Raw genomic sequence first — 72,089 nt, 5'->3', positions numbered from 1 at the left:
AGACAGGGCATTGGCTGGTTGACATGTGTCCCTGGGAGTAAAGAGTGGAAGCCTGCGAAATTCTTATTTGATCTGTATAAGCAGAAAAGTTCTAGGTCAAGTGAACAAAAGTCTAACCTGTGTCATAAAAACAGAAGTCATGGCCCCTTAGTCAGTTCCCAGACTTGAGCCAGTTTGTAGACCTAAAACCCCTTGAATAAAGGCAAGAGTGGGTCATCTTGAGAAAGTTTGTATATGCCAGAAATTTATACTGCCAGTCTTTCTCCAGGCTTTTCCTGGTAGCTCAGACAGTAAAGAATCTGCCAGCAATGCAGGAAACCTGAGTTCTATCCCTGGGCTGGGAAGATCCCCTGCAGTAGAAAATGGCAATCCACTCCAGTATTCTTGCCTGGAGAATCCCATGGACAGAGGAGCCTGGTGGGCTGCAGTCCATGGAGTTGCAAAGAGTCAGACACGACTGAGCGACTAACACTTTGACTTTCCCTAAAGGGGAGTATTAAATACATGATTATCTATAGAACTAGGTCTAATTGAGGACTAAGAGGAAAAAGTACAGTATATAAGGACTGTTAGATCTGACAGTATAATCATTTGCAAAATGGGGAGGAGAATGGGAAGAGCACATGCAAAAAAGTTTTATAATGTTTTTAGTAATCATACTGGTGGCAGAACTAATACTGGCATTCTGAAACTTGTTTATGAAATATGGGACAAAATAGAAGAGTAATTATGAGATACTCTGATTCTGGTATCCTCTCTGTCTTTGGGAACCAAGATTCTCAGTATGGAAAGCAAGTGATACAGGAGTATTAGAGAAGACATTGTGATCTTTAATTTATATTAAAAGTATCAGTTATCAAGAACAAGTTGTCTGAGATTTTATCCTACTTGCAAGACAGGAATTTAGCAAGTCAGTTTCATGGGTCAGAGACAAAGGATGTTTTATGACTCATGGTAGTAGCAGCAACCAGAATATCAGCATTTTTGTGTTGGTTTCATGAGCTCCATGTCCCCAAAGGCAACTGGAAGAAGGTCAGATGACACCTGCCCACATGGTGGGTTTCAAAACACAAGAAGAATCCTGAGCTTGGGGTTCTCAAGTGCATTTTATTTTGCTGAGTCTCCATTGCCATGCATGCAGGCTTCATTGCCCTGCAGCATGTGGGATCTTAGTTCCCGATCAGGGATCAAACCCATGTCCCTGCATTGGAAGGTGGAATCTTTTCCTTGGCTGGGCTGGGTGGGCCGCGTGGCTTTTTCTCTGGTTGAGGTGAGCAGGGGCTCCTCTGTAGTTGCAGCGGCTTCTCTTGTTGCACAGCATGGGCTTTAGGGGGTGTGGGCCTCAGCAGGTGTGGCTTCCCGGCTCTAGAGCACAGGCTCAGCAGCTGTGGCACACAGGCTTAGCTGCTCCATGGCGTGTGGGATCTTCCCAACCAGGGATGGAATCTGTGTCTCCTACATTTGCAGGCACTTGTCAAGGCTATGGTTTTTCCTGTGGTCATGTATGGATGTGAGAGTTGGACTGTGAAGAAGGCTGAGCACTGAAGAATTGATGCTTTTGAACTGTGGTATTGGAGAAGACTCTTGAGAGTCCCTTGGACTGCAAGGAGATCCAACCAGTCCATTCTGAAGGAGATCAGCCCTGGGATTTCTTTGGAAGGACTGATGCTAAAGCTGAAACTCCAGTACTTTGGCCACCTCATGCAAAGAGTCGACACATTGGAAAAGACTCTGATGCTGGGAGGGATTGGGGGCAGGAGGAGAAGGGGACGACAGAGAATGAGACGGCTGAATGGCATCACTGACTCAATGGACGTGAGTCTGAGTGAACTCTGGGAGTTGGTGATGGACAGGGAGGCCTGGCGTGCTGCGATTCATGGGGTCGCAAAGAGTCGGAGATGACTGAGCGACTGAACTGAACTGTCCTTTGCTCTAGAGGGAGACATTATCTCCAAAGCTGTTTACTAAACAAATACCCTTGGAAAAAAAGGGCAGGCAGTTCCTTGTTTACAAGATGTGCAGAAATGCAAAAAACTGATAAGGAATTATTTCTCAACATCTCTGTAAACTCATGAGGTATTTCCTATCTCTGTCCATTAAAAAGGTCTGGAAACAATGACCAACCAGTATTAGTGAATATCCCTAGTTCCCAAATATTGAAAACATTGAAATATTATTTTCCTTAGAAAGGAACCAGGGCTTCTTGGAGAAATGGCTGACTCTAGGTCTTTTTTTTTTAAGTCACTCAGTCATGTCCAACTCTTTGTGACCCCATGGACTATACAGTCCCTGGAATTCTCCAGGCCAGAATACTGGAGTGGGTAGCCTTTCCCTTCTCCAGGTGATCTTTCCAACCCAGGGATCGGACCCAGGTCTCCTGCATTGCAGGCGGATTCTTTACCAGCTGAGCCACAAGGGAAGCCCATAGAGTTGGACTATCACCCTTTTACAACCTCTGTGGTACATGAAGCATCAAACATTGTCAAAACCATAAAAACAGAGACAGCCAGACATTGTCTGTCTCCTGTTGTCTTGCCAGAGTTCAATCTAGTTTCTGGATCCAGCTGCCCAGTAGCAACCAGAACAGAGGGCAGAAAAGAGACGGAAGCATGGCAAGAGTATGCAGTCAGCAAAACCAAGCTGTGGGAAATTTCTCTATGTCAACAGCCCTGGTTCCTCAATGGATCACTTGAGATGGGTGATGAACTTAGACACTGAGATTTGAAAGACATATCAACTTTTTTAAATGGACAAGACTACACTGTAGTGCCTAGGGCAGCACATTAGGTAATAAAATTATAGTAGCGAAGGGAATAAAAAATACTGGTTACCTGAGAAAGGGAGGGTATTATAGGAAAGGCGAATCTATGGGAGGGCTTTGCAGGTGCCTGATAAAGTTCTTTTTCTTCATCTTGAACCATGCATTTGATTCGTGTGGTTTTCTACATCTGTATATTATTTTACAATAAAAAGATTTTTTGTAAACAATATGTTCAATAAGAAGCTAGCTTAGGCCTTGTGCTTATTTTCCTGCTTCATAGACAAGCAACAATTAAATTTCAATAGATTCTTGAAAGCTTGGGAGGACCTACAGAATTATTCATCATTATCAAATTGCTGTGTTATCGATCACTCATATATGGCATCAAATTAGCCTAAGATTGCACAGGTTCAATGCAGAAAATGTCCCAGTATTCTTTTTTTTCTAATACTATTTTTATAAAAGTGAAATTTGTTCATCATATAAAACTTTGCAACAAAAACACTTAAGATGAAAAACATGCTGCTGTTCTGCTCTCCGGAGATAACCATAAGCCATCGTTTGGCATGTTCCCTATTACACATGCACACACTTAGGCTGGGAAACGTCTTTGGGACCTACTTTCTGTTCTCATCTCAGGCTCTGTTTTCACAGAGGCCTTTCATGGAAGCCACTTAAGGTCTCGATCCCTTCCAAAGTAGAATTTATTATCACGCTGGAACATGTTTTTTCATAGGTGGGCTACATCACGCGGCGGCCCGAATTTCCGGTGATAACGTCTATAAGCACTTGAAGTACGAAGGTGGGATTCACCGGGTTCAGCGAATCCCCGAGGTGGGGCTGTCATCCCGGATGCAGCGTATTCACACGGGAACGATGTCGGTGATCGTCCTCCCCCACCCAGATGAGGTAACCCCCTGCAGGAACCCCGTACCATTATCCGTGAAGATCCCCCGGAGTTTCACTGTCCACGAAAAGCTTCTGTGCGTTCTGTCTACTTACAGAATGCTTCTGCACCCTAAACGTGTGTACTTCTTTCCCCCCACGAAGCAGTCCCTCCATTCTTTGTGGACAACGAGTGACCGTCCTACAGTTCAGCTCAGCTCAGCTCACGTCTGACACCGTCTCCCTGGAGAAGTGACTCAGGTTCCGCAAGCTGGACTCAGCCCCATAGGACAGCTGCCCCTCCCACGTCAGAGCCAGACGCGAGACCAGGCTGTCTCTTGTGTTCCTGCATCAGGAGGGTCTCGTGACCCCCTCCTTAGTCTTAGTAATTTACTAAAGGGGCTCGCAGAACAGAGGAAAACAGTGTCCTTACCAGCGCTTGCACGGAGTCGTGTCTGACTCTCTGTGACCCCACGGAGCTCTGTCTGTGGAATTCTCCAGGCAAGAGTACTGTGGTGTGGGTTGCCATGCCTTTCTCCAGGGGATCTTCCCAACCAAGGGATAGAACTCAAGTCTCCTGCATTGGCAGGCGGATTCTTTACCACTGCGCCACCTGGGAAGCTCACACTTACTAGACTACTGCTTTATTACAAAAAATATAACTCAGGAAGGGCCAGATGGAAAAAACTCAGAGGACACAAAGAGGTGTAGGGCTTCCATACCCTCTCCAGGCTCGCCACCCTACCTTGCAGCTTCGCGTGTTCACCAGCTTGGAAGCGCTCTGAACTCTGTGCTTGGAGGACTTTTATGGAGTCTTCCATACATAGACAGGATTGGTTCCATCAATAGACTTTGGGGATTAATTCAACCTCCAGCCCCTCTCCCCTCCCTGGAGATTGGGGTGGAGCTGAAAGCTCCAGCCCTCTAGTCCTGTGTTTGGTTCCTCATGCTGTGGTAATCCAGGGTTTTCCACATGTCACCTTATTAACATAAAGTCAAATGTGGTTCAAAGGGGCTTGTTATGAATAACAAAGGACACCTTTGTCACTCTTATCACTTAAGAAAATATCCAAGGGTTTTAGGAGCTCTCTGCTGAGAGCTGAACAATATATATTTCTTACCATAAATCACAATGTCACAATTAATACTTACTCCAGTTGATAGTTTCCTCAGCATCAAAAAGTATCTTTATAGCTATTTTCTTAAACCAGGATGCTATCAAGTTTCACTTATTGCAGTTTGTTGTTATAACTCTTTATGCTTGGAACAGTCTTCCAACCTTTGTTTTTTTTAATAACACTGACATTTGGAAGAGTCTTGCAGGATGTTCCACATTCTGGGTTCGTATGTTTCCTTATAACACTCTTTAACTTGTTCCTTTATCTCCTGCATTCTATGAGAAGTTGTATTTAAATATTCCATTCTATTCGGATTGTACATTTAGAGCAAGAATACTTCGCAGGTGTCGTTATGTTCTTGTTGCGTCTCATCACAAGTCATAGAATATCAGATTCCCCCACTTTTAGTGAGGATCACTTTGAGCATTTAGTGAAGTTGGTGACCACAAAAAAAAAAATCCTGATTGTGAAAGCGTATTTCTCCCTTTATAATAAGGGAATAATCTAAGTAATATAATGATATAGTAATATAAGTAATATATCCTATTCCCAACAACTTTTCGTCCATGGTCTTTGACATCCAGTAGTGATCTTTGCCTGAATTAGTTATTTAGTTTGGTGTTTCAGAATGATGATTTTCTAATTTCATCATTCCTTCTGCATGTATTAACTGGCATTCTTTACTGTGAAGAACTTTCCTCCCCACTGCCTTCTCTCCTCCTTTCTTCTCTTTCTCTTTCCATTTTTATTTCACCTCATTGTAAACTCATATATTGAATTTTGTATGTTTGTGACTTCATTATAGACTTATGGATTTCTTTTTTAAATTCAATAAGATATAATCACTATTATTTTTCTTTTTGAAAAAATTGAGGTGTAGTTGACTTACAATATTATGTTTCAGGTGTACAACATGGTGATTCACTATTTTGAAAGGTTGTACGCCATCTATAGTTATCATAAAATATTGGCTTTCTTCCCTGTGCTGTACAGTATATCCTTATAGTTCATGTATTTTATACATAAAGAGTGTGTACTTCTTACTCCCCCACATCTATTCTTCTCCTCCCACTTTTCCTCTCCTCACTGGTAACCACGAGTTTGAGTCCATTTCTTTTTTTGTTTTATTCACTGCTGCTGCTGCTGCTGCTGCTAAGTCGCGTCAGTCGTGTCGGACTCTGTGTGACCCCATAGATGGCAGCCCACCAGGCTCCCCCGTCCCTGGGATTCTCCAGGCAAGAACACTGGAGTGGGTTGCCATTTCCTTCTCCAGTGCAGGAAAGTGAAAAGTGAAAGTGAAGTCGCTCAGTCGAGTCCAACTCTTAGTGACCCCATGGACTGCAGCCTGCCAGGCTCCTCCGCCCATGGGATTTTCCAGGCAAGAGTGCTGGAGTGGGTTGCCACTGCCTTCTCCAAAGGCTTATATATTGACTAGTGTGTTTTAATTTTTAGACTCCATATATGTGATACTATACATATTTGTCTTTCTCTGTTCGACTTATTTCACTAAGCACACTACCCTCCAAGTTCATTTATGTTACTGCAAATTGCAAAATTTCATTTCTTCTGGCTGAGCAGTATTCCAGTGTGTGTATGTGTGTGTGTGTGTGAGACATCTTTATCCATTCATGGATACTTACATTGCTTCCATATCTTGGCTGTTATAAACAATACTGCTGTGAACACTGGGGTGAATATATCTCTTTGAGTTAAGGTTTTTATTTTCAGATATATACCTAGGAGTGGAATTGCTGGATATGTTGGTTCTATTTTTAGTTTTTTGAGAAACCTCCATGCTACTTTCCACAGTGATGCACCAATTTCCATTCCCACCAACAGTGTACAGGGGTTTCCCTTTTTCCATATTGTCCCTGACATTGGATGATAGCCATTCTTTCTGATGATAGCCATTCTGACAGATGCAAGGTGATACCTCACTGTGGTTTTGGTTTGCGTTTCTCTGATGATTAATGATTTGGAGCATCTTTTCATGTTCCTGTTGGCCACTTGAGTGTCTTCTTTGGAAAAATGTCTATTCATGTCTTCTGCCTTTTTAAAAAAATATATGTTGTATCTAACATAGCTTTGTGGGATGATAGACAATAAAGCTTTTGAAAGATTGCACAACTCAGCAGTCTCATAAATCAGTGTTTAAAATAGCATCTGTTGGAATAGGGTGTTTATGGTTCTTTCTTTCTTATGTTATTTCACCTCTTAGTCAAATGGCTGTGATTTAAAACAGTACAGTTTATTTGAAAGACCTTGGGACCAATTTAATATTTAAGTATTTGTTCAGTATGGAATTTACTCATGCTATACTTTTGGTTCTAGGTCGACGTGAAAGTGGACCCTAAGGACTTACGAATAGATACATTCCGAGCCAAAGGCGCAGGAGGGCAGCATGTTAATACAACTGATAGTGCTGTCAGACTTGTCCACATGCCCACAGGTAAGCTAGTCCTTCTGCCTTTGGACTTTTAACTCTTTTTTTCACATCTTATAAAACTGTCCGGCATTTAGAAAGAGTTTTAGGTTAGTGTCAATGACGCTGGAGGGACTTCGCTGGTGGTCCAGTGGCTAAGACTCCACACTCCCACTGCAGAGGGCCCGAGTTCAGTCCCTAGGCAGGGAACTAGATCCCACGTGCCACAACTAAGATGCTGCATGCCACGATGAAAGATCCCTCGTGCTGCAAGTAAGACCCAGAGCTGCCGGATAAATACCTAAATAAATAAATATATAAAAGATTTTCTTGAAAAAAAAGGTGACACTGGGTCACGGGTTCAAAGTCCCCAGTGTGTTCATAGTCCCTTCTGTTGGGACAAAGTCCCTCCTTGGCTGTGTATATACATTTAAGAGTGAGGTTCTAAACACTCCTCAGCGCATGGGCGCCACTTATCCAGTAAGAAGTTTCAACAGTCGGGGAGTGGATCAGCTTTTTTATTAGGGCCCCTGAAATGTCAGCATTTGTAGAACTTTTTCTCCTGGGTAGTTTTCTCCTAAGAAGGCTCGCCCAGGATGCACCTGATGGTAAAGTCAAGGTCTCCCCATTCAATAAGCAAACTTTCACTTAATCCTCTTTTTCAGTCTTGGGCCTCACGCTTGCCTTCCTTTGTACCTTTGAAGACTCAAGTCTGGAACTTTCCTTATTTCATTCTCTAAATACTGTGCCTCCTGCCTCCTATAGACTGAGGGAGGGGACCTGAAAATGTAGTTGTTATATAGACTCTCTGTGTCTAGTCCCCAAACGGTCAGCTCCAGTGTCTGGGCGTCCTCATTATAGTGCTTCATAAAAGGTCTTTAGGACCTATACCCATATGTTAAAATATAAAGAAATACATGGAAACAGTTATTTTAAAATTTTAGGTAGTCGTTACTTCTGGGAGGCATGACATAGCTTCTGGCTTGGAAGGGGGCAAATGGGAGGTTTAAAGGGCATTTAGAAATATTCTTTGTGGCTCAGCTGGTAAAGAATCCGCCTACAGTGTGGGAGACCTAGGTTTGGTCCCTGGGTTGGGAAGATCCCCTGGAGAAAGGAAAGGCTACCCACTCCAGTATTCTGGCCTGGAGAATTCCATGGACTATATAGTCCATGGCGTCGCAAAGAGTCAGACACGACTGAGGGACTTTCACTTTCAGCAATATTCTGTTTAAGCTGCGTGGTACATATATATTCTTTTACATTATGTATATTCTTCCCTGTGTGGAGTATACAACTGACCCTTAAACAACATGGGTTTCAACTGCATTTCGTTGTTGTTTAGTCACTAAGTCATGTCCGACTCTTTAAAACCCCATGGACTGCAGCCCGCCTGGCTTCCCTGCCCTTTGCTATCTCCCAGAGTTTGCTCAAACTTATGTCCATTGTGTCAGTGATGCCCTCCAACCATCTCATCCTCTGTTGTCCCCTTCTCCTCCTGCCTTCAATCCTTTCCAGCATCAGGATCTTTTCCAGTGAGTCAACTTTTCCCATCAGGTGGCCAAAGTACTGGAGCTTCAGCTTCAACAACAGTCCTTCCAGTGAATATTCAGGACTGATTTCCTTTAGGATGGACTGCTTTGATCTCCTGCAGTCCATGAGACTCTCAAGAGTCTTTCTCAACACCGCAGTTCAAAAGCATCAATTCTTTGTCGCTCAGTCTTTTTAGTCCAACTCTCACATCTGTACATGACTACTGGAAAAACCATAATCTTTGACTCTACAGACCTTGGTTGGCAAAGTGATGTCTTTGCTTTTTAATACACTGTCTAGGTTTGTCATAGCTTTCCTTCCAAGGAGCTAGAGTGTTTTAATTTCATGGCTATAGTCACTGTGCAGTGATTTTGGAGCCCAAGAAAATAAAGTCTGTCACTGTTTCCAATTTTTCCCCTTCTGTTTGCCATGAAATGATGGTGTTGGATGCCATGATCTTAGTTTTTTGAATGTTGAGTTTCAAGTCAACTTTTTCACTCTCCTCTTTTACCCGCATCAAGAGGCTCTTTATTTCCTCTTCACTTTCTGCCATAAGGGTGATGTCATCTGCATATCTGAGGTTATTGATATTTCTCCCAGCAATCTTGATTCCAGCTTGTGATTCATCCAGTCCAGCATTTCACATGATGCACTCCACATAGAAGTTAAATAAGCAGGGTGACAATATACAGCCTTGACATACTCCTTTCCCGATTTCGAACCAGTCCATTGTTCCATGTCCAGTTCTAACTGTTGCTTCTTGACCTGCATACAGGTGGAATTCCCTTACTTTCCCTGTGATCCAAGGAATGTTGGCAATTTGATCTCTGGTTCCTCTGCCTTTTCTAAAACCAGCTTGAACATCTGGAAGTTCACAGTTCACATATTACTGAAGCCTGGCTTGGAGAATTTTGAGCATTACTTTACTAGCGTGTGAGATGAGTACAATTGTGCGGTACTTTGAGCATTGTTTGGCATTGCCTTTCTTTGGGATTAGAATGAAAACTGACCTTTTCCAATCCTGTGGCCACTGCTGAGTTTTCCAAATTTGCTGGCATATTGAGTGCAGCACTTTCACGGCAAGATCTTTTAGGATTTGAACTAGTTCAGCTGGAATTCCATCTCCTCCACTAGCTTTTTCATAGTAATGTTTCCTAAGGCTCAATTGACTTCATACTCCAGGATGTCTGATTCTAGGTGAGTGACCGTACCATCATGGTCTTCCAGGTCATTAAAGCCTTTTTTATATAGTTCTGTGTATTTTTGCCACTTCTTTCTAATCTCTTCTGCTGCTTTTAGGTCCACCTTTTCTGTCCTTTGTTGTGAGGATCTTTGCATGAAAGCTTCCCTTGATATCTCCAGTTTCCTTGAAGAATTCTCCTAGTGTTCCCCATTCTGTTGTTTTTCCTGTGTTTCTTTGCACTGTTTACTTAAGAAGGCTTTTATCTCTCCTTGGTATTCTCTGGAACTCTGCATTCACTTGGGTGTATCTTTCTGTTTCTCCCTTGCTTTTCACTTCTATTCTTTTCTCAGCTATTTGTAAAGCCTCCTCAGACAACTACTTGCCTTCTTATATTTCTTTTTCTTTGCGATAGTTTTGATCACCACCTTCTGCAGAATGTTGCGAACCTCCATCCATAGTTCTTCAGGCACTCTGTCTGCCAGATCTGATCCCTTGAATGTATTGATCACCTCCATGCATAATCATAAGGGATTTGATTTAGGTCATATCTGAATGGCCTAGTGGTTTTTTCTACTTTCTTCAATTTAAGTCTGAATTTTGCAATAAGGAGCTCATGATCTGAGCCACAGTCAGCTCCAGTCCTTGTTTTTGCTGACTGTATAGGGCTTCTCCATCTTCAGCTGCAAAGAATATAATCGATCTGATTTCGGTATTGACCATCTGGTGATGTCCATGTGTAGAGCTGTCTCTTGTGTTGTTGGAAGAGGGTGTTTGTTATGACCAGTGTGTTCTCTTGAGAAAACTCTGTTAGCGTTGATCCTGCTTCATTTTGTATTCCTCCAAGGCCAAAATTTCTATATTCTAGGTATCTCTTGACTGCCTACTTTGCATTCCAGTCCCCTATGATAAAAAAGACTTTTTTGGTGTTGTTCTATAAAGTCTTGTTGGTCTTCATAGAACCGTTCAACTTCAGCTTCTTTGGGCATTAGAAGTTGGGGGTATAGACTTGGATTACTGTGATGCTGAATGATTTCCCTTGGAAACCAACCGAAACCATTCTGTCATTTCAAGATTACACCCAAGTACTGCATTTCAGAATGTTTTGCTGACTGTGAGGGCGACTCCATTCTTCTAAGGGATTCTTGCCCACAGTTGTAGTTATAATGGTCATCTGAATTAAATTCGCACATTCCTGTCCATTTTAGTTCACTGATTCCTAAGATGTTGACATCCACTCTTGCCATTTCCTGCTTGGCCATGTCCAATTTACCTGGATTCATGGACCTAACATTCCAGGTTCCTATGCAATATTGTTCTTTACAGCATCAGACTTTACTTTCAGCACCAGACACATTCACAACTGAACATCGTTTCCCCTTTGGTTCAGTCTCTTCATTCTTTCTGGAGCTTATTAGTAATTGCCCTCTGCTCTCCCCCAGTAGCATATTGGACACCTTCTAACCTGGGGGACTCATCTTCCGGTGTCATATCCTTTTGCCAAGAATACTGGAGTGTTGCCATTCCCTCCTCCAGTGGACCACATTTTGTTAGAACGACCTGGGTCTATATAAATGCAGATTTTTTTTCAATAAATGTGTATTTGTATTATAAGTTGAAACACCTTATTTAGATATCAGAATCTAAAGAGCCATCTACAGCAGTTACCATCATAACTCATGTGTAGTTTCTGGTGTGTGCTTCATTTAAAATGTTTCTCATTCTCTTCCTGATTAACCTTTCCCCCTTTAAAGCATCCCTCAGTTCTATCTTCTTTATCAGTTTTATTGTGATGTAATAGATACCTCTGGGTTTCCCAGGTAGCTCAGTGGTAGAGAATCTGCCAGCAGTGCAGGAGGTACCTGTTTAATCCCTGAGTCAGGAAGATCTCTTGGAGCAGGAAGTGGCAACCTGCTCCAGCATTCTTACCTGGGAAATCCCATGGATGGAGGAGCTGGGCGGACTGCAGTCTGTGGCATCACACAAAGAATCAGACGCGTCTGAGCGACTGAGCACGTGCACACACACTCCTTACCTCTGATCCCTGTTATTTTTCAGGACTTGTAGTGGAATGCCAGCAAGAACGATCACAGATGAAAAACAAAGAAATAGCTCTGCGTGTGTTGAGAGCTAGACTCTACCAGCAGATTATTGAGAAAGACAAGTGTCAGCAACGAAGTGCAAGAAAACTGCAGGTAAGATTTATTGAATGAGATAACTTAATGGCTCTGTACAGAAAGCCATCATCTTGTGTAGGAAAATGGAGTCAATATTCTTAATCTAATCGAAGTACCTTGGAGCACTGGAAAACATGTTCATTTGTAAATAGCAGTAATTTAATACCGGTTGGTTATGGCTAAACTTAGACATGCCAGTTTGCAAATGAGGAGAGGAGATACATATAAACTAAAAATTATTTCCCAGTTGTGTTCTGTGTTTATATCATAGTTATCTTTAAGAGGAAATCAGTGTGAAAGACACTTCTCTAGAAATTAAGAGACTTTTCAGGTTTTTAATTTAAAACCTTGCTTTTATTATAATTTTCTGTGGAATCAAAAATATATGGCATGCAAAAAACTGGTAATAGTGATGTGTCTGGGAATACATTCTTCTGATGTGTCTGGGAACAAAGAATAGAAAAGAGATTTATTTTTTGTTTATGCTCTTTTCTACTTTTAAAATTTTGTACTATGTATATTTATATTATTATTTATACAAAAATATACATAGATAAGTTTTAAGCAAAATGAATAAATGTCATTGTTTTAGGTAAAGCAAGTGTTGTACGATTTTAACTTCTGAAAAAATAAAGTTTGTCTTTGAGAGAAACTGGAAGAGACAGTGGGACCCAGAAATAGCTGTGTTTTGGTGTCATTTGCAGGTAGTTGTACTTCAGTAAATATGGGAGATTTTGTGGCCTGTTAAGATAATGAAATTGTATAAAACTAAACATCACTTATTCTTTTCATGTAGATGCCCTAGTCTTTCACACTTTTCCCCTTTTCATTTATTTCGCTTACTAACTTGCAGATAGTAAAAGTGGCAGGATAAATAATATATCAATCTTAAACACTATCAGCTCTGCCACATTTCATGAAAGACAGTAGGGTTTTTTCAGTTCAGTTCAGTTCAGTGGCTCAGTCATGTCCAACTCTTTGCGACCCCATGAATTGCAGCATGCCAGGCCTCCCTGTCCATCACCATCTCCCGGAGTTCACTCAAACTCAGGTCCATTGAGTCGGTGATGCCATCCAGCCACCTCATCCTCTGTCATCCCCTTCTCCTCCTGCCCCCAATCCCTCCCAGCATCAGAGTCTTTTCTAATGAGCCAACTCTTTGCATGAGGTGGCCAAAGTACTGGAGTTTCAGCTTTAGCATCAGTCCTTCCAAAGAACACCCAGGACTGATCTCCTTTAGAATGAACTGGTTGGATCTCCTTGCAGTCCAAGGGACTCTCAAGAGTCTTCTCCAACACCACAGTTCAAAAGCATCAATTCTTTGGCGCTCAGCTTTCTTCACAGTCCAGCTCTGCTGGGGTCCTGCACCGGCTTGGATCCAGGCTATCCGAAGTGTGACGGTGTTGGCAAAGAGAATGATTTAGAGAGAGAGAGAGAAAGAAAGAATGTTGTAGATAAGAAAATAGAGGAGAGAAAGAGGCTGATATTCCTTGGTTTACATAGAAAGCCAATAAAACCCTGGGACAAGGAGTTTGCCTTGTTCACGGAGGCCACAGGTGCCCTGCCGGTCTCCTGAGGGAGTGAAGACACAGAACGTCTTCCTGTTCAGGTCTTAGAAACCTGGGCAGATAAGTGAACGCAGGGAGCCTCTATGTTCCAAGGGATTAGCCTGAAAAAGAGAGTGAGAGAAAAAAAAAAGACATGGGGTGACCAAGCTTCTTTGGTGAGTGAGGCCCCTTGTTTTTATTTTCAAAAAGGACTTTTATACCTCAGTTTGTACATAGAGGGAAATGAAAGATGCAAGGTCATACAGAGTCAGCCCAAACGTTCCAGCAGTTTTGCCCTTATCAAAACCAGGATTTTTCCTGCAAACCTTTCCCACAAATGATGTTGTGTACATTATCTTCTGGCCTTGGAGGCCTGTGAACATTTTATGACCCTCTTTTGATAAAGGCTGCTCAACCAGAAAACTTATTTTTTCTCAAAGTGTTTTTTCTTTATATTTCTAATCTATGTCAGCCTCAGAAAATGCCAAACAGAGTTATATTTCTCACAGAGTAAAGGTGCAGTGAGTTACAAGAAAGAACCAATTAGCTCAAAAGCCTGATGTGGTTAATTTCAGGGATACACTTGTTTTTCTTACATTTCAACCATGTTAACTAATGCACTCCCAGGTGCACAGTGGATAAGAGATATGGGAACTTAGCAACAAGCATTGGCCCAATAATGAAATCCTACACCAGCACTACTTTAATAACTTTTAACTCTTTGAAAGGCTCTATGTTTTAGGCTTCCCGTGCCTCTCACAGTTGGGAGGCTGTGAACAATCACATGTATAGCTACAAGAGTCTGGATAAACCTGTCAAGCAAGCTAGAATGCTAACAGAGGGGGTTTGATTTGAAAATATTCCTCTCATGTCCAGGAGACTTATTAGCTAGAGCCCTAAGTTGATTTTCTCCAGAGAAAGGTGGTCAGGGATAGCCCCCTGTTAATGTCAGGAGAGTTGGTGAAAGGCACAAAATAGTAGGACAGACAGATTTTGGTTTTGGGGTGGATGTTTGAGCTGGTCTAGGGAGCCCCTCATGTCCTGAAGCCTTACTTAACAGTCCTCTTTCACATGACCTTGTCGTGGGTGGGATGGCCCGTGCTGGCTCCCGGCACAACTCTCACATCCATACACGACCACTGGAAAAATCATAGCCTTGACTAGACTGACCTTTGTTGGCAAAGTAATGTCTCTGCTTTTCAATATGCTATCTAGTTTAGTCATAATTTTCCTTCCAAGGAGTAAGCGCCTTTTAATTTCATGGTTGCAATCACCATCTGCAGTGATTTTGGAATCCCAAAAAATAAAGTCTGACACTGTTTCCACTGTTTCCCCATCTATTTCCCATGAAGTGATGGGACCAGATGCCATGATCTTCGTTTTCTGAATGTTGAGCTTTAAGCCAACTTTTTCACTCTCCTCTTTCACTGTCATCAAGAGGCTTTTTAGTTCCTCTTCACTTTTTGCCATAAGCGTGGTGTCATCTGCATATTAGGGTTTTTTAAAAAATATTTATTTATTTATTTGGTGGCACTGGTTCTTAGTTGCAGTATGTGGAAAGTAGTCCCCTGACCAAGGATTGAACCTGAGCCCCCTGAGTTGAGAGCAGAGTCTTAGCCATTAGACCACCAGGGAAGTCCCAGACATTAGGTTTTACTTGCCATTTGACATTTTGGCATCACACAGTAATTTTCAGAGTAAGTACTGGCAATTGGCCTTTCTTGCAGATTTGGGGGGTTGTATCTACTTCAGTAGTTTGGTTTGAAAGGCCAGAAAAGACCTTCTTGCCTCCCTTTGTCCATCTGTGTGAAGTTTTTTAGTAGATGTTTCTAATGCTTAGGAGTTTTTCCTCTGCCAGTATATATTGGAGCTTTTCTATGGGGGGCATTGTGCCAAGTTCTGAACCCTGGCTCCACCTGGCACCTGAAGAGCTTTGCAGATGCTGAGATTCTGATATAACTGATCTGGGTGGGATCCTAGGCACTAATATGATACTTTGGGATAGTGGTTTCCAGACCTGGCTGGTTGCAAAATGGATGGCTTGAGGAATGTTTTAAGAATCAGTTCAGTTCAGTCACTCAGTCGTGTCCGACTCTTTATGACCCCATGAATCACAGCACGCCAGGCCTCCCTGTCCATCACCAACTCCCAGAGTTCACTCAGACTCATGTCCATCAAGTCAGTGATGCCATCCAGCCATCTCATCCTCTGTCATCCCCTTCTCCTCCTGCCCCCAATCCCTCCCAGCATCAGAGTCTTTTCCAATGAGTCAGCTCTTCCCATGAGGTGGCCAAAGTACTGCAGTTTCAGCTTTAGCATCATTCCTTCCAAAGAAATCCCAGGGCTGATCTCCTTCAGAATGGACTGGTTGGATCTCTTTGCAGTCCAAGGAACTCTCAAGAGTCTTCTCCAACACCACAGTTCAAAAGCATTAATTCCTTGGCGCTCAGCTTTCTTCACAGTCCAACTCTCACATCCATACATGACCACAGGAAAAACCATAGCCTTGACTAGATGGACCTTAGTCGGCAAAGTAATGTCTCTGCTTTTGAATATACTATCTAGGTTGGTCATAACTTTTCTTCCAAGGAGTAAGCGTCTTTTAATTTCATGGCTGCAGTCACCATCTGCAGTGATTTTGGAGCCCAAAATATAAAGTCTGACACTGTTTCCACTGTTTCCCCATCTATTTCCCATGAAGTGATGGGACCGGATGCCATGATCTTCGTTTTTTGAATGTTGAGCTTTAGGCCAACTTTTTCACTTTCCACTTTCACTTTCATCAAGAGGCTTTTTAGTTCCTCTTCACTTTCTGCCATAAGAGTGGTATCATCTACATATCTGAGGTTATTGATATTTCTCCCGGCAATCTTGATTCCAGCTTGTACTTCTTCCAGCCCAGCGTTTCTCCTGATATACTCTGCATATAAGTTAAATAAGCAGGGTGACAATATACAGCCTTGACGTACTCCTTTTCCTATTTGGAACCAGTCTGTTGGTCCATGTCCAGTTCTAACTGTTGCTTCCTGACCTGCATACAGATTTCTCAAGAGGCAGGCCAGGTGGTCTGGTATTCCCATCTCTTGAAGAATTTTCCACAGTTTATTGTGATCCACACAGTGGCTTGGCATAGTCAACAAAGCAGAAATAGATGTTTTTCTGGAACTCTCTTGCTTTTTCCATGATCCAGCAGATGTTGGCAATTTGATCTCTGGTTCCTCTGCCTTTTCTAAAACCAGCTTGAACATCAGGAAGTTCACAGTTCACATGTTTCTGAAGCCTGGCTTGGAGAATTTTGAGCATTACTTTACTAGCATGTGAGATGAGTGCAATTGTGTGGTAGTTTGAGCATTCTTTGGCATTGCCTTTCTTTGGAATTGGAATGAAAACTGACCTTTTCCAGTCCTGTGGCCACTGCTGAGTATTCCAAATTTGCTGGCATATTGAGCACAGCACTTTCACAGCATCATCTTTCAGGAGTTTTAAGAATATATTGCCCATAATTTAGTATTTCTTAGGTTAGGCTTTGGAATCTTTCAACAATTTCCCAGATGCTCAGCCATACTTAAGAGTTTAGTTTCATACTGTTTGCTTTGTAAGTTGTAGGAATGTCTTTTTTTTTTTTTTAAGTGAAAGTGATATACTTGTACCTTATATTGCATAGCAACTATGCTTCAATAAAAAATTAATAATACAATAAATTGTGAAATCAAAAGTGAAAGTGAGTGAGACAGTATTGTGTGCCTTGTATGTGAGGGAGGGAGGGCAGGTGAGCAGACGAGACTATGAATAACCACCGCATAAGGTAGACTGGTGTGCCGTGAAGAAGATTCCAAGTATGTGGGGTTTCAAAGGAGGAAGATAATATATTTTTCATGTTGGGACCAGAAAAGTCAAGATGGTACAAGAGTGCTAGGAAGCGCATTCCTTGAGGTGATGTTTTAGCTGAGTTAACAGACTTGCACATAATAATGAAATGGCAGCAGTTCAGTTCAGTTCAGTCGCTCAGTCGTGTCCGACTCTCCGTGACCCCATGAATCGCAGCACGCCAGGCCTTCCTGTCCATCACAAACTCCCGGAGTTCACTCGGACTCATGTCCATCGAGTCGGTGACACCATCCAGCCATCTCATCCTCTGTCATCCCCTTCTCCTCCTGCCCCCAATCCATCCCAGCATCAGAGTCTTTTCCAATGAGTCAACTCTTTGCATGAGGTGGCCAAAGTACTGGAGTTTCAGCTTTACCATCAGCCCTTCCAAAGAACACCCAGGACTGATCTCCTTCAGAATGGACTGGTTGGATCTCCTTGCAGTCCAAGGGACTCTCAAGAGTCTTCTCCAACACCACAGTTCAGAAGCATCAATTCTTTTGAGGTTCGCATATTCTCAGAAATAATATTGGGAAAGTTGGCCACATTATGAAGTACAATTGAATGCTGAGTTGAGTTGTGAGTGCTTAGTAGTCAAGGAGCCAAAGAAGGAAATTGACAAAAAAACCCAAAGCACTGTGCTTTAGGAAAACTAAGCAGGGCAATGCAATGTAAACAGGGAAATGGAAGATTAACTTTTACAGGAATGTAGTGAAAGTAATGAGCCCTTGAATGACAATGAAAATGGAAAGGGCAGGATAAAATAAAATTTGGAATTGGGAAGAAGTGGGATGAGTTGAAGTTCCTTTCAGTGTCTCTATCAAAGCCTGCCAGATAGTCAGCCCCCATGAAATGTCTGTCAAAGTGTATAGGATGTCAAGTTCCCTACTTAGATCAAAAGGAACATTGTGGGGTCATTTACAGAAACCACAGGAAGAACTGACTGATATAGAAAGATAATTTGGTTTTAAATATTTGGGGTTTGAGGTACCAAAGAAACGTTCATTCTTATCCCATAACTAAGCTTTACAAAACTGTAGTCTTCAACAGTAAGTTCTGCCCATTCTTATTCCTGGTCACCTTGTATCTTTGAATTTAGAAGATAATTATACTGTTAAAATAGAAAAGTAATTTGCAAGCACTTTTTCCATTGTGATAAAGATAATGATACAGGTAAAATATGAATTGTTTTTTGTTATGGCACAGGTGGGAACACGAGCCCAGTCAGAGAGAATCCGGACATATAATTTCACCCAGGATAGAGTCACTGACCACAGGATAGCATATGAAGTTCGTAATATTAAGGTAATAACACTGAGTATGTTTCATATGCCTTTGATTTTTTAAGAAAGTACAGTCAAATTCTAGAGTAATCTTTGAAATATTACCATGTAACTGAGTTTATGTTAGTACCCCAAATCTGCAAACATTTTTCTTAGTTTGCTGATAAGAAATACACTCTTTATGCCAATATGAAAAAGCTGTCTTTTAAATTCAAAATTCTGTTATGCACTCACAGTGTATTAGTGAATTTTCAGTATATGTCTATCAGTTTTCTATTGCCATGTAACAAGTAACAGCAAATTTATTGCCTTGAAAGAATGCCTATTTATCATCTTAGTTACTATATGTCAGAAATCCAGGTATGACAGAGCTGAGTTTTCTGCTCTAGGTCTCACAAAGCTGAAATCAAGGTGCTGGCCAGCCGGCCTGCCTTTCTAGAGCTTGGAGTCCTCTTCTGAGCTCATGTGGTTGCTGGCAGCATTCAATTTCCTTGAATTTTTGGATTGAAGCCCCCATCTTCTTGCTGGGCATCAACTGTGTGCCGCTCTCAGCTCCCAAAGGCTGCCCACAGTTGCTTGCAGTCTAGTCCCTTCAATGGACCCACTCCCACTGAAACGCTTGCAGAAATGGCCTTTTTAAGGGATTGCCTGCTTAGGTCAGCCCCACCTGGAAAAGCATCACTAACTAGTCATCTGATCACTGGAGTGATCGTCATCACAGCTTCTGCCTGCTCTTAAGGAAGGGGATTTTGCCAAGGTGTGGACGCCAAGGGGTGTCTTAGAATTCTGCCTTCCACAATGTGTATCATTAGATTCAGGTGTTACAATGATGCTTTCAGGGAAAAGACCCTGTCAGTTTGATTTGAACATTAACCTAACTAAATCCCATGTCACCAGGATCATTGACAGTAATCCATTAATGACAGCACAGAAAAAAAATTTTTTTTCTCCCACATAAACTGGTTCCCGTAAAGGACTATGCGGAAAAGGCAGGAGGTAGAAGGTTTTGATCCTTGTCCTTGCTACCATGTGATACCTCGGGCTTCTTTCACTTGATTCTGTCTCATTTTATACACAGAATTAAAGTCCTGATTTTACAGAAGAAATATCTATGGTTTTAACATATTTAGAAATTTCTGTGTGTCTTATGCCACTTCCTCTGTCTTCTCAGCAATTTCAGGCCACCTTGCATAGGAACACAATAGCCTGTTGAAAAGGAGAAAATATTTACCAACTTCCCTTTCCTCAGGAAACACACAGTAGTAATACCCAAACATGTTTGGCCATATTGTTCTAGTTACAACATAATTTTTCAGTTGTTTTTCTTATAGTGGTGATGGTTTACCGTGAGACAGCTACATTTTTGTGACCTGTAATATTTTTTAGAAGGGCATATAGGTGCTCAGCAGTGTATTCAGTCATGAAACAGAGGTTAACTGGTTTTTGCAGTTATAAAATATATGACTTTGTCCTAAGTACTAATATGTTATTACTAACTAAACTAGCATGCTAGCCTCAGAAAGAACAAGGACAGTGATATTGGTATGCTCTACTAATCACTAACCAAGTTAAAGGGAAAGAAAGAAAATGCTCCATATTAGTGAAGGGAAAAGGTTTGAAAATGGTATGAAAAAAACATTGTTGAGGTAAAACATTAAAATCTGTGGAGAAGGGAATGTCAACCCACTGCAGTATTCTTGCCTGGAGAATCCCATGGACAGAGGAGCCTGGTGGGGCTACAGTCCATGGGATCACTATGTCCATGACTTAGCAACTAAACTACTCAGGCTCTTAAGGTAATTTCATTGTTGGTAACCTGATATTAGGATGTTTTCCACATTAGTCATTTTTTTGGTCCCAGTTGAGACAGAATCTCATCAAATCCTGACATCTCTCCTGGGGGAGAATGTCCCAGACCAAGGGGGTGGGCAGGTCTTGCGGTGAGAGCAGTTACTAAACAGAACTCCCTCTGTGCTCGTTCTGGTATTGAAGTTAAGAGGCAAGATGACGGGCAGCAGAATTCCTTCTCAGGATCACGTTTGCTGCCACATCAGTTAATATCAGAGCCCTTTAATCTGGAGGGTGATACTGTAACTTGATTGAACTAATTCGCTTTTAATTATTGATAGCTGTTTTATTTATACCCTCCCACATACAGTCCTGGGGACCACTGTAAACGTCTCAGATGACTTGTATTTTTGTAGTACTACGAGATTTATTTATATCCCTGTAAAGAGAACTGTGAAAATCACTCAGTTGTGTCGGATTCTTTGCGAGGCCATGGACTGTACAGTCCGTGGAATTCTCCAGGCCCGAACACTGGAGTGGGTGGCCTTAGACTTTGACAGACATCCTGCTGTGTATTTGAAACAGGAAAGGCAAAGTGTTTCTTGTGTATCAGCCTTCCCAGGTAGCGAAATGGAGGAGCAGGAAAGTCGGCCGTTCGCCACAGGAACAGCCACTGACCCGGAGCAGAGGGTGTGTGGGCAGTGAGTGGCACACATGTGTGGCTTCCAGCTCTGCTGCCAGTGGGGACTCAGAGGGGCACAGAGGGAGGAGGGTCCACGACCCTCAGCCACCTGCCAGACTGAAGGCTAGGAGCAACTTGATGTAAAATTGGGCAGGATCTTCCCTACCCGAACCCCTTCTCTGTTAGACCTATTGACTTACAAATGGTTCCTCTCAGGGCTGAAAGATCTGTTGCCTGAGGCTAGCGGAGAGCTTAACCTCCAGTTTCTACCCTGTGGTTTCTCAGCATCTGTTGTGTGAGCTACTGAAGTGACCTCTTCCTCCCTCTGATTGGAAGCTCACCCGGCATTTTTTGGATTAGAGAATTCTTATCTCCTGCCTTGTCATTTTGGGAATTTTGAATTTCTTTGCTTTTGTTTTTAAGAAGTAACCTAAACTTTCCTACAACACTGAATAAAATGGTACTACTGGTCCTGTCCTTCAAAAAAAAAATTAAAATCGGTACGCAGGACAGAGAAAGAAACTAGTCAGACTGCATGATTTAGGAACTGAAGAGTTGTATTGGTTGCCCCAAACGTTTGTTCAGGTTTTTCCATATGGAAAAAACCCATAACATCTTATGGAAAAACCCAAACGAACTTCTGGGCCAACCCAACAGATGACGCAGGAAAAGTGATAAAGGCCTTAGCCCCAGGGCAGCTGCTGTAGGACTGAAAGGAGGAGTGGAGAGGAAAGAAAGGGCTCCTGAGGATCTCTGCTCAGCCGTCCCTGCCATTCTACAGCCAGACCTCCCTTTTCCGTGCACAGAGTCCCTCATGAAGGGCCCTGTTCTTCCAAGATTATGATCTTGACCCAAGACAGTAATTGGTTTGTTTGGTAAGGAAGTCCAGACAAGCCCCAGTCAATGAGCTGCTTCCCAGGACTTTTAAATTAAGAGACGAAAATGCTCCTTCTCTCTTGTGGATGAAGCTGAAATATGTAAAGCTTATAAGAGGTTAGAAGCCGTATTTCCAGCCATGGCAAGAAGCAGTCTTCAGTGAGGGAACACTGGAAGCTGATATATTGATCTTTTTTTTTTTTTCTAATATATGCATTTATTTATTTGGCTGTGTCGAGCCTTAGTTACAGCACCGGGATCTTCTTGTGGGCTCCAGAGCATGTGGGTTTAGTTGCCCTGGGGCATGTGGGATCGTAGTTCCCCCACCAGGGATTGACCCATGTCCCCTGCTTTGGGACGGGGATTCTTAACCACTGGACCAGCAGGGACGCCCCACAGCTGATGTAGTGAAAGGAGCAAAATTGGGAGAACGGGATACAGAGAATCCTGATGCTATTGTTAGTGATTGGGGTTCTTGGCCTTCCCTAATCAATAGAAACTGAGTAGACACCAGACTAGGAATTCAGGTAAGGCTTCATTCAGGCCCCTGCTGCAACACAGTTGCGGCAGGAACAAATAACAGGTTCCCTTACGCACTCTCTTCTGGATGCAGGGATGAGCTTGTTTTTTATGTGGGGTGAGGGTAGGGGTGGCTTAGGTGTTTTGCCCACCCCTTAGGTGGTGGTATGGTGTTATGCACAGTACCAAGCTTTTTTTTTTTTGCTCCAAGCCCCTCAAAAATTCACAGTTGGGTTTTTTGGTCTCTTTGTATCTTTGGGGTCCAGAATTTGCCCCAGCTGCCCAGGCATGCAAGTTATTTTTAGGCCCATACAGTTTCTTTGCATTTGGTTGGAGAGGTGTGTCCAGTGCTGCAAGCATCGCAGCACTGCAGCAAAGGGTCCCAGCCCCCAGGCCTATCTCAGTATGAGTTCCCACATGATTTATACAAGAGACGTGGGTTCAATCCCGGTGCCAGGAAGATTCTGTGGGTCAAGAAATGACAACCCACTCCAGTATTCTTGCCTAAGAAATCCCATGGACGGAGGGGCCTGGAGAGGTACAGTCCATGGGGTCACAAAAGTCGGACACGACTTAGCTACTAAACACACCACCATCATGTAATATATTATTTTGTATTTTTATTATGTTTCTGAAAGTCCCTGTGCAGATTCCTTAGCACCAGCCTATCTCCTGTTCTGTATTCCAGTTACACTGGAAATTTACTCTTGCCCTGGGTGTTCATTGTACTATTTCCATACCTCTCCTCATACTTGTTCTTTTGCCTGAAGTGCCCTGTTTGTCTCTGTTTGGAGAAATACAATTCTCTTTTTAAGATCTAATTCAAAATGTTCTTCCTTTTTAAAAAATTTTCTTACACTGTATTATGCTTGTGTGTTATCTAACTCTCCTATTAGATTGTAAGCTTCTGAAAGCTGGAAACTACAGCTCCCTCATCTTTGATCTTTGTAGCACTAGCACTCTGGTTAATCCAATTGAACTCTAAATGTGATGTGATTATCAAGAGTAATGACCCTTTTAACATAATTTTCAGATGATGAAATCACACTGGCAATAATCATAATAATTTGAGCTTACAGGGCACACTAATTTTATAAGCAATTTTCAAATTATGTTCAAAATGGTATATAAATCAGTTTTAAAATTTCATCAAGTTTAATAGACATTTTCTTATATGCTAGTGTTTTGTAGAATACGAAGATAGTAAGGCATATCTTTCCTCCTACAGTTTAATTTGAGAGATATATGTGTACACTTAATCTGAAATTTAACTTCAAGACTACTCAGGAAAGACTAAACGTAAGAGTGGTTCATGCCTGCATCTAAACTTTGCATGGTCTGTGTTCCACATGTCCACATTAAAATACTTCTGTTAAGTGAATGTCTGGATTTTGAGCGTTTCCAAAAGAGGAGGCTCTGCTAAATCACTAATCCCAACAACTCTGTTACACAGAAACTTTATAACACAGAAAGGTGCTCATGGTCAGTATTTTACTCATTTCTTAGAGAAACTTCAGGGAAGACTGCTGGGAAGTCTTAACCGAAACAGTTTCCACCCAGTGGAATTATTTGGAGGTTTAATAAAAGAGGGGCTTTTTTTCTTCAACTTTTTATTTTGAAAGTTCAAGCACACATGTTTAACGATTAGCTCATATATATATTCCTAGACCTGGATGCAACCTTTGTTAACATTTTGCTATTCTTGCCTTCTCTTCCGCCTCCACTTCCTCTTTCTATGTATACACTTGTGTTGCAGCTGAACCACTAGAAAGCAAGTTGTAGGACTCAAGGCACTTGTCCCCCAAATATTTCAGCATAAATATTTTTCAATACACAGGACTTCCATATTTTAAAGCCAGTGTGTTCCTAATTTAAGAAAAAACAGAACTATTATAAAGCACTTCTGGATTAAATAATTTGAATCTGGAAAATTGGCCAATTTAAAAATGCTAATTTAAACTATTTAAGGATTCACTTTTTACATAAAAAGTCAGTATTGACTAGGGAATCCTCCCAAGTTAGCAATTGTGTTCATTACATTGTAGATTAGTAGTCTTTTGTTGCTATTAAATAATGATTTTAAAGAAACAAAATATATAAATGCTTAATTCTTTGTTGTGTTTCTCCTTTATTTCTAGTAATCAAGTTTTCATGCTAACTGTCTTTTACCAGGAATTTTTATGTGGGGAGAAGTGCTTGGATCAGCTAATTCAGAGACTACTTCATTCAGCGGATGAAGAAGCCATTACTGAATTTTTGGATGAAAACCTTAAATTAGTCAAATAAAGTCGGGTTTATAATGAATTATTATAGAAATGAAATGGGCCTGTATCAAGAAGCAGACCAAAGCAAGGAAGCCTTTATGAAGTTTGATAAAGTGCAGCTAAAAATACACAGTACTCACAAAAATATTTTTTTAATGAATCAAGTCATATTTCTTGACCTAAGAGTTTTATTTTAGGTTTCCTGTAAAGTACAGTCCAGCTCTTCATGTAGAACCAAATTATGCATCATCGGAAAGAAAAAGTATTGAGAACTGACTGTGATTTAGAGCAGATCATTTGTTCTCTGTATATACCTTTTTTTAAAACCATCTATAAATTAATTTAAATACATTTTAAATCTATTACTTCAGGACTTTGCCCATGGTAAAATCTAGTGGTATAAACTTATAAACTTCCTTAAAGACAACGTACCGTTATTCAAGTCAGTGTGAGGACTTCAACTACTACTTTTAAATAAAAAAAATAAATAAAAGTTGTGAAGATATCAGTCGATAACGATGAGCACTAGTATACAGATGGTCGAGCTCTGTGAGAGCTGAATGAACTCTGTACTGTGCAAACTACAAGTCAATATTTAAAGCGGACTCTCTGGCTTCTGTTTCTTATTGTTCTGACTTAATAAACATTCACGAATGTGGTATAATATGAGTAATTCACTGGGGTCGGTTTTGTGCTGTGACATGTAAAACCTAGTCCTTACCTTAGAGAGCTTCCAGCTGAACAGGGAACCAAAATATGTCACCAACCCTAATTCAGAGTAGCACACTGTATTTATTAATCATTCTTGGGAAGTTTTTTGAGTTAAAAAGAGAGCGGCTGTTATGTTAGACAGTTCCTCAGAAAGAAACTATATGCCAGAAAAGGCTGGTTAGAATAGAGTTTTAAGACCAAGAGTGAAATTTTTTCTGAAGTTTTTATTTTGAAAATCAAGTACTCAGAAAAGTTTTACAAATAATTTTAAATGATCAGTTCAATGAATTGTCTAGATTCAACGATTGTTAATATCTTGTCATATTTGTTTTTTCTGTTTCTCTGATTCATACACATACAGTGGTTGTTGAACTATTTACAAGTTTGTTATTATCTTTTTTAGTTTTATCTTTTGGATGCATTTCACAGCATATGGAATCAGTTCCTCAACTAAGGATCAAACCCAAGCCCCCTGCATTGGCAGCATGGAGTCTTAACCACTGGGCCACTAGGGAAATCCCTGGACTATTTAAAAGTTAGTTTCTGATCTTATAACACTACTCCTAAATATTTTATCACATCCTAAGAATAAGGGCATTCTCATACAAAATTGTAACTCCATTATCACACTGAAAATTGAAAATGCTAGTCGCTCAGTTGTGTCCAACTCTGCGATTCCGTGGACTGTAGCCCACGAGGCTCCTCTGTCCATGGGATTCTCCAGGCAAGAATGCAGGAGTGGGTAGCCATTCCATTCTCCAGGGGCTCTTTCCAATCTGGGTCTCCTACATTGCAGGCAGAGTCTTTATTCTCTGAGCCATCAGGGAAGCCCACAATACACACTAATTGTATATTAATAATATAATAATTGTATTATATGACCTAATAAAGTGAAGTCGCTCAGTCGTGTCCAGTTCCTGGCGACCCCATAGACTGTAGCCTACCAGGCTCCTCCATCCGTCGGATTTTCCAGGCAAGAATACTGGAGTGGGTTGCCACTTCCTTCTCCAGGGGATCTTCCCGACTCAGGTATTGAACCTGGGTCTCCCACGTTGTAGGCAGATGCTTTACCATCTGAGCCACTATTGCATATTAATAATATAATAATAATTGTATTATATGACCTAATAGCTATTACAAATTAAAATTTCTTCAATTATCCCTCCAAGTTTTTTTAGCTGTTTTTCTTTGTTTTGTCCAATCCAGGATATAACCAAGATTCACACATTACATTTGCCAGTATCTCTTTAGTTTTTTAATTATCCCCCAATTTTTCCCTCACATGACATGGACGTTTTAAAGAGTCCCACAGGGTTGTTTTGTAAAATAGTCTACATTCTAAATTTGTGTGGCTGTTTGCTCATGCTGTTGGTAACTTTCATTCATCCCCTAAATGTTCTATGGGCTTCCCTAGTGTCTCACCTGCAATGAGGGAGACCTGGGTTCAATCCCTGGGTTGGAAAGATTCCCTGGAGAAGGGAAAGTTTTCCCATTCCAGTATTCTGGCCTGGAGAATTTAATGTACTATAACGGCAACCCACTCCAGTAACATTGCCTGGAAAATCTCATGGATAGAGGAGCCTGGTGAGCTGCAGTCCACGGGGTTGCAAAGAGTCGGGCACGACTGAGCGACTAACACTTATTTACTTACTTAATGTAAAATTATGTCTCAGTTCAGTTCAGTTCAGTCGCTCAGTCATGTCCGACTCTTTGCGACCCCATGAATTGCAGCCCGCCAGGCCTCTCTGTCCACCAACTCCTGGGGTTCACCCAAACTCATGTCCATCGAGTCGGTGATGCCATCCAGCCATCTCATCCTCTGTTGTCCCCTTCTCCTCCTGCCCCCAATCCCTCCCAGCATCAGAGTCTTTTCCAGTGAGTCAACTCTTCGCATGAGGTGGCCAAAGTACTGGAGTTTCAGCTTTAGCATCATTCCTTCCAAAGAACACCCAGGACTGATCTTTAGAATGGATTGGTTGGACCTCCTTGCAGTCCAGGGGACTCTCAAGAGTCTTCTCCAACACCACAGTTCAAAAGCATCAATTCTTCGGCACTCAGCTTTCTTCAGAGTCAAACTCTCACATCCATACATATACCACTGGAAAAACTATAGCCTTGACTAGACAGACCTTTGCTGGCAAAGTAATATCACTGCTTTTGAATATGCTGTCTAGGTTGGTCATAACTTTCCTTCCAAGGAGTAAGTGTCTTAATTTCATGGCTGCAACCACCATCTGCAGTGATTTTGGAGCCCCGAAAAATAAAATCTGACACTGTTTCCCCATCTATTTCCCATGAAGTGATGGGACCAGATGCCATGATCTTCATTTTCTGAATGTTGAGCTTCAAGCCAACTTTTTCACTCTCCTCTTTCACTTTCATCAAGAGGCTTTTTAGTTCCTCTTCCCTTTCTGCCATAAGGGTGGTGTCATCTGCATATCTGAGGTTATTGATATTTTTCCCAGCAATCTTGATTCCAGCTTGTGCTTCTTCCAGCCCAGCGTTTCTCCTGATGTACTCTGCATATAAGTTAAATAAGCAGGGTGACAATATACAGCCTTGACGTACTCCTTTTCCTAAAGATGAGTTAAATTCAGATTAAACACGTTTGATAAGACTGCTTCATAGATGATATTGTGATACTGTATCATATCAGGAAGTGCCTGGTGTTAGTGATGCAAAGTTTGGACGCTGGCAGACTCTGCCTAGTAATGGAAATGGAGCAAGGTCTCCATGCTTTCTTTAATAATGAGTATATCATCTGCAGGGTAATACTTTGTCATCATAAACATTTGATTTCTCATTGTGCAAGGCAGCTTCTGAAATGACCCCAGAGATCCCTGTTCCTGGCGTTTCACACACTTGTGTAACCTTCTCCCCTTGAAAGTGGGCCAGATTTACTGACTCTTTTTAACAGGTAAAATATGATGGAAGTGGCGGGATTGTCACTCCTGATACGAGGTTGTAGAAAGACTCGCTTCTGGCTGTTTCTGCCTCTCTCTTGGGTCACTTGTGCTGCTGGTAGCAAGATGCTGTCATTAGCAGCCCTGTGGAATGAGCCCCATTGTTTGGCAAAACCGAGTCCATTGGTCCAACAGTCCTCAACAGCCTGCCAGCTGGCACACGAGTGGGCTTGGAAGGGGACCGTGCACCCCTAGTTGTGTCCTGAAATGACTGTGGACAGTCTTAACTATGATTTCAGGAGAGCCCTACTCCAGGACGTGACCCTCAGACACCAAGTCAATCATGGTTTCTTGGTTTCAGCCACTAATAGGGTAATTTGTTACAACCCAAATATGTAACTGATACACCCCATGACCTTTAATCTCATTGTTTAACCTCAAGGAATGATTCTTGCTTTGCCTGAGACATCTGTTACATTTGGAGTTACAAAATGGTGATGTTCTCAGACTTTCATTCCTTCTAAATGTATTAGCTGGCATTCTTTTTTAATTTATTATTTATTTATTATTTGGCTCTGCTGGGTCTTTTTGCTGAGCAAAGGCAGTGGGAACGGGGCAGGGGACGGCAGGGCTACTCTTCCTTGCGGTGTGCAGGCTTCTCATTGCAGTGGCTTCTCGTTGCAGAGCACAGGTTTTAGGCTTGTGGACTCAGTAGATGTGGTGCACGGGCTTAGTTGCCCTATGGCATGTGGGATCTTCTCGGACCAGGGATCAAACCTGTGTCCCCTGCACTGGCAGGCGGATTCTTATCCACTGTACCATCAGGGAAGTCCAGAAACAGATTTTTGTTTTCAGGCATGTTACATAACAGATAAACGTTTATTTAAGAAAATGTAAATATCAATAACCTCAGATATGCAGATGACACCACCCTTATGGCAGAAAGTAAAGAGGAACTGAAAAGCCTCTTGGTGAAAGGGAAAGGGGAGAGTGAAACAGTTGGCTTAAAGCTCAACATTCAGAAAACTAAGATCATGGCATCTGGTCCCATCACTTCATGGGACATAGATGGGAAAATAGTGGAAACAGTGTCAGACTTTATTTTTCAGGGCTCCAAAATCACTGCAGATGATGATTGCAGCCATGAAATTAAAAGACGCTTACTCCTTGGAAGGAAAGTTATGACCAACCTAGATAGCATATTCAAAAGCAGAGGTATTACTTTGCCAACAAAGGTCCATCTAGTCAAGGCTATGGTTTTTCCAGTGGTCATGTATGGATGTGAGAGTTGGACTCTGAAGAAAGCTGAGCGCCAAAGAATTGATGCTTTTGAACTGTGGTGTTGGAGAAGGCTCTTGAGAGTCTCTTGGACTGCAAGCAGATCCAACCAGTCCATTCTGAAGGAGATCAGCCCTGGGATTTCTTTGGAAGGAATGATGCTAAAGCTGAAACTCCAGTACTTTGGCCACCTCATGGGAAGAGTTGACTCACTGGAAAAGACTCTGATGCTGGGAGGGATTGGGGGCAGGAGGAGAAGGGGATGACAGAGGATGAGATGGCTGGATGGCATCACCGACTCGATGGACATGAGTCTGGGTGAACTCCAGGATATGGTGATGGACAGGGAGGCCTGGCATGCTGCGATTCATGGTGTCGCAAAGAGTCGGGCACGACTGAGCGACTGAATGAACTGAACTGAAGTGTTAACACATCATGTGAAACAAGGCAAAATGAAGATCGTCTGCCTTAATGTTTTTCATTAGTCTGCCTTAATGTTTTCTCAAACCTTGCTGTTTATACCAGTCACTTGGGAAACTTTCCATAAGGCAGATGCTGATTCAGTAGGTTTGGGGCCTGTGATTCTGCATTTCCAACAAGCTCCCAGGTGATGACCAAGTATCATGATGGCCCACAGACACCACTTGGAGTAGCAAGGATCTGGGACATCTGTTAGTTAATAATGAATACTCTCAGTTGTTCTATACTTTATTTTTGGACAATGGGATTCAGTTAAATTCACAATCCTACATTATGCAGATAGACCTTCAGTCCCCCAAACTACAAAGGTAAACTTGACATTTTTAACTGTAAGTAGAAAAAATATTAGGAATGGACCTTTAACCATGCCCTCCTCCAGGGGATCTTCCTGACCCAGGGATCAAACCAGTGTGTCCTGCATCTCTTGCTGGGCCTTTCAGCCAAAGATAAATCAGGGTTCTTGTAAAACAGTCTAAGGAGCCACAGTTCATTGCCTCGTATAATCAACACCTTTAAAATAGCAAGGAGTAACAAACTTTATTTAACAAGTACATTTTGGAACTTCCCTGCTGTTTCGGTGGCTAAGACTCCGTACTCCTAATGCAAGCCGCTGGGGTTTTGGAGAAGGCAATGGCACCCCCACTCCAGTACTCTTGCCTGGAAAATCCCGTGGATGGAGGAGCCTGACAGGCTGCAGTCCATGGTGTCCCTGAGGGTCGGACACGACTGAGCAACTTCACTTTCACTTTTCACTTTCATGCATTAGAGAAGGAAATGGCAACCCATGCCAGTGTTCTTGCCTGGAGAATCCCAGGGACGGGGGAGCCTGGTGGGCTGCCGTCTATGGGGTCGCACAGAGTTGGACACGACTGAAGCGACTTAGCAGCAGCAGCAGCACCAACAGGGAACTAGGGGGCTTCCTAGGTGGCTCAGTGGTAAAGACCCTGCCTGCCAATGTAGGAGACACTGGTTCAATTCCTGGGTGGGGAAGACCTCCCTGGAGGAGGAAATGGCAACCCACTCCAGTATTCTTGCCATGGACAGAGGAACCTGGCAGGCTGCATGCAGTCCATAGGGTTGCAAGGAGTCATATACGACTGAGCAACTGTGCGCCCACTCATATGAGGAACTGGATCCCACATCCTGCAACTAAGACCTGGCCCAGCCAAATAAATAAATAAACAAACAAAACTTAGAGATAGTTTGAAATTGAGTCAAGGGACCTAGGCTCACCAAACTACTACAAAGAAATTGTTTTTAAAATCATTTGTCTCTAGTGTTGGGGGGCAACAGTGATTAGGAAACATGCGTTGGCAAGGGTGGAGCTTCTGGGGTGCTGGTAATCTATTTCCGGGCCTGAATGAAGGCTACATGGCTGTATTCATTTTGTAATAACTGTATTTATAATTGAGTTATTTTGGACAGTTGCATTCACCTGTGTAACTACCAGCCCAATCAAGAAGAGAACATTTCCACCACCCCTGAAAGTTTCTTTGTGTTCCTTTCCAATCAACAGAACAATCTGTTACCTACACCCACTCCCCCAACAGTGGCTGCCTCTTTCATGATTTTGATTCATCAGAACTTATTTTCATTGTTCTGGAACTTCACATAAATGGTCATAGAGCATATACTCCCTGTATATCTAGTTTGTTCTGTTCTGTTCAAAGTTTTTGATATTCAGTTTACAATTGCAGGTGTCAAAGATTGTTTCTTTTTACTTCTGAGTAGTATTGCACTGTATGAATATACCACAATTCATTTCTTTCATTCTATTGATGCAGATTTGGATTATTCCCAGTTTTGACTATTATGGATAAAGCTTCTATGAAGATCTTTGGACAAGTCTTTTTTTTTTTTTTTAATAACTTCATTTATTTATTTTTGTCTGTGCTGGGTCTTTGTGCTGAGCGTGCTTCTCTTGTTTCAGCAAGTGGAAGCCGCCCTGTAGTTGCAGTGCCCAGACTTCTCTTGATGCCGAGCACGGGCTCTCGGGCACTTGGACTTCAGCACTTGTGGCTCCTGGGCTCTAGGGCACAAGCTCAGTGGTTGTGCGCATGGGCTTAGTTGCTTTGCTGCAAGCTCAGGGATCGAACTCATGTCTCCCACATTGGCAGGTGGACTCTTTACAATTGAGCCGCCGGGGAAGCCCTGCACAAGTCTCTGTAGATGTGTTTTAATTTCTCTTGGGCAGATGCATAGGTGTGAAATTGTTGGGCATTTAACATTCAAAGAAACTACCGAACAGGTTTTAAAACGGATATATCAATTTATAGTCATAGTATTAATATATGAGGGTTCCAATGGCTCCCTATTATCACCAACATTTAAATTGTTGACCTTTTTAAAAAAATTCGTAGTTGAAGGATAATTGCCCTACATACAATGTTTTTGTTGGATAGTATTGTTGATCCTTATTTTTAATATTATTGATCTTAAGTTTAGCCATTCTAGTGGGTGTGCAATGTTTTCTCATTGTGACTTTAATTTGCGTTCATCTGATGATGAACAACACTGAAAGTTGAACAGCTTTTCATATGTTTATTGAGTATAATATGTATTACAGATAGTTTTTCCTAGTCTCTGACTTGCATTTTTATTTTGTTTTTCACTGCTTTTTGATGGGCAAAGCTGTAATCTTATTTTACTTATTGAGCACACAGAGTAGTCAAATTCAGAGACCTGAAGTAGAATGGTAGTTACCAGGGATTTTAGGGAGGAAGACAGAGATATTATGAATGGGTACAAAGTTGCAGTTTTGCAAGATATAAACAGTTGGATGGTAGTGATGGTGGCAAAACAAGGTGAATATACTTAATGCCAAAGCAATGAAAAATTCAAAAATTGTTAAAATGGTAACCTTTATGTAAAGTATATTTTATAGAAATTAAAAATTGTTTTAAGTGGTTTTTTTCCCAGCTGGTGTTAGTGCAGGAGGGAAAGCAATCATTGTTACGAATAACTTAATTCTCTCTGGTGTACCTGAAAGACACCCAAGGAAGGTACAGAAGAGATATTGGGGTCCAGAGCCCCACTTAGTTTAATGTCTCTATCCTGGAGTATTTCCATTAGACCCTCATCAGTTAATTAGAAAAGAAAGACAGTTTGACTAAGAGTTAGTTGTTCTTTTGTGTGTTATTCACCAATTCATGTACTAACACTAGAGATTTCACTCACTAGGTTATGGTAACACACGGCAGGCAAACTAGCAGCAGGAGCAGACTGGTTTTTAAGTAAAAGTTCTCGAACTTTAACCCCTAACTTAACTTTAAAAAAATCTAAGCACTTGATTTTGAATATTTAAATGTTGATCTGTCACATATAAACAGTTTGTACAGCATAAACTACTATATTATTTCAAGGAATGTGTAGGCATGTATGAATACCATGTTTTGAGGGTCTTGGGTTTTTGTACAATGCAAGGTACGTTTGTTTAAGTAGTTTAATCTAGAACTCTTTGGAACTTCTTAGTAAACACAATTATAGAATCTTCAACTGATTTTTGGAAAGGATGTGAAAGAAGAAATATGAATAACCCTCTTATTGAGAAGTTAGGAAAATAATTTTGCCCCCTAATTGATGAAGTGTTGATTAGGTGAGATGTCACTGTATCTGTGAATGTGCCTGATTTGCCCATCTAAGACCATCAGAAATGCTGTTCTCTAGGACCTCATCTTTGTCTAAGATATCCTAGTGAACCTACATATCATTTAGTACTGAAAATACTGTAATACTCTTCAGAACCTTTGAAAAGAAGTGTGAAGGAGCTGGAAGGCTTTGAGCAGACACGGAAAATGTATTTGCTCCACTCATGATGAAGGTTGGGAGCTGGAACGAGCATAACGGAGGGTTATGAGCAGTCATCAAGTGCCTGAGGCTGGGAACGGATGACGAAGGATCAATACGCCCGGCCTTGAAGCATTCAAAGGCTTCCTTATGACCACCTGTTTCCTGCGAGCAAGGACTGTTGTTTCACGATAAGACTCCCTTTAGAGTTTTGCCAAAGTCACGTTATGTCTTGCTGCTAAGTTGCTTCAGTCGTGTCCGACTCTGTGTGACCCCATAGACGGCAGCCTACAGGCTCCCCTGTCCCTGGGATTCTCTGGGCAAGAACACTGGAGTGGGTTGACATTTCCTTCTCCAATGCATGAAAGTGAAAAGTGAAAGTGAAGTTGCTCAGTTGTGTCCAGCTCTTAGCGACCCCGTGGTCTGCGGCCTACCAGGCTCCTCCATCCATGGGATTTTCCAGGCAAGAGTACTGGAGTGGGGTGCCATTGCCTTCTCCGATGTTATGTCTTAGGTGGTAGGAACTGCATTTTATGCTTGAATGCTGTAATGTTTATCTGGAATGGCTACGTGCAAGTCTGCCTTATGCTCTGTTCCCTGAGAGTTATGAAACTGCGCAGCTGGATAATCAACTTTGTCAGTCCACTAGAGGCTGTCCCTGAATGTTCCTTTCGGAGCACGGTTTTCTGAGCCTTACCACTGGCGCCCAACGTGGGGCTCGAAGCAGCAGACTGGTTTTGAAGAAGGACCGCACTCCTGCAGAAGCGAGGTAAGCAGGATGGGACATCAGACAAGTAAGATTCCTTTTGTTCATCTCATGCATCATTTCTTGAAACAATACGGGGTTAATATACCTGAAGAACAGTTAACTAGCTGTTACCAGACGGTGGTTAAATATAATCCATGGTTCCCCGAGGAAGGAACCTTGGATTTACAAACTTGGACCAGAATAAAACACAATGTTCTAAAAGCCTATAGACAGGGGGTAAAAATTCCCCCACAATGATGGGTAACCTGGTCTCTTTTACCAGGGACGGGGGAGCCTGGTGGGCTGCCGTCTCTGTCGGAGTGACTTAGCAGCAGCAGCATGGAACAACTAGAGGGCTTGGGAGGAGATTTAGAGGTTGAAACTGTTCGATCCCTGCATGAATATGAATTGGAAGAGAAGGATCTATCAGAGGTTTTAAATCAGAAAAATGTAATGCTACGGCAGATTACGGACAAACAGGAGTCACAAGCTGCCTCGATGCCGAAAGCAGCTAAATAAATCAACTTTACCAGAAGTCCCTGATCCGCTTTTACCTTGCTTTTCGCGAGCTCATATTAACAAGCCTTTAACCCCTGCCCCTCCTCCGGCCTTTCCACCTGCTGCGATGCTGCTGTCCGTTGCTGCTACTGCTCCCCCGTTTCCTAGCATTCCTCCTCGGGACATGCCTCTTTGTGCATGGGCTTTTCCAGTCCAATTTAATAATCCTCAACCTGGACATAATCAGTGGCAATCACCTGATTTCAGTTTGCTCACACAATTCCTAAAAGGCATGTAGGTTGTATGGACCTACCTCACCCTTAGGGGCTAAGCGGATCAGTGGCTTCATGCAGATTTTTTTTACAGTTGCTAAAATGGTTATGACTCCACAACAGCTACTACAGTGGCAAATGTGGGTCACAGATGACGCCAAATTAATCTTGCAAGAACAGCAAAGCAGGGGAAACCCTGCTGGACTAAATTTTGAAATTCTTACCGGCACCGGAGCTATGGCTAAAACTGCTGCGCAATTACAATTTGTGCCCCTGCCCATGTTGTACTGGATTAAGGAAGTAGCTATCAGAGCATGGGCTAAAATAGACAGTTCTACCTCTGATGGATCCTTTGTAAAAATATTGCAGGGACCAACTGAAGGAAATCAACCCTGGGATTTCTTTGGAAGGAATGATGCTAAAGCTGAAACTCCAGTACTTTGGCCACCTCTTGCGAAGAGTTGACTCATTGGAAAAGACTCTGATGCTGGGAGGGATTGGGGGCAGGAGGAGAAGGGGACGACCCAGGATGAGATGGCTGGATGGCATCACTGACTCGATGGACGTGAGTCTGAGTGAACTCCGGGAGTTGGTGATGGACAGGGAGGCCTGGCGTGCTGCGATTCATGGGGTCGCAAAGAGTCCGACACGACTGAGTGGCTGAACTGAACTCAACTGAAGAATATGCTCTGTTTATTGGTAAATTGAAGGAGGCCATTGATCGCAGTCTTAAGGATGCATCTCTGCGAGAAATCATTTTGAAACAATTTGCTTTTGATAATGCTAATGAAGATTGTCAGGCCATTATCAGACCCATTAGGGAGCAAGGAAGAGTTATGGAATATTTGAAAGCTTGCAGGAATGTGGGGACAATTCAACATAAAGCTAAAATAGCCGCTCTAGAAACCTTAAATGTTTCCCCAAAATCCAAAGCTAAATGTTTTAATTGCGGCAAGCCAAGACACCTGCAGAGGCAGTGTCGCCTGCCTCAACAAACAGGTTTTTCTCCTGACAAAGGAGGGGCTATTAAAACTAAGCCCCACCCCCACCCCCCACCCCCGCCGCGCAGGCTCTGCCGAAGGTGTAAAAAGGGGAATCATTGGCTGAATGAATGCCGCTCTAAATTCGATAAACAAGGCAATGCCTTACCCATCCAGACACCTCCTTCGCGAAACTAGGACAGGGGTTTTCCTCTAGCCCCGTTAACAAGGAGGACAACCAAATATTACTGAATTTACAGTGGCTACCAGACATAGCGCATGTGTAAACATCCCTGCTCCCCGAGATATGGAATTATTAATGGTAAATAACCCTATGAAAATCTTAACTGGACATTTTGGCCCTATACCAAAAAATACTGTGGCCTCCTGTTGGGAAGAAGCAGCAACACCATGCGCAGGATAATTGTACATACCGGAATCATTGATGAAGATTACATGGGTGAAATTGCAGTGATGTTACATGTGACTCGCAACTTGTATTTACAAAAGGGTGACAGATTTGCTCAGCTATTGCTATTACCCTACGTGCCCCCCACTTAATAGAAAGGAAGATACCAGAACAGGTGGCTTTGGGAATACTCACGTTACTGCAGCCCTTTCAACTGTTATAAAAGAAATTAATAGGCCCATGTTAAAATTAAAAATCAGAGGAAGAACTTTTGAAGGAACGTTAGACACTGGGGCGGATATCTCCATCATAAACAGAGGAATGGCCCTCGGACTGGCCTGCGGTTTTAGCCTCACACCAGTTGGTGGGAGTAAGAACTGCAGATGCAGCCCAAATTTATGTTAGTTCATCTTACTTACAAGCCCTGGGCCCTGATCAATTAGTTGCTTACATTAAACCGTACATGGCCCCATTACCATTAAATTTGTAGGGAAGAGACTTTCTACAAGCTCAAGCGACTATACAATTGAGTGAAACATTTTCTTAGGGGTCACTGAGATAAGGCCACTGAAGTTAGAATGGAAGTCTAATAAACCTATCTGGACAGCTCAGTGGCCCCTATCAAAAGAGAAACTGTCCGCTTTGCATACTTTGGTGGCTGAACTACTACAACAAAATAGAATAGAAACTACTCAATCACTGTGAAATTCACCCGTTTTTGTCATTAAAACGAAATCAGGTAAATGGAGAATGCTAACAGATTTGAGGAATATTAACACTATAATGATTCCTATGGGAGCATTACAGCCAGGACTCCCGAGCCCTGCTATGGTTCCTAAGGACTGGGCTGTTATGATTATTGACTTAAAAGATTGTTTTTTCACTATACCCTTACATCCAGATGACAGGCAACGCTTTGCCTTCTCAATACCTTCTATTAATAATCAATCTCCCGTTCAACAGTATCAATGGAAGGTCCTACCCCAAGGTATGATGAACTCCTCCACGGTCTGTCAATTCGTTGTTGATAAAATTTTGCAACCCATCAGACAGCAATTTCCTGAAGCACATGTCATTCATTACACGGATGACATTTTATTGGCTTCTCCCTCAGAATCTCAGTTGAGTTTATTAGGTAATGAGGTCATAACAAATTTAACTAATCATGGGCTGCTAATAGCAGAAGATAGATTGCAACACCACTCCCCTTTTAAATACCTTAGATACCTTATGGGCCGCTCCGCTGTAAAGCCACAGAAACTCTATCAGACGGGGTAATGTACAAACACTTAATGATTTCCAGAAACTTCTTGGGGATATTAATTGGCTACGACCTACTTTGGGGATTCCCCCATATGCTTTACAAAATTTATTCAAATTATTAGAAGGTTCCTCTGATTTAAATAGTCCCCGACAACTTACTCCTGAGGCTGAGAAAGAATTACAGTTGGCAGAACAGAGAATTCAACAAGCATTTGTTTACCATATTAATTACAACTCCCCTTTTCAGATATATGTCTTTGGTACTAAGATATCGCCTACTGCCATTTTAGTGCAGGATAATCACCCCATTGAATGGGTATATCTCCATTCCAAACAGACTAAACGCATTGTTTCCTATATAGACTTGATAGGGAAAATCATTTTTCTTGCACGCTCTTGTTTACGTGCTATAACTGGATATGATCCTACTAAGATTTACCTACCTTTGGCAAAAACAGAAATTGATAATGCTCTCCAGGTGTCCACTACCATTCAGATAGCCCTTGCCAACTATTCAGGGGAATTGTTGGCCAACCCACCTAAAGGAAAATTATGGAATTTCTGGCAAAATACTTCCTTTATTATCAATAATATTATTTCTGAACATCCTCTCACGAATGCACCTAACTATTTCATAGATGGAAATAAGGCAGGATGGGCAGCCATAATAGGTCCCAACCTGCAGAAAAAAAAAAATTAGAAGTCCCTATCAATCCATTCAAAAAACAGAATTATTCGCTTTATATTGTTTACTTACTCTAATAAAAACCCCATTGAATGTTTTAACTGATTCTCGCTAGGTAGCACATCTTTTTCCATCCTTTGTAACGGCTCATTTTATATCCAGTGAAAGTGATCTTATACACTTGTTCTTATTAATTCAGCAAGAAATAAGAGCTAGACTCCATCCCTTCTTCATTACTCACATTCATGCTCATTCCCATTTACCAGGACCCCTCAGTCAAGGCAATGATTTGGCAGATCGCCTCATTGCCCCTATATTTTCTTCCCCCGAACAGGAACATCAGCTCTTCCATGCCAACGCTAATAGATTACACATTCAGTATAAGATACCGTTACAAATGGCTAGAAAAATTGTTCAGGACTGTACTACATGTGCCCCCTTTCATTTACCCACTAGTCCCCAAGGGACTAATCCTAGAGGCTTACAAGCAAATGAATTATGGCAAGCTGATTGTACACATTACAAACTGCCCCCTTTTAAATTGTTATTTGTAGTCATAGATACCATTTCTGGCTTCATCTGGGCAGTTCCTTCCACCACTGAGACCGCTAAAGCTGCCATCACAGCTCTTCTGCAGTGTTTTTCAGTGATGGGGATCCCTGCCTCCATTAAAATGGACAATGGTCTTGCTTTTACAGCCAATGCTTTTCGTGATTTCATGCATCAATGGGGTATTTGCCATCTTACTGGCATCCCGTACAACCCTCAAGGCCAAGCCATCATTGAACGGGCCCACTGTACACTCAAGCTCGTTCTTCATAAACAAAACAGGGGGAATAAACTAAGGGACCCCTATGGACCTAAAGCCATCTTACCTATAGCCCTTCTAACAATCAATTATTTTAATTTGCCTCTACACAGTGAGGAAACACGAGCAGAGCGACATTTTTCTGATTCACCCTCGCATATGCCTGAACAAACTGCCATTTGGGTTAAATGCCTTGATCAATGGCTGCCAGGGACACTTAAGTTCCTAGGCAAGGGATATTGTCTTGTCATTTTAGATGATGGAACCGCGCAGTGGGTCCCACTCAGAAAAGTCAGAAGACGGAAAGGCCTTGCTCCACACCCCCCGACCGGTAACAGCAATAAAACAGAAACTGCAACAGATGACATTGAACGACAGCAAGAAAATGAAACGTCCCCGGCATAATGCGCCTTTTCCAACCTGGGCGCAAATGAAAAATCTGTCAAGACGAGCTGAGGATACTCTATTGATGACCAACAGTGAGGTAACACCGGAAAAACTGTTGCTGGCTATGATGGCCATTTTAACCTGCGCTTCTAGGGTAAGTGGTAATTACACCTATTGGGCTTATATCTCCAACCACCTCTCTTACAAGTGGTGGATTGGACAGAATTATCTCCTGTGGTTTTCACAAATGATAGCTTACATTTTCCTGCCCACTGGTCAGATCTAGGACCACGAGTAAAAGAAGAAGGAAAAACAGTTAATTTAACACATACATCCAGTGCTCCCCATCTGTTTTGGTGCCCTCCCTTTGTGTCTCCGTCTGTATCCACAATGGTGGGCTTACTCTTTCTCAAATGGCTCTTTCCGTCTTGGAATGTTTGCTACCATGAACTTTGTTCTCAACTGGACAGAGACTACCTACCATGGACAAATAGCCAACTTCACTCACTATCTATTTAGGCCTTCTGAGCCTCCTTGTGACAACGTATTTTGGAAGAAAAAATTGTCTGTGCCGGGAATGGACTGGTCCAACTGTAGAGGAAGGTTTGGAAAAGTCTCTGTTCATGCCAACATGACTTTTGTAGACTGGGGGCCTCATGGACTCTTTGTGAATTGCTCAGAATCTCAAGAAAATAATAACACATGCCAATGGTATAATGTTTCAGCATCACATTTTAACAGAACACAAACAGGACTCTGGCATCGACGTGATGAACTTTTGAACTGGTACAATGGAGGTCTTTCACTTCCCAGACCCCAGATAATCAGTCCTGTCCTAGGGCCTGAACACTGGCATCTTTGGAAAATTCCTGCTTGCTTGTCCCGGTTTAGTGTCTCATATGCTTATGCACATGTTTCCATCCCACAAAATTATACTATTGAGTATAATTATACTGGTTATGTTCGTGCTTGTGTAAATGCGCCCTATCTTTTTGCTACTGGACAATTTAGGAGTAATGGCTCAATTCTGTCCTGTATACTTGTTTAAATCATAGTGTGCCAATTAATGTTACTAAAGACAGTGTTTTTTCAGTCCGGCAAAGGACTGACTTGTGGGTTCCAGTCCAGATCTCTGAACCCTGGTCAGGTTCCACGCTGTTGTCTTTTGTTCTGAGAGAATCCCTAAAAAAGAAGCAAACGCTTTCTGGGCTGGATCATAGCTGCTATAGTGGGTATTATTTCAGTTGTAACCGTTGGTACAGTTTCTGGAATGGCATTGTACAATTCTATTCAGAATCATGATTTGCCTGGAAAAAAGGACTCTCATGATCTCTGGGCCCGGCAAGCTCAGATAGATCAGCAAATTCAAACACGCTTAGATGACTTACAAGCCGCCCTTATGTATGCGGGGGATGATCTGCATGCTTTACAGGTACAATTGAATTGCGGTGTCACTGGAATTTCACTACTTTCTGTTTGCCCAATATGCCCTACAATGCCACTGAATATCCTTGGGAACAAATAAAGTTACATCTTTTAGGTTCAAAATCAAACAGTCTAGATATAGAAAAATTGAAGCAACAAATCACATCTACCTTCAGCAGCATTCCCCCTGTGTTATAGAACACTGACTTCTATAATGCACTATCCACTAGTACCTCCTTTCTAAATCCAAAAAATTGGGTACCCCATACGATGGCTACTTATGCGCTGATCTGTTTATTGTTTGTTATTGTTCTTGTAGGATTCCGAACGTTATGTGCCCGAGTCACCTCCGTCCAAAAAACAGGAGTAACTGTGGCTGCAGCAGTCCTTGCTCTTAAGGAAAAAGGGAGGAGATAAGGAGGAGCTGGAAGGCTTTGAGCAGACATGGAAAATGTATTTGCTCCACTTATGACGAAGGTTGGGAGCTGGAACGAGCATAACGGAGGGTTATGAGCGTGCATCGAGTGCCTGAGGCTGGAAACGGATGACGAAGGGTCAGTACGCCCGGCCTTGAAGCGTTCAAAGGCTTCCTTATGACCACCTGTTTCCTGGGAGCAAGGACTGTTGTTTCACGATAAGACTCCCTTTAGAGTTTTGCCAAAGTCACGTTATGTCTTAGGTGGTGGGAACTGTATTTTATGCTTGAATGCTTTAATGTTTATCTGGAATGGCTACGTGCAAGTCTGCCTTATGCTCTATTCCCTGAGAATTATAAAACTGCGCAGCTGGATAATCAACTTTGTCAGTCCACTAGAGGCTGTCCCTGAATGTTCCTTTCAGAGCGCGGTTCTCCGAGCCTTACAAGAAGCAACAGTAAACACAGTTTTCTTTGTAGAAATTGCTCATGGTTTCGAATAAGTGGATGCCTCATTTTTCATAAATTCTAAATGAAAAGCCAACAGTTACTCAATATTTGCATTTTAGTCACAGTGTAAACAATTATTAATCTAATCAACAAGTATTTATTGAAGCATCCTATGTCCTATGAAATTTAGATCATTCCATTCTCCCAGAATCCTATGAAATACTATTATGCCCAATTTCCAGACAGGGAAAAGTTCTGACAAAAAATTTACACAACTGGTGAATATTAAAACGGGACTTCCACTCTAGACTTCAAACCCACAGCTCTAAACCATCAAATCTGGAATAAACGCTTGCTGATTCTGTTAGTTAAAGCAGTAGACCCCCAGAAGCCTCGCGATATTACTGGAACTACTGATCCCAACATGCACAGCGGCTCCTGTGAGGCGGCCTAAGCCGCAGAGTCCGCGGGGTCCCGGCATGCCTCGAGGCGCGAAAGGCAACCTGGGAGCTGTAGTTCTCCTAGGCACCTACCGGTATTGCCAGCGCGGCGGTGGCGGACCGCTTGGTTCCAGTTTGTAGGTCCTGTGAGGGCGAGCTGAGGCGGAGAAAGGGCGTGGAACTGGAACCGGGTGAGTCAGGCACTGTCTACGCGATAAAGGGAGGCGGCACCGCGGAGCGGGGCTGACTTAAGTCAGCGCGGCAGTCTTTTCAGGGACACAGCGGTCTCGGCGTCAGCGAAAAGAGAGCGAGGAGGCGCCAGAGCCCGGTTCTCGTCCTTCTCTCCCCGCCGCCCTCTTCACCATGCAGTCCCGGGAAGAAGCTCCGCGCTCTCGCCGCCTCGCCAGTCCCCGCGGCGGGAGGCGTCCCAAGAGGATTTCCAAGCCCTCAGTTTCGGCTTTTTTCACGGGCCCGGAGGAGCTGAAGGACACGGGCCATTCTGCAGCCCTGCTGGCCCAGCTCAAGTCTTTCTACGACGCGCGGCTGCTCTGTGATGTGACCATCGAGGTGGTCACCCCCGGCAGCGGGCCTGGCACGGGCCGCCTTTTTTCCTGCAACCGTAACGTGCTGGCGGCCGCGTGTCCCTACTTCAAGAGCATGTTCACCGGCGGCATGTACGAGAGCCATCAGACGAACGTGACCATGCACGACGTGGACGCCGAGTCCTTCGAGGTGCTGGTCGATTACTGCTACACCGGTCGCGTGTCATTAAGTGAGGCCAACGTGCAGCGCCTTTACGCGGCCTCCGACATGCTGCAGCTGGAGTACGTGCGGGAAGCCTGTGCCTCCTTCCTAGCCCGCCGCCTTGACCTGGCCAACTGCACGGCCATCCTCAAGTTCGCCGACGCCTTCGACCATCACAAGCTGCGATCACAGGCCCAGTCCTTTATAGCCCACAACTTCAAGCAGCTCAGCCGAATGGGTTCGATTCGGGAAGAGTCGCTGGCAGATCTGACCCTGGCCCAGCTGCTAGCTGTCCTGCGCCTGGACAGTCTAGACATCGAGAGTGAGCGGACCGTGTGTCACGTGGCGGTGCAGTGGTTGGAGGCGGCTCCCAAGGAGCGGGGTCCCAGCGCTGCAGAAGTCTTCAAGTGTGTCCGCTGGACCCACTTCACTGACGAAGATCGGGGCTACGTGGAAGAGCTGCTGACCAAGCCCATTGTAAAGAAGTACTGTCTGGACCTTGTTGAAGGGGCCCTGCAGATGCGATATGGTGACATGTTGTGCAAGTCCCTGGTGCCCAAGCCAGAGAGCAGCAGCAGTAGCTCTGTTGTGTCCATAGCAGAAAATCCACCCCAGAGGCTGGGTATGTGTGCCAAGGAGATGGTCATCTTCTTTGGCCATCCCAGAGATCCCTTTCTGTGCTATGATCCATACTCGGGGGACATTTACACAATGCCATCACCTTTGACCAGTTTGGCTCACACTAAGACTGTCACCTCTTCAGCTGTCTGTGTCTCTCCAGACCATGACATCTATCTAGCTGCCCAGCCCAGGAAGGATCTCTGGGTGTATAAACCAGCCCAGAATAGTTGGCAGCAACTTGCCGACCGCCTGCTCTGCCGGGAGGGCATGGACGTGGCATACCTCAATGGCTACATCTACATCCTGGGTGGGCGTGACCCCATTACTGGAGTGAAGTTAAAGGAAGTGGAGTGCTACAGTGTTCAGAGGAACCAGTGGGCCTTAGTGGCTCCTGTACCACATTCCTTCTATTCCTTTGAACTCATAGTGGTTCAGAACTATCTTTATGCTGTGAATAGTAAGCGCATGCTCTGCTATGATCCTAGCCATAATATGTGGCTGAACTGTGCTTCTCTTAAACGGAGTGACTTTCAGGAAGCCTGTGTCTTCAATGATGAGATCTACTGCATCTGTGACATCCCAGTCATGAAGGTGTATAACCCAGCCCGGGGAGAATGGAGGCGTATTAGCAATATTCCCCTGGACTCGGAGACCCACAACTACCAGATTGTCAATCATGGCCAAAAGTTGCTCCTCATCACTTCTACAACCCCTCAGTGGAAAAAAAACCGGGTAACTGTGTATGAATATGATACAAGGGAAGACCAGTGGATTAATATAGGGACCATGTTAGGTCTTCTGCAGTTTGACTCTGGCTTTATTTGTCTCTGTGCTCGGGTTTATCCTTCCTGCCTTGAACCTGGTCAGAGTTTCATCACTGAGGAAGATGATGCACGGAGTGAGTCTAGTACTGAATGGGACTTAGATGGGTTCAGTGAACTGGACTCTGAGTCAGGAAGTTCAAGTTCTTTTTCTGATGATGAAGTCTGGGTACAGGTAGCCCCTCAGCGAAATGCACAGGATCAGCAGGGTTCTTTGTAAATATTTTGAAATACTAAGATGTTTCTATTGCTATGAATATATCTTAAAAAGATGTCCTTTCCTTTTTCTGGGGAAAAAAGAAAACTTTGATTAGGATTGCATATTTGGTTTAGAAAGGGTAATGTTTGAGTTGCTAATGTAATGTTATAAAATGTAAACAGTCCATGAAATCAGCTATATAATTTACTGTGCTGAAAGTTGAGATTAAAATATGCCTCCCCCCCCCCAAAAAATGAACCATGTAATTGATTAGAATGCTTGCTGGTTTTTTTTCTGTGTTCAAGAATTTGTTGCACTAGTGAATTGTTTTCATTAATTACACGGTTTATATTTTGATTATCTAATTTAGTCTTCTGTTCATTTTTAAATTCTGTTTAGTGTTGTGGGGGGGAAGTTAGCTTTTTCATTTTTGTGTAGAAAATTGGACTAGAAATTGTTGGCAGGGTTTTGAAGATTTCTATCTTCTGAATAATGAAAGTAGTAGATTTCTCAAATTCTCACATAGTCAGTTTTTAGTATTCTTTATAGTTTGTTAAAATTTGGTTTGGTTCTCTTCTGCAAAGAAAAACAATTGGACATATAATTAAGGTTATCAAAGAGTGATTTCATTTTGATAATGGACAGAATGGTCTTAAGCACTCACAAAAAGTAAGAAAAAAAATCAGGATTCCACTGTCTTACAAAAAATTTTTATTTTTGGAATATAAAGTGTGTACTTGCTAAATGTGACCATTTTTCTGTCTTAAAAAGCATCTATTCTAGTAGTAACACTATTTAGACCTTTCTAAACCAAAAACAATAGATAACTTGCCATATTTCTTCATTTATACCTGACACATGTTTCACTGAATCAGAGGAACAATTGTTTTTTTCACTGGACGTGTGATTGGGTAATGTAAAGTTTTAATCCATTGGTCATGCCTTGTCTTAAAAAGTTTATATGCTTTCCTACAACATTTTGGCTGTATAGTTTTGGTGTTTGTCTTAGAGAATTCTTTGGCAGGAAGTGATTTTTGTGAGGTGATACGGCTTTGAAGATATGTATAAGCTAAAAACAGTATTTTATTGAGATCAGTAGTAGTTATTGTGTCCATCAACTCTAAAATCAAGTGCCAGAAGAGAAATTTAAAATTTTAAGCTGTGTATAAAATTGTTTTATGTAGCATTAAAATTTTCTGTCAGTTTTGTAAGTCACTGTAAATGATTATCAGCTTGAAGGTATTTTTATATTAAAAGTTGACAAATAACCTAAGTGGATGATGACATTTGGGGCCAAAAGTGAGAGTATGTTTCCTCTAAAATACTTCCCTAAGCAGCGGTGTACCTAGGTATTTTACTCATTTGTATCTCTCCTGTATTTCTCTGTGAACCATGCTCCAGTCTGGTTTTTGTTTTTTTCATTTTATATCACCATAATAAGGGAAGATCTAGAAACAGAGACTTAAGTTGCACAAATTTGATACTGTTAAATACCGGAACATATAGGTGCTTACTTTTTGAGGGTCTGTTAATACATACGGTTGTCACAATACATATACATGATAAATAGTGTGTATGTACAAATGCTTATGGTCTAGAAATTTTTTTCATACTCACTTAGTTTATCTTCTTCAGTCGTTGTTCAATAACATACTAATTCCTCTTCTATATTTATTCCCTAGTGACCAAATGCTGACATTTCTTTTCACCCAGGCAGAGTACTGAGGAGGATATTCTGGAGAACAGAATTTTGAAACTAAGAAAAGGGAGGGAGAGAGAAAATGGTTTAAAAAAGCCAGACACACAAAGAATGTTTTCTTGGCCATTTCAATGGGCCGCTGGAAGAATCTACAGGAGGTTCCTGTCTAACATTATTTAGTGAAATAAGATTGTTACTCTAGCAGCGTATGTTCCTTCCAAACAGCAAACAGTGCTCTAGTTTTTGTTCCATAGAGGGATGTCAACAAGCATTGCTCTTAACATGGAAAGCTCTATCTTAATTGTATTTTTTGGCCAACTTTTCTTCACCAGTAACTTCTTGTTGATAGTTTTTTGTTCTGTAAGATCGAAATAGAAACAAGCTGTTCACAACCACATTATCCATCTACAGAATTAAGGTGTCCAACCAATTGATAAGAGACATTCTCTCATGTGTCATTCTCATCCTCTTGAGTTAGGTATAAGCTAATTGATAGTAAAATATTGGTTTACCAAGAGCTTTTCTTAGAAAGGATTTTGGTTTCATAATATGTTTGTGAATTAAGGATAGATGTTAACCTTTTTTTTTTTTTTTATAGATAAGTGATTTGTACATGGTTAGTTACAAATAAAACTGGCACTAGAACCCCAGGCCTTCTGACCTCTTGATTTAGTTTGTGCTAAATATACGAAACCCTTGCTTACATAGTGACACAACTACCAGAGCAGTGTTGAAATCCCTTCATCACAGGAAAGCTCCTTTGTCTCAGTTTTACAGTTAATCAACACAGATTTTAGCAAATGCTTAATATAATGTCATTTGCAGGATTACTGTTTGTAAAACTTAAGAATGATCTTATTTTTTGTGTCTATCTGCCTGTAGTCTGAAAAGCTCAGAGAACCCAAATTATTTCAAATAATTTAAATATTCAAACAGTTAGCATTGGTATTTTCAAAAGGACAAAAAAAAAAAAGGGACTAATTTAGTAAACAATTTGGGTTTAGGATTAAATTTAAATTATAATTTCCTTCTATATCCTCTAGTTGAGCAGTGTTTTTTTGTGTGTGTTTGTTGTTGTTGTTTTATTTTTACTCCGTTTCATACCTGGATTTTATTGATAATCTGATGAAATCTTTTGACCCATTCCCTAGAGAAATGTACATGTTTATGTTTTCATAATTTCAAAGGTGTTAGACATTTCTGCAGTTCATTTGCACACCCAGGGTAAGAACACTGTAACAGTCCCAAGAACACTTCTACAAAAAAGGAATTTGCATTTTGCAAGAGACATATTGCTCAAATGTTTCTGAGGGGGGAAGGGCATTATTAGAATAGAGCTTAAAGAAATCATTTGCATTTTCCACCTGAAAGGGATCTGAGTATCAGAACAAAGACAAAATTGACACTTGGTGAATTTCAAATTTCCTCATGATGTTATGCCTGAGAACAGTTAAGTAACTAAATGTAAGTGACTTAAAGAAATGGGTCAGATGAGCTAATGGATATGAAACCTTTGACGTGTGATATTATTATTGTCTAAAGTGAAAGAAAATGAAGTCTCTTTGAGACCCCATGGACTGTAGCCTACCAGGCTCCTCCGTCTGTGGGATTTTCCAGGCAAGAATACTGCAGTGGGTTGCCATTTCCTTCTCCAGGGGATCTTCCCAACCCAGGGATCAAACCTGGGTCTCCCTCATTGTAGGCAGACACTTTACCATCTGAGCCACCAAGGAAGTCCAGGGATTATTGTCTAGGAAGACTGTATATATATTAGGGTTCAAAGTAAATTATAAGTTGCAGGTATTTCAGACTTGATATCACAGCTGTTTATTAGGTATCTAAATTACAAGTTCTTTATCTCATAATGACCAGGTAAACAGGTGCTTGGAAAGGGCATCTACCCATAAGGAATTTATTTTAAGATATCGTTTAAAAATATAAATTTGCTATTCACTGTTCATTAAACTAGAAACCAGTATTTTGCCTGATGTCATTTTCACCAATTTGTGCTGAATGAGGAAAATAGATAAAACAATGGGTAAAGTGAAGTCGCTCAGTTGTGTCCGACCCTTTGCGACCCCATGGACTGTTGCCCATCAGGTTCCTCCGTCCATGGGATTCTCCAGGCAAGAATACTGGAGTGGGTTGCCATTTCCTTCTCCAGGGGATCTTACTGACCCAGGGATCGAACCCAGGTCTCCCGCACTGCAAGCAGATACTTTAACCTCTGAGCCACCAGGGAAGCCCAAACAATGGGTAAGTTGTAAACTAAAAGTATTTAATTGATTTTTTTTTAATGTTCATGAACTGGAAATATAAAAAGTTCGTAGTTCTATGTCAGTCCCCTAAACTTGAAAGTTAACTTGTCTTTGAAATCCTAAAATCTGTCTCTTGCTTCTTGGCTGTTTTACTTTACTCAGTCCTCTCATCTGATCTCTCCAATATGTGCTTAAGAGTGTCAGCATCTTTTCATCATAACATTAAAAGAATATTTATTATAGCAAATATGATAGAGCAGGAACGTATAGGAAACAAAATTGTTTGTATAAAATATGGCTAACTAGCAATTCTAAGAGCATTTATTGATAAACTATTTTAGAACCACAGAGATTGATAAATGTATACAAACAAACAATTTTAACAAAGCAAAACAAGATAATAGTGTTCACAGAAGCTGCCAAGTCTTCCAGAACCAGATAGACGACACATTGTGTCAGTTCAGTTCAGTTCAGTCGCTCAGTCATGTCCGACTCTTTGTGACCCCATGTACTGCAGCACGCCAGGCCTCCCTGTCCATCCACCTACTCCCAGAGTTTACCCAAACTCATGTCCCTTGAGTCGGTGATGCCATCCAGCCATCTCATCCTCTGTCATCCCCTTCTTCTCCTGCCTTCAATCTTTCCCAGCATCAGGGTCTTTTCCGATGAGTCAGTTCTTCCCATCAGGTGGCCAGAGTACTGGAGTTTCAGCTTCAGCATCAGTCCTTCCAATGAATATTCCAATATTCAGTCCTTCCAGTATTCAGGACTGGTTTCTTTTAGGATGGGCTGGTTGGATCTCCTTGCAGTCCAAGGGACTCTTAGGAGTTTTCTTTTACAACCCTGGGGGTGGGGAGAGGTGGCAAACTATCCGTTAATTCTGGGGAAATTAGCAAATAGCAGTGGCTGTCACTTCAGGGCACAGCCTGATCTAGTCTCAGTATCCGTATGGCTGTCTTTGTACAGAGAAGGTATCATGGGGCCATGTTTTCCTCTCACTTTATACTTCAGTTAGGGATCTGTGTGTGGTTTGTTCAACAGAGACCCTATAGTTTTGAGGGTTTTTAAAGATTTTTTTTATGTGGACCATTTTTAAAGTCTTCATTGAATTTGTCACAATATTGTTTCTGTTTGACATTTTTGTGTTTTGGGCCTCAAGGCATGTGGGGTCTTAGCTCCCCAACAAGTGATTGAACCTGTACCCCCTGCATTGGAGGGTTGAGAATTAAAAATTGAGAATTTTTAAGTAGAGACTTGACAGTTGAATCTGTTTTGTCAAGAATCCTCTCCTGGAGGTATTGACAGTGTAAGGCAGAGGGGGCAAGACCAGTTAAAGGAAGGCAGATGGAGTCCAGACGGTGAGACTGAGGTAGGAGACAGATGGGCTCCTGGGCCAGACAGCCGGTGTTTGTCAAGTGGAGTAAAGGTCAAGCTTCGTTCTCACCTAGACACTCCAAGGACAAAGCTAGTGGCAAGAGCTGAGCACTGCTAAAGTAAAGAGATGAAGTACCCACTCCTGAGATCAAGGAAAACTTCTCTACCTGCACATGTGCAGAAAGGCTCCTTGGGGGCTGAAAAGGGAGAGAGCCCCACCCCCATAAGTGTGGACAGGCACCCACTAGCCATCTTAGCAAAAAGTTGCTCATGCATCTTGGGTAGGGTCCAAGGACAAGTGAGGTGCGGAGAAAGAAATGAGATAATCGGCCAAATGTAAACAAAGACCCAGAAGAACTGTCCTATATAAGTGATTGAAGTTGCCTTCTGACTGCTGCAGTCTTCGTTCAGGACTCCGCACTCCTCTCTGGGCGTGTGTCTCTGCCTGGTTTCTGAATAACTCTGTTCCTCCTCACTCAGGATGCCTGTGTTCCTCTCCAGGTGTATATCTCTCCCTACTTTGTGACTTGCTGTGCTTCTCATTAGAGAGGATGCCCATACCTTTTCTCTCTGGGTGTGTATTTCTCCCTAGCTTCTGTCTTAAATAATTTCTGTGTACTCTCCCAGATGTTATGCTGTCTCTAATAATAAACTTTGTACCTATTACAGTTTTAGCCTCCTTGAAACATTTTTATTTGCAAATGGGGTAAAGAGCCAGGGTCACTTTGCTTCTAGCTTCTAGCCTCTAGTGATCTGGTGGCTAGGATTCCTCATTTGCATCTAGGCTTCCCCGGTGGCCCAGTGGTAAAAGAATCTGCCTGCTAATGCAGGTGACATGAGAAACAAGGGTTCGATCCCTGGGTTGGGAATATCCCCTGGAGTAGAGAATGGCAACCTACTCCAGGATTATTGCCTGGAAAATTCCATGGATAGAGGAGCCTGGTGGTGTACAGTCCTTGGGATTGCTGAGCACAGCACACACAGCCAACCCAGACTGAATTCCTGGGCAGGGAACTAAGATCTCTCTTCAGGACTGCTCACTACTGTCTCCTAGCCCAATTGTGGGCTTGATGAGGAAGGGTCAGGCATAAGAGAGACTGAGCTAGATGTGTAATTGTATATTTAGAGGTGAGAGAGCTGAGAAAGGAAATATGAAAGGAATCTGAGACAGGAAGGACTACAGGCTATTTCCTAAGCTTCCAGCTTGCATATCATGTGAGGGTACAGGCCAAACTTCTATACAAAAGACGCCCTAAGATGTAAGGCAGAGACTGGCTTCTCTCCAGCTCAGAAGTGAGCTGTGAAGTGTTGGCAGGGTGGTTCTGGCCCAGTGAGGTTCTTCATGAGCCTGGGTTCGTTCAGCACTGTCCCCACAGCTCCTAATAAGTGAGTTGTCTTCATTCTCATGGACAAAGCACACCCACCAGGGTTACATCTATGTTGCAGCCTGCAGGGATGGGCAAAGAGAGGAAATGGAGAACACGAAATTCCTTTTTAAAACGCTTTTACACCACTTCTGCCATTTTTTCACGGGGGAGAATTTCATCATATCACCATATCCAGCCACATGTTTACCTGAGAAATATCATTAGATGAATAGTATATGTCCAGCTAAAACTCAGGGTTTCTGTTATTAAATAAATGAATAAATGAATAGATGTTAATACAGATGTGCCAGACTTCCTGTATTCAAGTGTAGACAATTCACAACATTCAAGCTTTGTTACTCTGATGGTCATTTCAAATCTCCCTAACCCTCCTTTTATAGTAAGTTCACAACCAAAAAAAGTTAAATTCCATATAATGGTGAATATTTAGAAAAGGCAGAGGAACCAGAGATCCAATTGCCAACATCTGCTGAATCATCAAAAAAGCAAGAGATTTCCAGAAAAACATCTATTTCTGCTTTATTCACTATGCCAACACCGTTGACTGTGTGGATCACAATAAACTGTGGAAAATTCTTCAAGAGATGGGAATACCAGACCACCTGACCTGCCTCTTGAGAAACCTATATGCAGGTCAGGAAGCAACAGTTAGAACTGGACATGGACCAACAGACTGGTTCCAAATAGGAAAAGGAGTGCGTCAAGGCTGTATATTGTCACCCTTCTTATTTAACTTATATGCAGAGTACATCAGGAGAAACGCTGGGCTGGAGGAAGCACAAACTGGAATTAAGATTGCTGGGAGAAATATCAATAACCTCAGATATGCAGATGACACCATCCTTATGGCAGAAAGTGAAGAGGAACTAAAGAGCCTCTTGATGAAAGTGAAAGAGGAGAGTGAAAAAGTTGGCTTAAAGCTCAACATTCAGAAAACGAAGATCATGGCATCTGGTCCCATCACTTCATGGGAAATAGATGGGGAAACAGTGGAAACAGTGTCAGACTTTATTTTGGGGGGCTCCAAAATCACTGCAGATGGTGACTGCACCCATGAAATGAAAAGATACTTGCGCCTTGGAAGACAAGTTATATCCAACCCAGATAGCATATTCAAAAGCAGAGACATTACTTTGCCAGCAAAGGTCCATCTAATCAAGGCTATGGTTTTTCCAGTGGTCATGTATGGATGTGAGAGTTGGATTGTGAAGAAAGCTGAGTGCCGAAGAATTGATGCTTTTGAACTGTGGTGTTGGAGAAGACTCTTGAGAGTCCCTTGGACTACAAGGAGATCCAACCAGTCTATCCTAAAGGAGGTCAGTCCTGGATATTCATTGAAAGGACTGATTGTGAAGCTGAAACTCCAGTACTTTGGCCACCTCATATGAAGAGCTGACTCATTGGAAAAGACCCTGATGCTGGGAACAATTGAAGGTGGGAGAGAAGGGGACAACAGAGGATAAGATGGTTGGATGGCATCACCGACTCAATGAACTTGGGTTTGGGTGGACTCTGGGAGTTGATGATGGACAGGGAGGCCTGGCGTGCTGCAGTTCATGGGGTCACAAACAGTTGGACACAACTGAACGACTGAACCGAACCGAATGCTGAATAATGACAAAAATAATTTGTTTCACAAACAAATGCATCCTTGAATGCCTTTAACACACACACACATACGAACGCTTGTCACATCCTTGCCCTTGAGTCCTATCTCAGTTCGAGTATTCCTAGAAATAACTTAAGCCTCCAGAGTTAGGTTTCTATGCCTAAATGCCTAAGCTCTTCCAATCCCTTCCTCCTCTGGGAGCTTACCAGTGTAGTCCTCTTACTCATCTGTACAACATTCCCACTATTACAAAAGAGAGAAAAAAGAGAATGAACTGAGTTTGAGAATACAGGAGTCAGGGAGGATTCATAGACACCAGGGGATGATGCGGTGTCCCTTGGGCACTTCCGACCTGCTGTAACCAGGCTGTGCACTCTCAGGCAGTGGTAATAGGACACGCTGTTTTTCTGCCTTAGGGCTTTCTCTGAAGGCTCATTCTCCGAACAGTGCTCCTGCAACCAGAGCACAAAAGTTCAAGGGAAGTTAATGCCTTCAGGGTAGTCCTCCTGCAGCGAAGGATGGATATCGGTAGATACATGCCTCAGTAGCCCAACTTTAAGAAAGGGACAATTCGGAAATGCATTCTGTGTGGATCCTCAGAGGGCGCCCTGCTAGACTCAGCCCCAGTCTCCCGCCAGCAGTGATCAACTCAGTAACACATCTCCGTGTCACTGTCAGGGTACGGTCAACCATGTCGCATCGCAGTAATCTGACTTGGCAGTTAGAATGTCACTGGTGCTGTTTGATTTCTCAAGTGGCTCAGCAGTAAAGAAGCCACCTGCCAATATAGGAGATGCAAGATATGCAGGTTCATTCCCTAGGTTGGGAAGCTCCCCTGGAGTAGGAAGTGGCAACCCACTCCAGTATTCTTGCCTGGAAAATTCCATGGACAGAAGAGCCTGGCGGGCTACAGTCCAGCTGGGTCGCAAAGCATTGGATACGATTGAAGCGACTGAGCATACACACACACATGACCTCCTTAATACTTATTTACCTTATAACTGGAAATTTATACTTTTGAACTGCCTTCATCCAATTTCCCCATCCCCTACTCCCTGCCTCTGTTAACCACAAATCTGATCTCTTTTTCTATGAGTTTGTTTTTGAGGTATAATTGACTTACACCACCATGTAAGTTCCTATTGGTTTCTATTACATAGGGGTTCTCAGGTGGCTCAGTGGTAAAGAATCTGCCCGCCAATGCAGGAGACACAGGAGATGCAGGTTCAATCCTTGGGTCAGAAAGATCCCCTGGAGAAGGAAATGACAACCTACTCCAGTATTGTGTGAAATCGGGCTTCCCCGTTGGCTGAGATGGTAATGAACCCACCTGCAATGCGGGAGATCTGGGTTCAATCCCTGGGTTGGGAAGATCTCTGGAGAAGGGAACAGCTACCCACTCCAGTATTCTGGAGAATTCCATGGGCAGAGGAGCCTGGCAGGCTACAGTTCATGGGGTCACAAAGAGTCACATAGAACTGAACGCCTTGCCCTTTCACTTGTTTGAAATCAGGAAATGTGCATACAACACTCACAAAAATTAACTTTAAATGGGTTAAAGAGTTAACCATAAGACCTGATACCGTAAAACTCCGAGAATAAAGCATTGGGAACAATTTCCTTGACATTGGTCTTGACAATGAAACCAAAAGCGCAAAAGAAAAAAAAAATCAAATTATACAGCAAAAGAAACAACAACATGAAAAGACAGTCTACAGAGTGGGAGAAAATGTTTGCAAGCCGTATACTGGATAAAGGGTTAATACATGAAATACATCGAGAACTTGTACGACTCAATAACAAATCACATCTGATTTGAAATTGAGCAGAGGACCTGACTCAATATTTTTCTAAAGAAGACATGCAAATAAATGGCCAACAGATACAAGAAAAGATGCTAAATACCAGGGAAGTGCAAATCAGAACCACAATAAGATATCACTTCACATCTGTCAGAATGGCCATTTTCAAGAAGAGAAGATACAACAAGTGTTGGCAAGGACGTGGGGAAAAGAGAGCCCTTGTACCCTGTTGGTGGGAATATAAATCGGTTCTGGACTATGGGAAACAGTATGGAGGGTCCTCAAAAAAGAAAATTAAAATAGAGCTACCATATGATCCAGCAATTCCACTTTTTTGGTATATATACAAAGGAAATGAAAATAGGATATTGAAAGTGTGTGTACAATTCTGTGTTTATTATTATAGCATTATTCACAATAGCCAACATATGGAAACAACCCAAGTGTCCTTCAGTGAAAAAATGGGTAAAGAAGATGTGATTGATACATATCTATACAATGGAATATTATTCGGCCGTGAGAGGGAAGGAAATCATGCTATTTGTGACAACATGGATGGAACCTGAGGGCATTATGCTAAGTAAGATAAGCCAGACAGAACCTATCATATGTAGTATGGTATCACTTATCACTTAAATGTTGAATCTAAAAAAGGCAAACTGGTATAGAATAGAATGGTGGCAACCAGTGGATGGAAAATGGGGGAATTAGATGTTCTTAAAGGGTACAAAGTTGCAACTAGAAGGTGAATAAATTCTGGGGAATCTAACGTACATTATAGTGACTATAGTCAACAATACTGCATTTCCTTTTCCTTTTTTCTTTACCTTGTGGCCAGTGGAATCTTAGTTCTCTAACCAGCGGTCAAACGCATCCCCTTGGCAATGAAAACATGGAATTCACATGGACATCACCAGATGGTCAACACCGAAATCAGATTGACTATATTCTTTGCAGCCAAAGATGGAGAAGCTCTATACAGTCAACAAAAACAAGACCAGGAGCTGACTGTGGCTCAGATCATGAACTCCTTATTACCAAATTCAGACTTAAATTGAAGAAAGTAGGGAAAACTGCTAGACCATTCAGGTATGACCTAAATCAAATCCCTTATGATTATACAGTGGAAGTGAGAAAGAGATTTAAGGGCCTAGATCTGATAGATAGAGTGCCTGATAAACTATGGTATGAGGTTCGTGACATTGTACAGGAGACAGGGATCAAGACCATCCCCATGGAAAAGAAATACAAAAAGCAAAATGGCTGTCTGGGAAGGCCTTACAAACAGCTGTGAAAAGAAGAGAGGCTAAAAGCAAAGGAGAAAAGGAAAGATATAAGCATCTGAATGCAGAGTTCCAAAGAATAGCAAGAAGAGATAAGAAAGCCTTCTTCAGCGATCAATGCAAAGAGATAGAGGAAAACAACAGAATGGGAAAGACTAGAGATCTCTTCAAGAAATTAGAGATGCCAAGGGAACATTTCATGCAAAGATGGGCTCAATAAAGGACAGAAATGGTATGGACCTAACAAGCAGAAGATATTAAGAAGAGGTGGCAAGAATACACGGAAGAACTGTACAAAAAAGATCTTCATGACTCGGATAATCACAATGGTGTGATCACTCACCTAGAGCCAGACATCCTGGAATGTGAAGTCAAGTTGGCCTTAGAAAACATCACTGTGAACAAAGCTAGTGGAGGTGATGGAATTCCAGTTGCGCTATTTCAAATCCTGAAAGATGATGCTGTGAAAGTGCTGCACTCAATATGCCAGCAAATTTGGAAAACTCAGCAGTGGCCACAGGACTGGAAAAGTCAGTTTTCATTCCAATCCCAAAGAAAGGCAATGCCAAAGAATGCTCAAACTACCACACAATTGCACTCATCTCACATGCTAGTAAAGTAATGCTCAAAATTCTCCAAGCCAGGCTTCAGCAATATGTGAACCGTGAACTTCCAGATGTTCAAGCTTGTTTTCGAAAAGGCAGAGGAACCAGAGATCCAATTGCCAACATCCGCTGGATCATTGAAAAAGCAAGAGAGTTCCAGAAAAACCTCTATTTCTGCTTTGTTGACTATGCCAAAACCTTTGACTGTGTGGATCACAATAAACTGTGGAAAATTCTTCAAGAGATGGGAATAACAGACCACCTGTCCTGCCTCTTGAGAAATCTGTATGCAGGTCAGGAAGCAACAGTTAGAACTGGGCATGGACCAAAAGACTGGTTCGAAATAGGAAAAGGAATATGTCAAGGCTGTATATTGTCACCCTGCTTATTTAACTTCTATGCAGAGTACATCATGAGAAACTCTGGACTGGAAGAAACACAAGCTGGAGTCAAGATTGCCAGGAGAAATATCAATAAGCTCAGATATGCAGGTGATACCACCCTTATGGCAGAAAGTGGAGAGGAACTAAAAGCCTCTTGATGAAAGTGAAAGAGGAGAGTGAAAAAGTTGGCTTAAAGCTCAACATTCAGAAAACGAAGATCATGGCATCTGGTCCCATCACTTCATGGGAAATAGATGGGGAAACAGTGGAAACAGTGTCAGACTTTATTTTTGGGGCTCCAAAATCACTGCAGATGGTGACTGCAGCCATGAAATTAAAAGACACTTACTCCTTGGAAGAAAAGTTATGACCAACCTAGATAGCATTTTCAAAAGCAGAGACATTACTTTGCCAACTAAGGTCCGTCTAGTCAAGGCTATGGTTTTTCCAGTGGTCATGTATGGAGTTGGACTGTGAAGAAGGCTGAGTGCCGAAGAATTGATGCTTTTGAACTGTGGTGTTGGAGAAGACTCTTGAGAGTCCCTCGGACTATAAGGAGATCCAACCAGTCCATTCTGAAGGAGATCAGCCCTGGGATTTCTTTGGAAGGAATGATGCTAAAGCTGAAACTCCAGTACTTTGGCCACCTCATGAGAAGAGTTGACTCATTGGAAAAGACTCTGATGCTGGGAGGGATTGGGGGCAGGAGGAGAAGGGGACGACAGAGGATGGGATGGCTGGATGGCATCACTGACTCAATGGACGTGAGTCTGAGTGAACTCCAGGAGCTGGTGATGGACAGGGAGGCCTGGTGTGCTGCGATTCATGGGGTCGCAAAGAGTCGGACACAACTGAGCGACTGAACTGTGCTAAACTGAACTGGACTGCTAGGGAATTCACTAATCCATAGCCTTTTTTTTTAAGGTAAAACTGAGCTAGGGAGGTGGGAGGGGGGTTCATGTTTGGGAACGCATGTAAGAATTAAAGATTTTAAAATTTAAAAAATAAAAAACTAAGAAAAAAATTTAAAATTTTTAAAATAAAAAAAAATAAAACTGAGCTAACTGTTAGCGTCTTTTTGATGAACTCATACTAATATCTCTAAAACAAGAATTCCTCTAAATATGTAACTTCTCTAAATCCCTCTAAGTATGTATAGTCCTCATATACTTGCTTAACTATGAAGCCATAAATAAAAGCATGAGATATGCCCCAGGCCGTTAGGTCAAAGAAAAGAGTTACTACTGTTCTACTGATTTGAATAAGCACCGTGGTAATCCTAGTTTGACCTCATAGGGTCAGACACTCTCCCACCTGATATGAAGGAGGGGCTAGTAAGCCTGATTTCTACTCAAAGAAAAGCCTTTCCCTCCTCTCCCATTTTCCTTTGATTATACAGTTGTAGCCCACTTAATTCTTGGGGGAGAGCTCTCTTGCCTGCTTGTTTGCATCTCTCGGTCTCACAAATATCTTATCTTAATAAACCTACTACTTGCCCGTCACTTTACCTCCTGTTGAATGCATTCTCTGCTGAGACACAAAGAACCTGAGCCTCAGTAAGTAGGCACTAGGTGCATGTGTGCTAAGTTGCTCAGTCGTGTCCGACTCTTTGTGACCCCGTGGACTGTAGCCCGCCAGGCTCCTCTGTCCATGGGATTCTCCAGGCAAGAATACTGGAGCGGGTTGCCATTTCCTACTTCAGGGGATCTTCCTGACCCAGGATAGAACCTGCATCTCTTATGTCTCCTGCATTGCCAGGTGGGTTCTTTATCACTGGGAAGTCCACTAGGTGAGTGATTCTAATTAAAAGACCATGGGTTCATTCCCAATTAAGGTATTGGTTGGCTTCAAATCTCAGTGCATGGGTTCAAGCCCCAATCTGAGGCGCACTGTTTCACAACCAAGAAAATGACACTGATACAAATCATTGACGTTCATATATTACCACGTTTAGCCTAAGGGCGGGAGTTCCCTGGAGAAAGAGAATCAGACATGGCTTTCTTGACAGATTCAGTTCAGTTCAGTTCAGTTGCTCAGTCGTGTCCAACTCTGTGACCCCGTGAATCGCAGCACGCCAGGCCTCCCTGTCCATCACCAACTCCCGGAGTTCACTCAGACTCATGTCCATCGAATCAGTGATGCCATCCAGCCATCTCATCCTCTGTTGTCCCCTTCTCCTCCTGCCCCCAATCCCTCCCAGCATCAGGGGCTTTTCCAATGAGTCAACTCTTCGCATGAGGTGGCCAAACCACTGGAGCTTCAGCTTTAGCATCATTCCTTCCAAAGAAATCCCAGGGCTGATCTCCTTCAGAATAGACTGGTTGGATCTCCTTGTAGTCCAAGGGACTCTCAAGAGTCTTCTCCAACACCACAGTTCAAAAGCATCAATTCTTCGGCACTCAGCCTTCTTCACAGTCCAACTCTCACATCCATACATGCCTACTGGAAAAACCATAGCCTTGATTAGATGGACCTTTGTTGGCAAAGTAATGTCTTTGCTTTTTAATATGTTATCTGGGTTGGTCATAACTTTTCTTCCAAGGAGTAAGCGTCTTTTAATTTCATGGCTGCAGTCACCATCTGCAGTGATTTTGGAGCCCCAAAAAATAAAGTCTGACATTGTTTCCACTGTTTCCCCATCTATTTCCCATGAAGTGATGGGACCGGATGCCATGATCTTCGTTTTCTGAACGTTGAGCTTTAAACCAACTTTTTCACTCTCCTCTTTCACTTTCATCAAGAGGCTTTTTAGTTTCTCTTCACTTTCTGCCATAAGGGTGGTCTCATTTGCAGATTAGAGGTTGTTTTTGGCTTAAGCCATCTTGTGATCCAAACCTGGCTTGACTTTGAACAGGTCTCAATAATTAATGATCTTAAGGGGAAGAAAGAATGCAGAAGCAAATAACTGTTATTAGGCAAAAGAAGTAACAAGAGCTAAAATAATGTATCTGTGGTGAACAGTCCCAGTTCTATTTCAATGGTAAAAATCAGCCTGAAACACTCAACCCCCAGATAACTGGGACCTAAGGGTGGTGATGTTGGTCTTTTCCGACCCTCAACTAAACTTCAATCAAGTAAACACTCTACTCTGTTGACTGCCCAAGCCCCTTCATGAATATGCATATACCGTTAGCTTAAAAATCCCCCAACCTTCTTTTCAGGGAGACACTGCTTTGGGAAGTAGTCCCAGTGTTCTCCTTACTTGCTGCAAGTAATAAATTCTTCCTTCTGATGCCAAAAGCTTGACCTCTGTGCACTGGTGCTGAATCAAATCTCAGAGACAGAGTTTTGGGTGAAGTAGAACATCTTTACTGCTTTGCCGGCAAAGGGGACACATGCTCTCAAGATTGTGTATCCCAGTCCAGGAGGATTTAGTGGAGAGTTTTATAGCAATGGTTCCAGGTGAGGGGGAGGTTGCTGATATAAGGGTCAGAGTATGTGCAGGGCCTGCAGTCCATTAATCGGGCCTCAGGTGGTCTCCTGATGAGCTTCTGTGGTTCTCAAGGTTCTCAAACTGTAACCTTCTCTCTGGAATGAAGAATGCTTCGTCAAGTAGTCAACATCTTCATTTATCGGCGGCTTTAGTTCTGCAGAAGAGCTCAAAGATATTGCTGTGCATATCCCTTGAGGCAGAGGACCCTGTCCCAGAGCTTCGCTGTTGTTTCTGGACTGCTCCTTTCTGGTCTCTACATCCCCTCTCTTCTCTGATTAGCAACTATTTGAATCTGCCCTTTGGAACTCAGGGAAGGTTATGGGGTCTGAAATCTATTTCCTACAAGCAAGAAAAAAGGACAGAGAAAAGCTTTATGCCCAGGAGCCCCGCAGGTTCCTGCTTGGTTTCACTCCTCCTGATCTGTGTGTGCTTGGTTATGTCTTTTGACTTGGCACCTACCAAGAGGTGAACCCAGTTTTCAGCTAAAACTACTTTTATATGCATGCAAGTGTGTATTTAATTCATGAAATTAGACTATACTGGAGGGGATTGCCATTTCCTTCTCCAGGGGATCTTCCCGACCCAGGGATCGAACCCAGGTCTCCTGCATTGTAGACAGACACTTTACCGTCTGAGCCACCAGGGAAGTCCTCAATTAAGATACAAAACTGTTTTATTTCAAGTATCCCTTGTACTACGTTTTTATAACCACAACTTTTTCTCTCCTCATTTCTCTGACCTTTTCCACACAGAGTCCGTAATCCATCTGTCTAATTTTTTAACTTAAAGAATGGTACATAAATGAAATCATATGATATGTAAACTTTTGAGGTCATTTTTTTTCACTCAGCATAATTCTCTTGAGATTTATCCAAGTTATCTTGTGTATCAGTGATTCATTTCAGGGAGTGTGTGTGTGTGTGCTCAGTTGCTCAGCCATATCCGACTCTTTGCAACCCCATGGACTGTAGCCCGCCAGGCTCCTCTGTCCATGGAATTTTCCAGGCAAGAATACTGGAGCGGGTTGCATTCCAAATGGTTTAGTAACAATCCCACCCGACCCCAAAATCTGTTTCTCCATAAAAGCAGTGAAAACACAACAAAAACTCTCAAAATAAACTTACTAGAACTCTGGAAATTAAAGGATTGCACTCTTCCGAGAAGTGTTTGTTCAAGAAAAACAGCTAAATATTGGTAAGAACAGTGAGCTTTGTGATTTTCTTACCATGCCCACCACACATCCTTCTGTCAACTGAAGAAAAATGCACAACGTCAAAGTTATGAGTTAGGGGTCTTACAAAGGACTCTAGCCTGGGAGGCAATGTTTCAGATAGCTCTGAGGAACTGCTCCAAAGAGACTGGGGTGGAGCCAGTATATACATGAGATTTTTTTTCTGGAAAAAAAAATGTAGGTGCACATCAAAAGATTACTGATAATCAGAAAAAATCATATCTCGAGTTAATGATTTTAGTGCTTTTCTAGGTATGGGAACATACAAGAATCTGGGTTCCTTGGAATTATTCCTTAGATATGCATCTTAACTATCTAGGGCCAGTATCCAAAGCACAGTAATGCTTCCTGTTCTTTTCTGCCTTGAACTCCGGTCAGAGTGCACTGCCAGTGGGCGACTGTAGTAGCTAATGGCTTGATCCTTGTAGAAATGGAAGCAGTTCTTTGTTTGTTTGTTTACAGTGCTCCCTGTTGGTTATAAATTAGACCAACATTTGGGAGGAATTTGATGATCCATTTGTCCCATAGCACTAGGAAGTCTCGTTCCCAGATCACAAGAAGATTCATTGTTAGGCCACTTGGTGTGCTGTTTTTGGATTAGACCTTATTGGTTACCTAAAATCCTCTGGATCATCTGTGTTACTAGTCTCTTATGATCCAGGAAATGATTTCCCTTGTTTCTTCCACATCGGCACTTGCACTATTACAATTATTCCATATAGTTAAATGAGTAATCAATTGCCTCAAAATTGCCATTAGTTGCCATAATGGCCTCAATTAACCATCATTCATATTGTCAGAGGCCTGATGACACATTGAGTACTGCAAGAGACAGCAATCTTATAACATGGACAGGATGTAAGTAATAACAGTTCAGTTCAGTTCAGTTGCTCAGTCATGTCCAACTCTTTGCAACTCCATGGACTGCACCACGCCAGGCCTCCCTGTCGGGAGCCACGTTAGGCATTACTGACAAAATGGAGGCATGGCCCCAACACCCTCTCCTCGTCCTGCAGGCACGGTCCCGGGATGAAGGAGTTAGCTCTTGTGATTCTGACTTGTTTTTTCCTTCCTTCAGTTGAATTGGCTGGAAAGAATGTTAAGGTGCTTATTGTTCTTGAGAGGAGCATGAAAAGGCACAAAACCTTCTGCAGTTGTGCCCAGAGAATATTCCATAAAGTTAACCACTGACATTTGTTCAAGGATCTTTACAAAGAATATTCCAGAATGAGCATGTAGGCCGCAGCTTGAGGCCATGTGAAGGATTGTTTTCCGAGACCTGTTTGTGAGGGGAATGTTTATGGCAAAAGAAGTTTGCTGAATTTAGGATTTAAGAATAATTAAGAATAGTTAGAAGCTAAAAATTTAAGGACTGTTGTAGTATTAGCATATTTTACTAAAGCTTATAGAGATTAGGAATTTTAGAGATATTAATAGATAGAAGCCTTTTTAGGATATACTAATCTTAAGATACTAGGGGCAAACAGGATTTAGAAAGATAAGAAAGAAACTGAGGAATGTGGCATGAGTTACAATGTAATCACAAGTTAAGTATAGGACGCATAAGAGGAAGTAGATAACAGACACTAAAGCTGATTCTGAGAGAATCACTGAAGCAGGAACTCTGTTTGAAGGGCAACAGTGATTTCTGGAGACAAAAAATCTGGGTTGGGGGGAACTGAAAATGTCAAACCTCTGACCTAATGCTTTTGTCAAAGTATAAAAGAAAACCTGAAGCTTGAAATAAACATGTAGTCCCGCACCTTGAGTCAGAGGCTACATCATTCTCTGCTGACACCACTCATCCCTTCAGGCTGATTCTCTGGCTGCTGGAGCTGGACTCCAACACCCTGTCTATCACCAACTCCCAGAGTTTACTCAAACTTATGTCCATTGAGTCAGTGATGCCATCCAACCATCTCATCTTCTGTCATCCCCTTATCCTCCCACCTTCAATCTTTCCCAGCATCAAGGTCTTTTCAAATGAGTCAGTTCTTCGCATCAGGTGGCCAAAGTATTGGAGCTTCAGCTTCAACATCAGTCCCTCCAATAAATATTCATGACTGGTCTTCTTTAGGATGGACTGGTTGGATCTCCCTGCAGTCCAAGGGACTCTCAAGAGTCTTCTCCAACACCACAGTTCAAAAGCATCAATTCTTTGGCACTCAGCTTCCTTTATAGTGCAACTCTCACATCCATACATGACCACTGGAAAAACCATAGCCTTGACTAGACGGACCTTTGTTGGCAAAGTAATGTCTCTGCTTTTTAATATGCTGTCTAGATTGGTCATAACTTTCCTTCCAAGGAGCAAGTGTCTTTTAATTTCATGGCTACAGTCACCATCTGCAGTGATTTTGGAGCCCTCTCCCCACCCCCAAAAAATAAAGTCTGTCACTGTTTCCACTGTTTCCTCATCTATTTCCCATGAAGTGATGGGACCAAATGCCATGATCTTTGTTTTCTGAATGTTGAGCTTTAAGCCAACTTTTTCACTGTTCTCTTTCACTTTCATCAAGAGGCTCTTTAGTTCTTCTTCACTTTCTGCCATAAGGGTGGAGTCATCTGCATATCTGAAGTTATTGATGTTTCTCCCAGCAATCTTGATTCCAACTTGTGCTTCATCCAGCCAAGCATTTCTCATGATGTAGTCTACATATAAGTTAAATAAGCAGGTAACAATATACACCCTTGACAGACTCCTTTCCCTGTTTGGAACCAGTCTATTTTTCCATGTCCAGTTCTAATTGTTGCTTCCTGATCTGCATACAGATTTCTCAAGAGGCAAGACAGGTGGTCTGGTATTCCCATCTCTTGAAGAATTTTCCACAGTTTGTTGTGATCCACACAGTCAAAGGCTTTGGCATAGTCAATAAGACAGAAGTAAATGTATTTCTGGAACTCTCTTGCTTTTTCGATGATCCGGCAGATGTTGGCAATTGGATCTCTGGTTCCTCTGCCTTTTCTAAAACCAGCTTGAACATCAGGAAGTTCATGGTTCATGTACTTTTGAAGCCTGGCTTGGGGAATTTTGAGCATTACTTTACCAGTGTGTGAGATGAGTGCAATTATGCAGTAGTTTGAGCATTCATTAGCATTGCCTTTCTTTGGGATTGGAATGAAAACTGACCTTTTACAGTCCTGTGGCCACTGCTGAGTTTTCTAAGTTTGCTGGCATATTGACACTTTAACAGCATCATCTTTCAGGATTTGAAATAGCTCAACTGGAATTCCATCACCTCCACTAGCTTTGTTTGTAGTGAGGCCCACTTGATTTCACATTCCAGGATGTCTGACTCTAGGTGAGTAATCATACCATCATAATTATCTGGGTCGTGAAGATCTTTTCTGTATAGTTCTTCTGTGTATTCTTGCCACCTCTTCTTAATATCTTCTGCTTCTGTGAGGTCCATACCATTTCTGTCCTTTATTATGCCTATATTTGCATGAAATGTTCCCTCATTATCTCTAATTTTATTGAAGAGATCTCTGGTCTTTCTCATTCTATTGTTTTCCTCTATTTCTTTGCATTGATCGCTGAAGAAGGCTTTCTTATCTCTCCTTGCTATTCTTTGGAACTCTGCATTCAAATGGGTCTGTCTTTCCTTTTTTCTTTTGCCTTTCGCTTCTCTGCTTTTCATAGCTATTTGTAAAGCCTCCTCAGACAATCATTTTGCCTTTCTTTTCCCTGGGGACGGTCTTGATCCCTGCCTTCTGTACAATGTCACGAACTTCCATCCATAGTTCTTCAGGCACTCTGTCTATCAGACCTAATCCATTGAATCTCACTTCCACTGTATAATTGTAAAGGATTTGATTTAGGTCGTACCTGAATGGGCTAGTGGTTTTCTCTACTTTCTTCAATTTAAGTCTGAATTTGGCAATAAGGAGGCTGTGATCTGAACCACAGTCAGTCCCTGGTCTTGTTTTTGCTGACGGTATAGAGCTTCTCCATCTTTGGCTACAAAGAGTATCATCAATCTGATTTTGCTATTAACCATCTGGTGATGTCCATGTCTTTCAGAGTCTTCTTTTGTGTTGTTGGAAGAGGGCGTTTGCTCTGACCAGTGCGTTCTCTTGGAAAAACTCTATTAGCTTTTGCCCTGTCTACAAGACCTTCTAGACCTAACACCTGAAAAAGATGCCCTTTTCATTATAGGGGACTGAAATGCAAAAGTAGGAAGTCAAGAAATACCTGAAGTAACAGGCAAATTTGGCCTTGGAGTACAGAATGAAGCAGGGCAAAGTAATATAGCTAGTAACATAAATAAAGTCTTACACAGGAATTTATGCCTTGAGCTTAGAGAACTAAATTAGCTCCCTAAAAGATCACCAAGACTAGGAAGAGGATCACTTAAGGCAGAAATATGATTTTTCACCTGGGTCATTAAATGTTATATGCACAGACAAACGCTGATTTTTCTGTGCGAAAATGCAGCATTCAGTTTGAATCATAACAGGTGCCGAGAATATTGAGAGCCATGCAGTTTCGTAATATCAGTTTTCTCATCATAGCATCCTCAGAATTCAGTAGGCTAAGGGCCTGATTACTGTCATGTAAGGACTTTACGGTGAATTCTCTTAAGGCTTCCATGTAGGCAATTACATATTCTGATCCTAGTGAAGTCACAAAAATAGCTGCTAAATGGTTGTAATACAGATCTCTTGGTCCATCAGGCTCGTATTGAAAGCAAATTTGCCATAGTCACATCTAAATTGGCACACACGTAACCTTGACTTAAAGGAATTCTGGAATACCCCTTCCTGTCCATCCTGGTGGAAGTCAGAGCCACAGATTGGTCCTGCAAAACCACTGAGTTCCGTTAGGTCCTACTCGATATATTCCTAGTCACCTGATCCAATTTGTGTCATACCAATTGCTATCTTTAAAGGAAATGATATATTGGCATTTTCTTAAGGCACCCTGCCTAATTTTCTAGTCATTATTAGGCTGACAATCTGTAGTATGATTTAATTGTTCCCAACATGGGAGGCCCTTAAGTGACCACAGTCTGGTGTTAGCCATATAAATCCTTCCCATAACTGATAGATAGGCCTTCCTAATAATTGGTAAGTTATATTTTTTTCAGTGAAATTTAGCTCATTCTTCTGATGGAGCTTGAGTAGCTTTAAAGGAAAATTCTTATTTCTGATCAGGGTCATAGCAAGTATGATTGATTGGCTCAGTGAGGGGTCCCATCTTAGTAATATCAACAGTGACCCAGACATAACTATAACTGCTTTCTTCTAAAATAAATTTTCTAAAGTCCATCCAATCAGAGCCTTGGAGAGGAGAAACCCACCAAAGTAAACCAGAAATATTGGACATAGATAACTGACAAGAGACCCATCAATTGTATTGATTTCTAAAACTTGCGTTGGACTGTGCCCACAACAGAAGAATAATTGTTTCATGCTCAAAAGCCCAAGATATCAGGAAAACATTATAAATAATCAAACAGGTCAGGTTTGGCACCTTGGGATAATTGTCCGCTTCTGATGCCCTCATCTTGTCCTGGCATGGGTATCTTTCTTGCTTTTTGAATGTCGTTTGAAAAAGAATTTCATGTATTTATTTATTTTTGTCTGTACTGGGTCTCTGTTGCTGCGTGGGCTTTTGTCTAGCTGCAGTGAGTGGAGGCTACGCTCCAGGCGCAGTGAGAGAGCGTGTCTTGTGGGGCACGGCCTCTAGGGCGTGCAGGCTTCCATCGTTTTGATGCGTGGGCTCAGTGGCTGTGGCCCCCAGGCTCCGGAGCGCACAGTCTCAATAGTTGCGGCACACGGGCTCAGCGGCTCTGCAGCATGTGGGATCCTCCAAGACCGGGGACTGAACCGAGTCTCCTGGTTGCAGGTCATGGGCTATCCGATCTCCATTTAAAGATAAATTACTGTGATAAGCTTCAGAAACCAGGTTAGAATGTCCTGCTAATAATTCAGTTAGATTCCCACAATAATATAACATATCCCCTTTCAATATGGGTTCATACAATCCTTCATCCAGTCTCAGAGGTCTCCCCATGATTATCTCAAAATGAGACAAATGATGTTTGCCAAAAGAAGTGTCTCTGAAGCTGAGGACCAGTGGAAGGGCCTAGGCCAGGGTAAGGAATAAGCGTTCGTAATCTTAGTCTATTGGGTTGTTGTTTTTTTTTTAAGATTTTTCTGATGTGGGCCATTTTAAAAGTCTTTATTGAATTTGTTACAATATCACTGCTTATGTTTCGGGGTTTTTTGGCCCCAGGGCACGTGGGTTCTTAGCCCTCAATAAGGGCTCCAGTCAGCAGCCCCTGCACTGGAAGGTGAGATCTCAACCACTCGACTGCCAGGGACGTCCCAAGCAATTGGGGATTTTTAAAATTAATTGATTTTTGTTTTTCCTGGGTCTTTGCTGCTGCTCTTGGGCTTTCTCCAGTCTCGGTGAGCAGGGGCTGCTCTCAGCTTGCGGTGTGCGGGCTTCTTGCCGAGACGTCGCCTGTTGCAGAGCACAGGCTGTAGGCACAGGCTTCAGCAGTTGTGTGCGTGGGCTTGGTTGCTCTGGGCCATGTGGGATCTTCCCAGGCCAGGGACGGAACCCATGGCCCCTGCGTTGGCGGCAGATTCTTAACCATTGGATCACCAGGGAAGTCCCCAGTTGGGTTTAAGTTGTCCCATTTGTTCTTTAACTATTCTGTTAGTAAACACAGAAGATTGGTGGCAATAAGTGTAACAGAAATGCTACGTAATCAACCAAATCTGACAAATTTCTTTAACAGATTGTCAGGTAAAGTGAGTTCTTCCATAGCTACGGTTCTGAGGGGGTTCCCCAAATAGGAATCACTCTTTCTAAAATCAGTTTCCCTACTGACTGTGCTTGTGGCCCATGAGAACATGCACATCAAAGCAAGAACATACTGCTAACCTTGAGAGGGAAACATTTGTATAAAAGCAACCTGCCAAATTTCAAAGGGACTTGCAGGCAACGGAAAATTTCCTTGAGAACTGTGCAATGACTTCCTCAGGTTTTATTTTGGACAAATGGTGCATCTTGAATAGACCATTTGGACTATTGTAAAATAAAGCTTCCAAAAATACTGTTTACCCTATAAGATGAGCTTATCTGGGTTCCAGTGAGTTAACTTCAATAGACTGAGCTTCAGATGAAAGGATAGGCCTTCCGTTTGGGTTTATCCAACACTCTTTGCAGGAGCTGAACCTTCCTCCTTTTTGTGACCAGGCGTCTTTCTGGTGCCATTCCCTGAAACTTTATGTCAGTAAAGTTACCGGGAGGCTGAAAGTGAAAAACAGTTGTTAGTTGATTGCTTTGTTTTGTAAAGCCGCTCTCTTGACAGCATGATCAGCTAATTTCCTTTTTCTTCTGCAATGTCAGCCTTTGAATGATTCCATGCCTTAATAATAGCAAGTGTGCTCAGAAGCAGATTTACAGCTAATAATTCTCAACTTGTTTCCCAATTTTAATAGGCTGCCCTGAGGATGTTAAAGATCCCTTTTGTTTCAGAAGCTAGGCAAAATCACGTGCCACCCCAAAGGGGTAGCAGCTATGTGTGTAAATATTACCAGATTTTCCTTTTTCCAACTGGCAGGCTCTTGTTAGTGCTGTTAACTCAGACTGTTGGGTAGCAAAGACATTAAGCAAGGGAGCATTTTCAAGGATAGATTCAGGAGAAACAGTGACAAGGTCAGCCTGGTACTTTCCACGAGGTCCTCTCAGGTAGGACCCATCAGTAAAAAATATAAAATCAGAACTAGTTATTGGGCTTTCTTGAAGATCCATCCTAGGCAATAAAAGATTGTCAGTTAAAACAATCATGTTTTTCATTCTTGACCTCTGATTCTTCTGGGAGCAAGGTGACTGGACTAAGTTTGTTATACCTGTGAAGAAGTATATTCAATGAGAGCAAAACAATTTTATGAGAAGTTAATTAGCTTGCTGAATAATGTGTGTGCTGAGAGTTTAACAAAGCTTTAACAAAGACGGTGAGAAGGGTGACTCATGACTGTTTCTTCTGAAGACTGACAAAGCACAGATGTTGCTGTGACAACCTGGAGACGAGAAGAAAGGCCCTTAGCTACCTTAGCCTAGCTGTTGGCTGTAATATCCTATTGGTGGGTGCTAACCACTGGGTTAATATCCAGCAACACTGATGCAACATCTTTGTTTTCACGTCTAAAAAATGGGGCTTCCCTGTTGGCTCAGACAGTAAAGAATCTGCTACAACACAGGAGACCCGGTTCAATCTCTGAGTCAGGAAGATCCCTTGGAGTAGGGAATGGCTACCCACTCCAGTATTCTTGCCTGGAGAATCCCATGGATAGAGCAGTCTGGTGGGCTGCAGTCCACGGGGTCACAAAGAGTCAGACATTCACTGAGTGATTGATGTTTTCACGTTCATTTTCTTCCTTTTTTTTTTTTTCTAAAAAGGAAAAAAGGTAGGAAATTCCCTGGTGGTCCAGTAGTTAGGACTCAGCACTCCCAGTGCCTGGGGCCAGGGTTCAATCTCTGATCAGGGAACTAAGATCCCACAAGCCACACAGCCGAAAGAACAACAACAACAACAAAAAATCATAATTTGGATGCCCCAGGGCTGAGACCTTTGCCAGGAGGCTTTGAAGTTCTCCGTGGCTTCAGAATGTTCATTTCCCAGCAGAGAGGGTTCAGGTTGGTCTTGTTAAAGCAAGCCATATAATGGTTGAACCACTAAGAAAAAAATTTGAAATCCAATTTCTGCAAGGCCTTGAAAGCCCCTTCATTGCCTTTTTGTCCTCAAAGTAGGGAACAATACCAAAATGCCTTTCACTCTATCTAGAGCAATTAAAAGTCCCTTTGACGTTAGCTTCTGAAGTAAACACAAGGTATCTTGCTGACTATTTATCAAAGAATTTTTGAACCCAACAACAAATCATCTACATATTGTATCAGAAATGATGTATGTGAAAAATCCTGATCGTCTAAGTCTGCTTTTAATATTTGGGAAAGTTAAGTGGGGCTTTCAGGATAGCCCTGTGGCATTACAAGTCCCTGTATATTGCTGTTCATCCCAAGTGAAGGCAGAAAGATATGGGTCATCAGGATGTGCAGGAATACTAAACAACGCACTTCAGAGATCTATGCCAGAAAAGAAGTCACTATCTTCAGGAATATAGCACAGTGAAGTATGGAGTTTTGGCACTGCAGAATAGCACAGAATAATAATAGTGTTGATAGAGCTCAGATCCTACACTAATCTCCAACCTTTGCCGTTAAGTGTTTTAACGGTGGAGATGGGAGCGCTGCAAGGGCTGGTGCAAGGTACAATAAGCCCTTCCTTAATGCAGTCACTCAGTCGTGTCCGATTCTTTATGACCCCATGGGCTGTAGCCCACCAGGCTCCTCTGTCCATGGAATTCTCCAAGCAAGAATATTGGAGTAGGTTGCTATTTCCTTCTCCAGGGGATCTTCCCAAACCCAGGGATCGAACCCAGGTCTCCCGTATTGCAGGCAGTCCCTTTACCAACTGAGCTACCTTGCTGTTAGCTGATGTCAAAGATCTTAATCCTGCTCTGGCCTCCTGCCTCAGTGGGTGCAGACCAGTATTGGGCAGAGGGTTATTCAGGTCTATGGTAATTTTAAAAAAAATTGTATTATATTATATACTTATTTGGGCTTCCCTAGTGGCTCAGAGGTTAAAGTGCCTGCCTCCAGTGCGAGAGACCCGGGTTCGATCCCTGGGTTGGGAAGATCCCCTGGAGAAGGAAATGGTAACCCACTCCAGCACTCTTGCCTGGAGAATCCCATGGACGGAGAAGCCTGGTAGGCTGCAGTCCA

General features: G+C 42.3%; 2 protein-coding genes across 3 annotated transcripts in view; both read left to right on the top strand.

Annotated features, from left to right (window-relative positions):
• MTRF1 (mitochondrial translation release factor 1) overlaps positions 1-25,563 on the top strand; it is a 42,438-nt gene extending 16,875 nt beyond the window's left edge. For both annotated transcript variants that reach the window (XM_004012046.6, XM_042254641.1), the window contains exons 6-10: positions 3,498-3,670; positions 7,096-7,213; positions 11,955-12,091; positions 18,694-18,792; positions 24,808-25,563. In XM_004012046.6, coding sequence (XP_004012095.3) covers positions 3,498-3,670; positions 7,096-7,213; positions 11,955-12,091; positions 18,694-18,792; positions 24,808-24,921 — 641 coding nt within the window. In that variant the 3' untranslated portion in view covers positions 24,922-25,563. The remainder of the gene's footprint in view (positions 1-3,497; positions 3,671-7,095; positions 7,214-11,954; positions 12,092-18,693; positions 18,793-24,807) is intronic.
• A 17,357-nt stretch (positions 25,564-42,920) lies between these two features.
• On the top strand, positions 42,921-47,571 carry KBTBD7 (kelch repeat and BTB domain containing 7). Its single transcript, XM_027973513.3, has one exon. It carries the CDS (start codon positions 43,201-43,203, stop codon positions 45,241-45,243), a length of 2,043 nt encoding a protein of 680 aa, XP_027829314.1. The 5' UTR covers positions 42,921-43,200; the 3' UTR covers positions 45,244-47,571.
• The last annotated feature ends 24,518 nt before the right edge of the window (positions 47,572-72,089 follow it).

Source organism: Ovis aries, chromosome 10, assembly GCF_016772045.2.
Source record: "Ovis aries strain OAR_USU_Benz2616 breed Rambouillet chromosome 10, ARS-UI_Ramb_v3.0, whole genome shotgun sequence".
Classification (NCBI taxonomy): Eukaryota; Metazoa; Chordata; class Mammalia; order Artiodactyla; family Bovidae; genus Ovis; species Ovis aries.
The sequence above is the reverse complement of the archived record's forward strand: the minus strand, read 5'-3'. Positions and strand labels throughout refer to the sequence as shown.

What these genes read in the sequence shown, in the direction of transcription:
- KBTBD7 (XM_027973513.3), top strand. Translation starts at nt 43,201, where the DNA reads ATGCAGTCCCGGGAAGAAGCTCCGCGCTCTCGCCGCCTCGCCAGTCCC.